At 42.2% G+C, this 53,300-nt stretch overlaps 1 protein-coding gene and 1 long non-coding RNA gene across 6 annotated transcripts; one reads left to right on the top strand and one right to left on the bottom strand.

The window, feature by feature from the left end:
- Window positions 1–4,038: 4,038 nt before the first annotated feature.
- On the top strand, window positions 4,039–44,458 carry LOC138921389 (uncharacterized). 2 transcript variants are annotated; one of them, XR_011433925.1, is made up of 4 exons: window positions 4,039–4,145; window positions 7,026–7,131; window positions 37,956–38,042; window positions 43,590–44,458. It is a non-coding gene; the product is annotated as an uncharacterized lncRNA (long non-coding RNA). The 2 variants fall into 2 exon arrangements; XR_011433924.1 differs by lacking the exons at window positions 37,956–38,042; window positions 43,590–44,458 and adding an exon at window positions 19,601–20,147.
- IL15RA (interleukin 15 receptor subunit alpha) lies at window positions 6,816–46,838 on the bottom strand. 4 transcript variants are annotated; one of them, XM_023631926.2, is made up of 7 exons: window positions 46,605–46,838; window positions 20,904–21,098; window positions 18,992–19,084; window positions 16,487–16,678; window positions 15,580–15,612; window positions 9,668–9,740; window positions 6,816–7,656 (listed from the first exon to the last, which is right to left on the bottom strand). In XM_023631926.2, exons 1-7 carry the CDS (start codon window positions 46,690–46,692, stop codon window positions 7,566–7,568), a joined length of 765 nt encoding a protein of 254 aa, XP_023487694.1. In that variant the 5' UTR covers window positions 46,693–46,838; the 3' UTR covers window positions 6,816–7,565. The 4 variants fall into 4 exon arrangements, with proteins under 4 accessions (XP_023487694.1, XP_023487693.1, XP_070111110.1 ...); XM_023631925.2 differs by lacking the exon at window positions 18,992–19,084; XM_070255009.1 differs by lacking the exons at window positions 6,816–7,656; window positions 9,668–9,740 and adding an exon at window positions 14,326–14,725.
- Between the last annotated feature and the right edge of the window lie 6,462 nt (window positions 46,839–53,300).

Raw genomic sequence — 53,300 nt, 5'->3', positions numbered from 1 at the left:
GACTATGCCTTAGTTTGTCCTTTCACATAATTATTCTCAAGACATATTTCAGATTTTAGATTTTTTTTTAAAATAATGAGCTGCTGGTATTAGACCAACCTAAAATATTGGTATATAGACATTTTAAAATATCACAGAATACCAGCAATTGAAGTTGCGATCACTAAGGTATGAAACTGTAGAAATGCTTGGGCACAGAAGATGTGTACGTGGCTAGAGTGTGTGCACAGTAGGAGCAGCCAGTGAGGAGCCAGGTAATAAACGGCCTTAAACACTAGGCCAAAAATGAGGAGGAATCATTGAAAAATTTTAAGACATCAGATTTTCTCTTTAGCAGGAACATTTCAGTTGTAGATTGGAGGATGTTTTAAGAAGACAGATAAGTTAAGAGGCTAAGACTTATAATCTCTGCCAGAAATGACAACTGAGGGGCTGGACCAAGGCAGGTGGAGTGGGACTGATGAGGAGGCGATGGATACATAGATTAGTGGTTCTGAAAGTGTGGTCCCCAGACGAGCAGCATCCGCATCACCTGGGAACTTGATAGAAATGTAGATTCTTGGTCCTCATCCCAGATCTACGGGATCAGAAACTGTGAGATCGAGGCTCAGCAGTTGGTATTTCACAAGCCCTACAAGTGATTCCAATGCACACTAAATTCTGAGAACTTCTGCTCTTGAGATTAAGAGGTAGAATCAAAAGGATTTAGAGAACGTTAGATGGGGATGATGAGTCAGTCTAGGAATCCCAGTAGGACCTCTGGTTTTCTGGCTTCTTCTGCAGAGTGATTGAGGGTACCCTTCATTGAGACAAAACGGGAAATGGAGTAGGTTCCTGTAACAACAATGACGAATTTGGTTTTCAACATGTTGAATTTGGGGTGCTTATGAGAAATCCAAGTAGAATTGTCCAGGAGGCTACTGGGGAAACAGATCTATACTTCAGCAGATTGCTTTGGGCTGGAAATAGAGGATTTAGAGTCGTTGGTTAGTAAGAGGTAGTTAAGATAGTCCGGTTGATGGGCTTATTCCAGCATAGCATCAAGAACGGAAAGAGCCGAGGTCTGAGAAGCACACCTGAGGAACACCAGCTGGAGATAAATAGGAAGAGGATTTTGTGAAGAAAGTGACAACTGATTCCAAAAGATAGAGTTGCTACTGAATTAAGAAAGGAAGGTGGTCTTCAGCATCCTGTGCTGTAGAGAGACCACGTAAAATACAGGTGGAGAGGCGTCCCCCTGACTCTCTGAAAGTCAGGGGCCCCCTAGCACGGGCAACTTCAGTGAGGCCGGAAGCCAGGCCGCACTGGGCTCAGCTGTGAGTTGGGGGGCTTCAGGCAATTTGATGGACTAAACATATGTATTTACTTTGGTTGCTTCCTGAAACCATACTAAAATGACAATAAAAGGATTTGTTTTTAAGGCATAAACCCTTAAGGGCAAAAAAAAAAAAAAAAAAAGAAAAGAAAAGAGATGACAGTCACAAAGTTTGGGAAGTTGGGAAGCAGATAAATGATTGATAACTGACTCAGCTCACCTGAGAAAACTGAATCCGAAGCTCTAGAATTCTCAAAAGATGTGGGCATTGATGGCACTGGGTACCACAAGTAGAGGGTAAAGGTGGAGCAAGAAACTGGAGGATTGGTAGAGATTTTGTTTAAAAGCCAGTTAAATCCTCAGATATCCTTTCCTATTCTGTGTAACTGGGCGACTTCTCATCTTCAGCCTAGCATAAGACTGGAGGTTTAATCTCTGGAGAGGACAAAATAGAGGAACATCTCATGTGAGAGACTAGGCATAGCTCACTAAAGGGCAGAGGCCATACTGAAAACAGGGCAACGGTCTAGGTCCCTCGGGCTGCTGTAACGGAACACCACAGACTAGGCAGTTTACAAACCACGGACATGTATTGCTTACAGTTCTGGAGGCTGGAAGTTCAAGATCAAGGCTCAGGCAGATTCGGTGTCTGGTGAGGACCCACTTAGTAGTTCACAGACGATGTCTTCTTTCGGTGTCCTCACATGATGAAAGGGGCAAGGGAGCTCTCTGGGATCCCTTTAATTTGGGCATTAATCCCATTCATGGGGGCTCCACCCTCATGACCTCCTTACCTCCCCAAAGGCCCCACCTCCAAACACCATCACATTAGGGCTTAGGATTTCAGCATACAAGTTTTATACGCACATAAAAACACGCACATACATACATGCACACACGTACACCTGCTGTAGGTGGGAGAGTGACAGTTCCTTCTCTGGGAAATATAACCAGCTTCAGCAGAAGCACTGGCAGTGACATCTAAGGTAATTGGCCAATCTGATTACCCAGTGGAAAGAGCCTACAGTCTTCAAACCCCACCCAAGTGCCCAGAGATTCAAACACATTTTTAGTGCTCCATGCTTACATAGGAGCTGCAAACCAAGGATCGCCAGGCATCTGACAAGATCCTGCAAGATGAAGGTTGGATATCAAAACAACAGAAAAGAACCAACCTGGAAGAAACAGTCTGTGCAGGGAGAAGAAAACATCTAAATATCTTAAATATAGACAGAGAATAAGAGAACATAGTGCATCCGTGAAATAACAAGATCAAAATATATGTAAAAATGTTTGGAGACAGTATAAAAGGAAGAAAAGACCCAATAGAATTGTTGGAAGGAAATGTCAAGAAAATATCCCAAAAGTAGAGCAAAAACAAAGGTTGAAAAAAGGAAAGAAGTAGTCAGAACCAATTTGAGCATGGAGTTTCAGGAAGACAAAACAGAGACTGGGAATTTTCTTTTTTTTAATCATGAATATTACCCAGAACTGAATATATGAGTTTCCAGATTGAAATGCTCAGCAAAGTGGATGAAAGTGGACCTACGGTGAGTATATTGTGGTGAAATTTTAGGAACACTAGAGATGAAGATCCTACAAGCTCCCAGAAGGAAAAAAGTCATCTCCAAAGGTCCAGGAATCAAAATGTCTTCAGATTATACAAGAGCAGCACTGTGGAGCTTCACCGTCAAAACTGAGGGGAAATGGGGGCTGGCCCGGTGGCGTGGTGGTTAAATTCACACACTCCACTTTGGCTGCCTGGGGTTTGTAGGTTCAGATCCCGGGCACGGACCTAGCACCACTCGTCAAGCCATGCTGTGGCGGCATCCCACGTAAAATAGAGGAAGATCGGAACAGATGTTAGCTCAGCAACAATCTTCCTCACACACAAAAAACAACAGAAAAACTGAGGGGCAATGATTTCCAACTTAGAATTCTAAAGCAAGCCAAAGAATCAATAAAATAAAGGCATTTTTCACACATAAACATTTGATCTACCACGCAGCCTTTCTCAAGAAGTTCCTGGAGAACCGAAGGACAATAAGGTGATGAGCAAACCCAAGAATGAGGAGGAAGTCCTCTAGGAAACAGACTGTCCAACGGGGGGCGGGGGTGGGGTGGGCATGCCAAATGCTCCTGAGCTTGTCACTAGGATATTTCCATAACGGGCAGAGTGTTCAGGCTGGAGTTAGTGATGAAGACATAGAAAGCTAAGCAAATGGGGTGGGGAAACAAGGCAATTGTTAATTCTTTAATAATTAAACAACAGGTTGTGCTGGGGAGAAAAAGAAACTGTAGTTTACTGCCCAGCTCAGCCACGTATAGCGGTGTTTTCATCGTCTTGATAGTGCCAGCATGTGCATTGGAGGTAGGGAAATGTGTTAACGTGTGACGAGAAGGGGGTTGCTCAATCTTCACCTTCCACAGTACGAAGTCAGTTATCACGTCTGAAACTGAAGAACAGAAGTAGAAGCCAACAGGAGCTTATTGTTTAGAGACGCAGAGAGATACACCAAGACAATCAGCTAAATATTTCCTTTTGGGAGGGGGCACTGGGGACGTGGGGTGCTTTTGGGTAAAAAGCCGTCTATAACTGTTGACTCAAACTCTGTGCCTGTCTGATAAGCCTTGAGAATATGAGTGGGAGGCGAAGAAATGGACATGGTCCACATAGATGAGTGTCAAGGAACGAGGCTGGGAAGAGATAAGACAGTAGATGGGGGATGGTGTGGTGTCAGGGAGAGGAATTCATTTTTTAAGTGCAGCAAATTTGAGAATGCTTACATGTTGAATGGGAAATAACAGAGAAGAGCACTGGAAGATACAGGTGAGGGGGTGGCTGGTTGATAGTGGACTGGGAAGGTTTGGGGCATGAGATATAAAGGAAGCCATGTTAGGTGCACATATAAATGATTAAGGAGAAAGTTTAGGCAGCTCCCATCCAATTATTTTATTTTATTTTTAGGGAAGTCACCAATAAGGTCATCCAGAGGGAGTGGGGAAAGTTTGGAACAGATGTAGAAGAGACAAGTGGAAGCTGACAACACGGGATCGCTGGGCAGTACCAGCCCAGTTGAAATTAAGTCCATGCTGTTGGCTGATGTGTACGTTTCCCTCTAGCTGTCTAGGCGTGGGAGCAGAGAAGACAAATGGTTAGATTCAAACGCAGGTTACTCAACACTAGCGTGGACAGAAGTGCAAGGTCCCGTGTGGGAAGTCATCCTGCACGGAAGCCCAGGGCCCCGTGTGTGTAGCAGGCCATCCTTCATTCCGCCAGTGGTGTCAGGTCTGCCTCTGGGCCAACCGACTGGGTTGAGAAGGGACTTGGACACCCCTGGAATCAGACTACTTATGGTTCACTGCTTTTCCTCAAGCCTCATCTTTGCTATGGGTCCTGCCTAGTCCCCCTAAGCCTCTGGGCTTTTAGGAATGTGGTATATACTGAGAGACCGAAAGCCAGTTACTTTGTATTTCCAGTGAATGGGTACGGTTAAAGCTGGCCTGAGATGACACAGGCCAAGAGTTCCTGCAGACACTGCCCCCAGACAGAGTGTGACCTGACACCTACCCCTTTCTGAGAACCCTTCAGACGCCTTCGCCTCAGGCTGCAAGGGCTTCCAGAGCCTTTGGAGGGGACTCTCGCTTCCTCCCTGGGCTCCTGAATTACACACTCTCCAGGAGAGCCAGGGGTTGCTGTCCCTCATATTCCTCACCACCGGTGGTTTTAAATATTTTACATTTCTAGTGGCCTGGACCTCTTAAGGTGGAATAGATGGAGGGAGATGGAGCTTCAAACTTAAATGTCTAACTTCTGTCTTACTCTGTTTGATGTCTTAGCACACTCTCAAACTTCACATGTCCAAAACGCAGCTCTTGATTTCTTCCCTCACCCCCAACTGGCTCCTCCCATCGCCCTTCTCCACCTCACGCAAGTTCTGCTGACTTTACCTCTAAAATATCTTGAATCCATCCATTTCTCATCATTATCTTGCCTCTTAGACCAGGTCTCTATCTCATCTCACCTGGCCTATGGCCACATCCTACGGTTGCTCTGCGCTTTCCTCTGGCCCATCTCTTCCATCCTCCATGTGGAAGGACACGCAATCTTAAAATGAAGACTAAATTAGGGGCTGGCCAGTGGCATAGTGGTTAAGTTTGTGCACTCCCCTTCGGTGGCCCAGGGTTCACTGGTTGGGCTCCCGGGTGTGGACATGTGCACCACTTATCAAGCCATGTAAAGCAGAGGAAGATGGGCATGGATGTTAGCTAGGGCCAATCTTCCTCAGCAAAAAAAAAGACTAAATTATGCCACCCTCCTGCTTTAAAACCCTTCAGGAGTTTCTTATTGCAGTTAGAATATTACTCTAACTTGGACTGCAGGCAGAAAACGACCTTTTCTTCTCTGCCTTCCCTAGAAGCTCATCTTTTAAAGGACCTTAATGAAGGTCTCAAAGAAGTACCCAACACAACATCAACATCCTGGATTTATTTCTTCTGTTTTAAATGTCCAATTCAATGGTTCTGGATTTTTTTAAGGAATCATTTTCCTAATATTACATTTTCCTAATCTGGACTTATGGTAAAACAGGTAGTGGTTTTTTTTTTTTTTTTTTAGGAAGATTAGCCCTGAGCTAACATCTGCTTCCAATCCTCCTCTTTTTGCTGAGGAAGACTGGCCCTGAGCTAACGTCCATGCCCATCTTCCTCTACTTTATATGTGGGACACCTACCACAGCATGGCTTTTGCCAAGCGGTGCCATGTCCACACCCAGGATCCAAACCGGTGAGCCCCAGGCCACCGAAGCAGAACATGCAAACTTAACCACCGTGCCACTGGGCCGGCCCCCACCAGCCGTTTTAAATTCCTACCCTTCCTTTGCTTTTCATGAAACCATCTAAATTGATGACATGAAGAAGTTAATAAGAAATGGCACATTGAGAGTTTCTGGCAGCATGTGACTCAGTTGCTATGCCCATGCCCCACTTCCCAAATGCTTGTGATGACCACCTGGCTACCCCTGGCTGTGTGACAGGGCAGCTGATAGCTGGTCTATGGTCAGGACTGCTCCGTTCCTACCCACCCTCCTCAAAATTCTGTTCAAACTCTGGCACTAATTGAGCCATGTGGTCTCGGGCAAGTCAACTTCTCTAGGCCTCAATTTTCTCATCTATAAAATGAGGAGGTGGGATTAGGCCCATGAATTTAGAAGTAAATGTTATAAACATCAAAGAAGGAAAGAGAAGAACAATGCAGGGAAAGAGACAGTGTGTGTACCAGGTATGGCGTACCTGGGCCATAACCTGCCACTTGTAGCTTCTCACATGGAGACCCTATTAGAAATTCTCTGAAGCTGTGATCCAATCTAGCTTCAGGCAAGTTTTTTTTCTCTTTTTAGAAAGAAAAGCTGAGCTCAACCATTTGGGACTCAGCATTCCTACTCTTTCTCCTCCTTTTCTCTTTGTGCTTACATTTCTCCTCAGCGATTCTTTCAGTGCATTTTTTTATATTGAAAATAGACATTTTATTTTGTTTATACAAGGCACAATTCAAAATATAAATCATATAATATGCAGATATAATAGACAAGGAAGTATAAATATAAATGCATGTCTATAGAGAAACGTCAGAGTTCAGTTTTCTTCTTTCTGAATCCTTACATCAAGAGGATTCATGGGCGCAATATGTCTTTGCTCCCTTTGAATGCAGGCAGAGCACCTAACTGCAGAGTGTTTTTAGGAGCTGAAATGCTGGTGTCATCCTTGTGGACATCTCCCAAGCCAGGAGGAGCCTCGTAGTTCACTTAAAGCCTCAGGTACATTTCTTTTCTTTGTCAACTGTAAGTCAGGATAAGGCCTGGAAGGGATAGTCAAGCAGATAAGCTATCCAGAATTGATGTCATAATGAAATAAGAGCCCTGATGGGAAGACTTGGGGCCTTCAGCCCCTCCCGGGAAAGCTTCATGTGCTGTGACTTTGGGAACTGAGCCCTGCACCTGCGGAAGGCAGGCAGGGCAGGCAGCCAGCATCCATCCCGAGCCTGGAAAGCCTGCTCATGCAGGCGGTGCCCAGGCTGGGCACAGTTGATAAAATGATTCCAGGACGTCTTATCAGCCTGTGGGCTGTTCCCTGGCGCCCAACTCCTTGAGTCTTTTCTAGGTCCTCTTTGGCTAGAGCAGGGTTGGTGCCTTCACCCCAGCCTTTGCTGGCCTCGGTTGTCCCCTGGAGTTTCCTTGGTCATGTGGATGGTTTATGTGTCCTCTTCTCTGCCGCTGGTTCCCCTGGTCATTGGCGCATCTTCCATGTTTTCCATTTCAACACTGGCTGTCTGGGGAGTTGGCCTGTAAAGCAGATAATCCACAGGTTTTGAAAGAGGAGAGGATGGCCTTCGAATTGAGTAAACAGAGAGTTGCTCTTGAACACTCAGATGCAGAAAACCTAGATTGCCTCCATTCACAGACAGTACTTAAATCCTACTTTGGTATTTTTAACCCTCTCATCCACCAAAGATTTACCAGTGCTGTTGGAGCAACTTCCCCAACCTGGCCAACCCTCTGCTAGAAAGCGGCGGTTCAAATGACGGGAACAAGAGAAGGAGAGAGTAACTAGGAGCCTGGCTTGGCCAGACGTGATAATCGTGATAATGATGTCATATTTATAAAGTTTTTTAAAACAGTTCTTGGCACTTAGTAAGTGTTAAATAAACAAATATATCCATCAGTTTCGGAATAACCAAGAGTAGGAGAGGCAAAGGCAAGAACATCTTTAATTCCACATGCTTCGTGTCTGTCACTGAATGACCTGTTTTTTTGGGCCCTGAGTTTCTGGGTCAGCAGTTTCTCCAACAGATTATTTAATCTTTCTCCTAAGGATAAGCAGCTTTTTAAGACATCTTTAAGTAAGCACTTCGAGCTCCTTGGAATGAGAGCTAAACTATAACTCAGGATTCTAGGCTAACATATCAAAAATAATTTGCTAAAAACCAATTTGTTGAATGACAAATCTACCTAATAACCCATTTGCAAAAAATCAGTTTATGGCAAGAATCAATTCACCAAATGACCAAGTGCTCACAGCTATCAGGTTTACCAGTTATTCCTAAAGATATATTGATGAATATTTCTTTCACATAGTCAGTGAATATTGGTATCGTCCTCTTATGAGCATATTAACCGGCCATATAAACCAAATTTAACAAATTATGTTTAAGAATATATTTTTAATGTATTATTCTTTAAAAGATTTGTGTATATTCTTTTTTAATATAGTCAATGAAGATAGGTATTATAATATCTTAAGAAGATACCTCCAAATTCAACATTTTATGTGGAAATTATTCAGTTATGATGACATTTGGAAAATCCTTTTAAAAGTCATTTTCTATTTTGCCAGCATCTTAGCATTTTTTGGATTGTTTTGATAATTTTTGAGTAATATATTAATCTTAGTTAATTTCTCAACCATTTATGAGGCTCATGGCATTTCTTATTCATTGGGATGGTATTAATGCTTTTGAAGATTTATGTGACTTTTTTTCCTTTTGGCTTTACAGTAGCATTTCAGTAAATGTTCATTTTGTCAAAGTTAGGTTCAAAGGATGGTATAATCTTTATATTGATACTTAGAAAAGATATTTTATAATTAGTAACTAAAAGGTTAGTTTCAACAAATCTGATATCCACTCATCATATAATGCTGGATCCAGAACAATCATATCACTATGGAATGCTGAAATATTGGTTCCTAATTGATAGATGTGCAAAATTAAGGCTAATATGCCATTTGAGGCTTTATTGAAAGTGATAAAAATGCCTAAAGATGAGAAAAATAAACACTGAACTTTCAGCACGTAGCATAAACAATCTTGTCACAAATGGTGACGTAGAATTTCACTTATTAGAAATACAACAGGAAGGCCGACGTGAATGAGTATATTTATAAGAAAGGATATCCATATATAATGAGTACATTCAAGAAGAATATGTTCATGAATATATTGTAAGAACTGAAGCAAACTGCATAACCATCAAATTGGCCATTTGGCACATTCTTTCTGAATTGGGTTTTGGTAAATTGGCCCCATGTCATCAGTTAGGTTCCCACTGCCCCATCTCTGACTACGGCCTGCGAACTGCTTTGGAAAGTGAAGGGCGCCATACGACTGACTCAGTGACTGCTCAGCTCCAACACTCCTTTCGGCTGATATAGAAGGGAGTGAGTGTGAGAGCCTGAGTCTGCAGCCAGGAAAGAGATTCTCTCTTTGAGAGGGCAGGCCTGGAATCATCCTCATGCAGCTCTGGGATGGGAGGGAAGGAAGAATCTTCTCTAGCATGATTCTCCTGTGACACTCACCTTGATATTCTGCAACGTACCAGAAGAAATACTGCACATCCAAAAAGGAGGGCGACAGGTATGGAGACAGCCGCTGTGAAAGAACAGAAGTAAGCTGGCATCGTGCTAAAAGTCTCAGTAGCAGGTTTATTTCTGAGAATCTGAAAATTCTTTACAGTCTACCTTCCAGCAGAGCAAAGCAAACGCCTTCCCACCCCACTTACTGTTATTAATATTTCTTGAGGTGCATGCGATTCAATCTATTCTACTTTTGGGCAAAATGTCTACTCCTTTCCCACCAACGCTGCCATTTTAAACTATCCCGGTTCATGTTATCCTGCATCCCCTGCTCATGGTCCTTGTCCTTCCTGAGCAAAGTGACTTGGGCGATGGGGCAGGGATGGGAGCGAGTCAGGAGGGGCAAGTAAGGGCCTCAGAGATGACAAGCTGGGTGGAAGTATGAGGATGAGGAGGCCACACTTCAGAAGAAGAAATACCTACTGATACATCCAAAGTCAAGAAAAGAGACAGGGCAAGTGTCCTCCTCAGGGATCCCCTGGCACAGCTGCCCCCTTTCCCTCAACTTCACAGAATCCTGATTGAGAAACAATAGCACGCAGTGCCATTTTCCTTCCAATGTCATCATCATCATTTATTTATTTGCAACTTCTTACGGCAGAGGAAGAGTGGTAAGGAGAAAGGAGCGGTGTTACAAGAGGTGTTACAGAGAAGAGGAGAATAAGGTAATGGCTTTGGAAAAGGAAAACCCATGTTCCGACTGAGGGCAAAGGAAAGCACGGAGTGGTGGGAGGGCCTCGGGGCGCAAGGCCAGCAGCCCTGGCAGCCTTTGAGATTTATTAGACAGGAAAGGAAGAGTGGGACCTCCATGTGGAAGTAAGGGGGCTTGGCCCAAGGCCAGGGTGAACATAACTATTTTTAAAACACTTGCGTCAATAATAAGCTGCGAGCAGATTTGGCCAATTTGTCTCAATATTGTAAAATCTCCCTGCGCAAATCACCTAACAGCCCTACGTGCAAGATGACAACCCTGGCCATCTGGGGAACTGTAGACTCATTGTGGACCCTGCGTGACATACGCCTCCTAGACCTGTAAGCTTTTCGGACCTGCACCTGTACAACCAGCACACAACCACATATGCACGGATAAATCTCCTGGGGCCTGGCCTTCAGAATGCACCTCTACTGAAAAACGGCTAAACATAAGGATGTGGGGAAACAGCCAGAGTTGCTGCTGGGTAGGGGTGTAAATGGGTACGGTCTTTTTTCAAGGGCAACTGGCAACATAAGCAAAGCTTAGAGAAGACCATACCCTTGACCATCTGATTCCACGTCTAGGAATTTATTCTAAGGAAATGGGAAAATATATATAAGAGTATTCACTGAAGTATTGTTTAAAATAATTTTTTAAATGTTAATCTAAATCTCTTATCAATAGAAAATTGGTTAAATAAAATGTGATGCATCCATAGGATGGAATACTATTCAGCTTTTAAAAATGATGAAGTGAATTGATATTTATTAACATGGAAAGATGTCTGCAATATCTTAAAGTGAAAAAAGCTGGTTGAGATAAAAATCAACGAAAAATAATCTCCAGTAAGCCATGTGGACGTCCACATGCACAGAAAAGTCTTGAAGAATATATACCAAAGTATTCAGTAATGGTGGAATTGTAGATAATCTTTCTTTTTAAAAAAAGTTCGGTAGTTTTGCAAATGATACTGTAATCGGAAGAAACAGTAAAACTATAAAAACAAAACGACCTCTGCCCAAGTCAATACAAATAAGCACAGAAAAGTTGTTCCAGGATAAGTTAACAGAAAACATAGGAAGTTAGTGAAAAATGTTTTGTTTTCAGACTTAACATTAATCATCATTATGACTAAAAAAGCAGAAAATTTTTTAGCAGAGATGTTATACTATTTCTTCACATTGACTAATCAGCTTGGCATGCATTTACTGCACATGGAGAGTTTTATTGGAAAAGGCAAGCTAATGTAAACTATGGTTCCACTTTCACAATACTTCTCTTCCTGTTTCTTTTTAATAACAACAAAAACTCAAGCAAGAAGAGGGCTCCTGAGCCAATGATACAAAATTCAAAGCAATTTGGCTTAAACTCAGACGCTTAGCCTCTTCCTCAACTATATTTAGGCAAATTTAGTAAAGAAATAGAAACTAGAGTCACTAAACAATGGATTCACATATCAACTGCTAAGTTCTCCACCCTTTCGTGTTTCCCAGAAGGTGCCGGGATCAGAGAAAAAGGAAGAGAAAGAGATTTGGTGAGATAGAGCAGAGAGGAGAGCTAGAGTCTGGGAGGAGAAGGAAAAGTGGATTATTGCACAGGAGGCCAGAAGCCAGAACAGCCAGGAGCTCCCTGCCTTGACCTCCACCTACAGTGCCTGTCGGGTCTAAGGCAGAGAAGGCGGCCGAGACAGCCGGTGGCCACTAGTCAATGTGGGTGATGGAAATGTCCTTTGTGGATATACAGGGATTCACCATTCCTTAGTGATACCTGCAAACTAGGTTAGTCAGGGCGTAGTATTTCCGATGTCATTGTGTAGGGGCTTGTGTGCCTGCGACCGATGAAGGCGATTTTGAAGCAAGAGCATCAATTCATATTCCACGTCATGGGCAGTGGTTTCTTTTCTGTCTCTCACTGTACTAAGCACATAGTAAGTGGTGGGTTCAGAGTAGGTACCCAGTAAATATTTAATTGATGGAATTAAAGCGTTAACGTTCCATTAAGTTGAAGGACATTTAAAGTGCCATCTGCTTTTTAATGAGAAATCTGCATTTTATTGCAGCTTAGGACCATACGTGGCACAGGGTACGGACTCAATTTATGTTGAATGAACAGATGAATGATATAATGTAGAGCTCCTGTCAAATGCCGATCACATTAACTACAGCAAGTTTATTTCAGATATGAAAGATGACAGGTTATAATGCCATCCAAAAAATAAACTCCTCACTACTTACCATTTTCTGTTAACTAAAAAAGGCAACTTTTAAAAGTTGTGATAATCATTTATATAACTTTTTTTTCTTGAGGAAGATTAGCCCTGAGCTAACTACTGCCAATCCTCCTCTTTTTTTTTTTTTGCTGAGGAAGACTGACGCTGAGCTAACATCCGTGCCCATCTTCCTCCATTTTATATGTGGGATGCCTGCCACAGCATGGCTTTTGCCAAGTAGTGCCATGTCCGCACCCGGGATCCGAACCGGCAAACCCTGGGCCGCCGAGAAGCGGAACGTGTGAACTTAACCGGGCTGGCCCCTATATAACTTAAAAAGCCGAATTATGATATTTGTGGTATCAGTGGGCTGATTAAAAGATTAAGTTAATTAACATTTACTGAGCGATTGCTATGGTAAAGCATCTTTTATATCTTCTTACAAAGATGATCAACTGATTGCTTATTCATGGAGAAATAGCAACACCCACTGATGCCCAACGAGCCAGTGAGCATCTCTGCCACTTGTTCCTGATAGGGGCATACTCTTGGGTCTCAGGTAGCCAGGGTCGTATGTGACATACTTTGAATGTACTAAGTGTTTTAGAAAAGTAGCATGAATTTAATTTTAGTTTAAACCTTCTTAGCAGATAAAAACTTAAGTAATACATGACGAAATCTATCTTTCACCTCTCTGCTGACAGCTAATGGTCGATCTTACAGTTGTTAACATGATTATGCTTGATCAGCCTGAAAGAAGGAAATCTTATTCCTACAACATGAAAGATTGACTTTTTTTTAAAAATCTTCATATTTCCACATTTCCTTGCACAGAGCTATTTTTGTCTACTGGAGCTGCTCAGTTAATGTTTATTACATTACACTTCAGAATTGAGGAGAGCGCCTCTGATATTTTAATCCAGTGAAAGTCATGACCTGAGAAAAACATATTATAGATTATAACCCGTAATAAAATAGTTGCTTGAAAATCTACATAGAAAAAATGGCCCCAAAATTTTAGGTGTAGGATTTTATCCTACAGATATACTTGCCTACATGCAAAATGATATCAGGTTTTCTAATTAATCATTGTTTGTAATCTAGCCAAAGAATGTAAGCAATCACCTATCTAAATAGGAAGTTGGCTACATAAATTGTGGCAAATCTATACAATGGGATATTTTGTAGCTGTTAAGAATGTGGTGGTTTGGGGGTTGGCCGGTGGCACAGCGGTTAAGTGCGCATGTTCTGCTTTGGTGGCCTGGGTTCGCTGGTTCAGATCCTGGGTGTGGACATGTCACAGCTTGGCAAGCCATGTGGTGGTAGGTGTCCCACATATAAAGTGGAGGAAGACGGGCACAGATGTTGGCTCAGGGCCAGTCTTCCTCAGCAAAAAGAAGAGGACTGGCAGCAAATGTTAGCTCAGGGCTAATTTTTCTAAAAAAAAAAAAAAAAGAATGAGGTGGTTTTTATGTATTGATGTGGAAGGATTTCCAAGATATATCATTAAGTGAACAGAAACAAGGTGCAGAACAATGAAAATAACATAGCTAACTGTCTGGCATCCTGTATCCTTCATGTACTATTTACAGATTGACTGTTTCTGAGGGGATACACAGAAGTCTGGCAGTGGGAGTTGCTTCCTTCCTGCAAGCGGATTTTCAGTCAGAGATGGGGCTTTTTACTATAAATCCCTTTTGTAACTTCTAATTTTTAAACCCTGTGCAAATATTACCAATTCAAAAAATGAATAAAAATTTTAAAACTTTGGAGAAAGATTAATGTAGTATGTGACATAAGGAGAAAAATTAGGTTGGCTACCTTATTTATCGGCCACCTCTTAACTGATAAACATATTTTTGTTTCAATGTCCTCATCATTAAATGCCACAGTTTTTCCATGAAAATACTCTCCCGAGAGCCTTTTTTTTTTTTTTTTAAAGATTTTATTTTTTCTTCCCAAAGCCCCCCGGCACATAGTTGTATATTCTTCGTTGTGGGTCCTTCTAGTTGTGGCATGTGGGACGCTGCCTCAGCATGGTTTGGTGAGCAGTGCCATGACCACGCCCAGGATTCGAACCAAGGGAACACTGGGCCACCTGCAGCAGAACGCACGAACTTAACCACTCGGCCACGGGGCCAGCCCCCTCCTGAGAGCCTTTTTAAAATGTCTTGCCTTTGCATATATATTTTGATAGTTTTTAAAACCATTCTAATCAAGTAACTGCTGATTTGACCACAGCCACTTGCTTTTTTTCCAGTTGACACTTGATACAGATAAAACATAACCACAAAAATACGAATGATTCTCTAGTAGGAAAACTGGTGAACAGAAAGTAGAAATAATATGGGCAATATGAAATTATAGAATTTTTGGCTCATTGAAAACTTGTTGGATGAAGGTATTAGCTTCTTTCTTACTGCTTGCATTTTCCTCTCCCTGCTTCTGTTTTCTTTCTTTCTTTTTCTCTTCTCTCTTCTCTTCTCTCTCTTTTCCTCCCTTCATCTTTTACTTTCATTCTTGCAAATACTTTTCCATTTTCCTATTCACACTCACTGGGACATTTTCTTTCATTTCAGAAGAGCAATGTCATTTTAAGGACAGCAGCACTGAACTTGTGGTTTTCTAATAAGTTCTGGACAAAATTCTAGCCCTGCCTAGTGGAATTGCATAGCCGAACGAGGAGGCCCTTTTTGTCAACTCTCTGGTTTCCACATCAGCAGCCTGACAGTGAGAAGCTACCAATGTTAAGATAAACAGTGATGTTAGAATTCCATAAATAGGGTGATCATGTAACTTATTGTCTAAACAGACACTTTTCAGAGTGAAAGAGGATGCTGTCAGTGACCATGCTGGGAGAGCAAGCATAAACAGTAGGCATAGGGTTGTTTAGCATCCTGGGACTGAGGTCCCCAGAGCATAAACATTGCCAGAACAAAGAAAAATACTCACCAGTCACAACTCTGGAACTATACTGATGTACACCTGCAGAGAAGAGATTGCAGCTTAATCATTGCTTAATTATTAAGGCACGAATTTCTCATTACACAGGAGAATTTCTGGACAATTTGGTTCCCATCTTAAAGCCTTGAGAGATTCACAGCTGGCAAAACCAAACTTGCTTGAGCAAAGAATGAGGTTAATTGTTTTAGACGCAGGGCCACACTTAAGAATCGGCTATGGGGGCTGGCCCCATGGCCTAGTGATTGATTGAGTTCAGCCTCCTCCACTTTCGCGGCCCAGGTTTGCGGGTTCAGATCCCAAGTGTGGACCTACACTACTGATCAGCCATGCTGTGGCAGCAACCCACATATAAACTAGAGGAAGACTGGCACAGATGTTAGCTCAGGGTTACTCTTCCTCAAGAAAAAAAAAAAGAGGAAGATTGGAAATAGATGTTAGCTCAGGGCTAATCTTCCTCAGCAAAAAAAAAAAAAAAAAAAAAAAGAATCAAATATGCCCTTACAGAAGTTGCAGATTACCAAGAGCTCCCCCATCCCATAGATTGTGACTCCAGATTGCAGAAAGCTTCCTGTGTCCTCCCATATCGGAAGGAGGCAGATGTTATTCAGATTCTTAGCAGAGGCTCTGCCATGCAGGTTAATACAGTGAAGCATGCCACATCTGGAAGATGTACTTTCTTTTCTAGCTGGACTGAGCCAGGGTGGAGCACAGAGAACAGAGACCAGAGCAAGGCAGCTGTGGCAGAGAGCAGGAGGCAGAGGGTTGCTCAGTTGTCCTGACTCTGGATTGGATGGCATAATGCTATGCGGTCGGCTTGCTCGAGGCCTCCACCCACTGCTTAGAAGCAGCACGTGGGGAGCCGACCTCTCCTAAGGTACGCAAAGCCAGCGCTAACCTGGCGTCTCTCGCGAGGCGACGGAGGGAGTGTGTTCCAAGGCTGTTGTCTGAGATGGGGCCTGGGAGGGCTCATGACTGACTACCCCTGTGGTGGCTGCAGAAGGAGATTTTGATGGCATCAGCCTGGAGCCTGGGGTAATAGCTGGCTTTGTGGCCACTGTGGTGTCTGACTTGGAAGTGGAAGCTGGCTCTGTAGAAAAGTGCAAGACATGGAGAGCATCAGTGTTTAGAACAGTGTCTTTTCTCAGCTCCAGGGGAGAGTGGACCTAATACTCACTTTAGTAAGCCTGCCCTGGGCCAGCCCTCCCCCAGCACACTGCTCCCCGGCTCTTCAGGCAAATCCCTTAAGTGGGTAGCCTATTCATCCATCTGGAATGGCCATGGGACTTTTGTGAACCCTGAAGGATTTACAGTTGTTTATCATGGTGCACATAAGTTCAAGACCCCAAAGATTTGGGTAGATCCAGGCTTGTTTACTAGAGTAAGCATGTAAGACATGAGCAACTAATCTCAAAAAATGAGTGCAACTATTTTTTCGCCAAAGACATCTGGGGTGCTGATTTTAGTGGGTTTTTTTACATGTTTGCAGGGAACTTTTGAAATCAGGGGAAGCCTGAGATTCAACCCGTCTGAACTTTACAAAGCGTATTTGAGAAAAAGTGGCCCGGTTTTGCCCCGATCTCAGGGAGGGTGGCTTGCCTTGTGTTTAGGTCCTTATCTTTCCTGTCCCTAAATGGCAAATGGCCGCTCCCAAACTGTAAGGCGTGGCGGCTTGACTTCTCTGTTCTCTTTCCATGAAACGTGGGTTTTCCCTTGTGATAAATACGGTCCTTAGGAAGTGCAGCCCTGGAGGAAGGAAGCAGCAGACCACTGCCATGGTCCCAGCGTCACTGGCTGTCTGACCACAATGCCGGGGGCCGCTTTCTCATGCTCTCCCGGCCACATATGCTGTGAGAAGTCATCCTGCCCTTTAATCCTTGTCACAGCCTCCCACAGACCTAGTACTACCCAGGCTGCTAGCCCTCCAGGCACACTGCAGAGAGAGTCTCCCAGAGCATTCCCAACCAGGTGCCTATGGCCACGTCACCCTGCGTCAAAGATTGCACTCTCAAAGACTCCTGTCAACGGCACAGTTTCGGTTGACCAAGTGTTTAGCACACAAAGGCAGAGCTGGGAGAGGCCATTTGATTATTCTCATCAACTGGGTGAACCAAGTGTGACTTGAATCAAAGGCGTTTTGGAATTACCCCACACTTCAATGGAGCCTGGACCTCAATCTCTGCCTTCTTCTGTGTGTAGTCAACCAACTAACCAGGCGGAAATCTCCTGGCCTCTCCATCCTCCCCTGAGCAGTGGTTCTCAGCCTTGGGCTACCTAAGAATCACCTGGGGAAGTTCTAGAACCCGAATGCCCAGATTGTTCCCCAGACCAACCAGAGTTCCAAGGTGATCTCAGTGCGCATCCAAAGTTAAGAACCAGCGCGCTAGGGGAGGCGTGCCTGAGCAGTGCGGTCAGTGACAGCAGGATGACTGTGCCTGGAGGGCCGGGAAAAGCCACACGCTGGATAATAGGACACAAAAAATCAAGAGTTAAGTGCAAAGTAAGAGTATCACAGGATAAGGGTGCCTTGTCCCAAAAGAGTTAGCATCCAAGATTTCAAGTTTCCTTAACAACAAGACAGTGCTGAGGGAATTGGGATCGACAATTCCCTAAGACTCAGTGGAAATACAGAACATAGGCAGCCTAGTGCCATGCTTTTGTACTACTGCCACCATAGTTAACGATTGTTGGGCGACAATCCTCCTTGGGTCTCACTGTTCCACACGTCTTGCCAGCAGAGATGCTGACGGCCCTTCCTCGGGACTATCTTTTCTAGGATGCTTAAATAGGTTTGAAAGATGAACACAGCGCCTCCCTCTGCAGCAAGAGGCAGCCACGTGCACGCCAATGATAGAAGACTCAGGTTCCCTGAGCTCAGGTTTCCAATCCTGTGAGGCAGCCTGCTGGATGTCCCGGCACCTGTTTAGGCCCATCCGTGTTGCCTCTTTAGGACTTTGGGATGAGAGAATGGATGTGCACATGCCAGTGCTCCTGCTGCCTGCTGTGCCGTGCAAGAAAGTCCTTTGTCTCTGATCTAGGAGCATTGTGTTTCCTCCTGGCACCCATGAAACCCTGGCAGGCTAATATGCAAGGCAGGCGAAACCTCAGACCCTCCCTGGTTCTTGACGAGGATAGGTGTCTACGACTCCGTTTGGTCTGGCATGTTCACACTGGATTTTAAACCATTATTAATTATGCACATACGAAACTTGCATCTCAAGCAACTTTGATTTAAAAGAGGAAATTAAGCTAATATAAATTCTTATTCTTGACTTTAATAAAAAGTGTGTTCTACGATATAAGTTTTCAGGGGAGCTCCAGCGGTGGTCCATGAATCTGAGGGATGGACGGGGACCTTAGTGACAGCAGGGGACAGTTCTTGGAAGGTTTCCAACATTCCTACCTTTTCCAGAAGGGGAGGGGCTCTGTGGCTCTGGGGTCACCCCTGCCGGCACTACTGTGGAGGGTGGCCTTTGGCGAGTCAGGGAGGGGTCTCCTAGAGAGAGGATAACCACACAGCATTTATGATCCTGCGGGTGGAACCTGGGGTGGCTTCAGAACTGGATATGATAAAACATAAGCACGTAAATTTAAAATGGACATACCTGACTTCCTAGGATAGGCCAGAAGCACAAGAAATAAAACAGAATCAGTGTTTCCCAATCTGCAGTTCCCATGCAAATGCAAACACTGCGAACGATTTTCCAGCCTTTCAAGTTAAGTATCAAGTGTCATTTGCTTATGGCTGGAATCATATCAACCCAGTTTTATAATCCTGGCTTTTGCATGGAAAAATAAATGATTACTCCATAGATTCAGGTTTTTTGGCAGAAAAAAAAAATCTTTCAAAGCACAAGAGGTTAGGAAAAGTAATGGCAGGCGTTGTTAGTGGTATAAGGTGGGGAATCTTTGGGCTAGATGAAACCTAAAGATTCCCCCAGTGTTTGGTTTCTAAAAGTCTCTGATTCCAAATCTCCCCCTTCTTTCCCTTCCCCTCACCCACCCTGCTCAGAGCCTACTCCATCCTTCTCCATCCTGGATCCATTCACCCAAAGGAATTGGAACTTTGAAGAAATGGTAACTTTCCCTACAGTGGAAAGCCTTTATCTTTGCCCCTGGATTCCAGGTTCCAGTGGGTCCCCGGACTGGACAGATCCTGATGTCTACTCTGTGTTCTCACCACAGTGTTACTGCTCATACCCATCCTCACCCAGCTCATCACTTCACTGGCACTTGATGTCATGGGGCGCTGTGTCCCCCAGCCAAGCAATTCCTCTGCAACAAGCAGAAGGCTTCCTCCTTGCCCTACCTCTGAGGTCTGCATGACAGTCATGCAGGGGGCGGGGGAAGGGGCACCGGGTGAACTAAACACTGCCAATTCAGGGAGAAAGTCTGCTCTTCAAGGAGCCCTACAGCAGAGTGAGTTGGCTACAGAGCAGCCTCTTTGGGCTGCATCCCCCAGAGAGGAGCTGAGAATTTTCACAGATGTTATATGAGAAAGCATCTAGCCTACAGCTGGACATGCACCAAGTATGCAATAAATGTTTGTTAAATCAGAATTCTCTTGGAAGACCATGAGTTAATCTTGATTTTTCTAGAGTAAAGAGTTCAGTGTTCCTGGAGATAGCACTGTTGGCTTCCATGCCGAGGTTATTTGGCTTCGTCTGGCATGGTTATCCAGTTGTGGATGGTTAAAGAAATTTGATTCTGGTGACCTTCCCTCACACTTGATCTGGAGCCCCCTGGCTAGACACCAGACATGAGTACTGAGCTAAGGGAATGTGTGCTCTGTGGGTGTCCCCAGGTGGTACCAAGAGAGAAGAACAGCAATGATTTCCCTGCAGGCTGTCTCCTAGGGAGAGATCGGGAAAGCTCTTTGGGAAGCAAGCATGCTGTGAGCATACACTCTGGTTTGTAACCAAACTCTTGCTACCATAATCTTAAAGCATTGATAGAAGTAATAGTTAATATTGACCTGATTTCACTTAATCCTCCTACAACCCACAATGTTGACATCAGGTCCATTTTTTAGGTCAGGAACTGAGGATTCCAAGATGTTAAGGCCCTTGCCCAAAGTCTCACGTATGGTAGTGGCACAGCCAGGATTTGAACCCAGAATTGTGTGACCCCAAAGCCAATCTATTTCCATCTCTCGGAGGTGTTGTTTAGAGGCCCATTGGTTTATTTAGCCACAGACCTCAACAGAAATCTCTCGGCTCCTCGAGATGGACTTGTTCACCTTCCCACACTGCAGTTCTGCTCTCTGGATGGCCTTGGTGAGGGGGGTGGAGGGACAGTGCAAGCCGTCTACTTACTGATGCACTTGAGATTGGGAGTTGTCCAGTGGGCAAGGTTCGTGGTCTCGTTAAGCACACACTCAGTCAGGCTGGATGTCCCGGCTTTACGCTTGAAACCAGAGTTACAAATATACCGCTCCTTGGAGCTCAGGTTGTAACTCTTGACCCGGATGTCCGCATGTTCAACAGACGTGGGAGTAGGGCATGTGATACCTGCAAAAGTGCAGATAAGAGGGGAGAAGGGAACAGTCTGTTCAGAGGCATTCTCCAGGAAATACTTGGGTGGTAGTCAATAACTTTATAGCCAGGTTCTGGCTTATCCTAGGGGCCCCTTAGGATCCACCCTAGATCCCAAGCACGTGGGAGATATTCAGTAAGGACACCCATCATCTGGAAGCCTTCCAAGAGCCTTGCCTTACCTGCCAGCCGTCCAGCATAGCTAGAGACTGGGGAGTCATCCACGGAAGCCCCTTCTCCCTCACTCTCCACTCCTGTCAGTCTCAAATCTCAATATGTCTCCAAGATATCCATCTCACTCTCTCTTCTGCCCCACCCCAGACCAAGCCTCTGAGCTCTCTTGCCTGAACAGCAGTAGCGTCTAGATTGGTCTCCCTGCATGCTCTCCTTGCAAACCTTCAGTCCATTTCCACAAGACAGCCAGCATCATCTTTAGAAATGCATATTCGATGACTTTGCTCTTTCCTGGCTGCCTGCTGCTCTTAGAATAAAAACTAAAATCCTTAAGGGGGTCTTTAAGGTTCTGCTGCATCAGGCCCTGCCTGCTTCTCTAGGTACTCTTCCCCCTGGCCACACTGGCCTTTGGTTCATGCCACTCACCAGGCCTGCCTACTCTCCCCTCACCCCACTCTTGGCTGGCCATCTCCCACCATCCTTCCCAGCTTATTTCCAAATCTCTTCCTCAGGAAAGCTTTCCCTCACCGCCACAGTCAGCCAGGTCCCGTGGTTCTGTGTTCTTTCCCTGTATAGTTGCTTTCACAGATGTATTTAAGCTGAGGATGTAACGAATGTATGTTTCACCATCTGCACTATGAGCTATCGAGCTTAGGGACCACATCTCTTTTGCCCAATACTGTATTCCCTGAGCCTGGTGCAATACCTGGCAAGAGTAGGTGCTCAGGATACACTTGTTCAAAGAACGAATGGATGAATTATCTTCCTCAACACCAGGCTTAAGTCTGGCCTTCCGATATAAGTGAGTTCAATCTATTTCGCTTCTACATGTGTAACTGGCTCATCTGATTCTTCTAATTTTATCGGAAGAAACGAGGGCAAGGTGAATTGCCCCAGATGGCTCTACTTCTGTAATAACTGGAATTGGACTCAGACTCCAAAACCTCAGCTAAAATCCTGGCCATGGGGCTCTAGCTCTGTTCTGTGGAAATAAGTTTCACAAGCGAGTTTCTAAGGGTGTGGGCAAGAAGAAGAGGAGAACTTAAATGTTGGCCATTTCCATTTTGGGGAGGCCATATTTGTTATCAGCTTTTTGTTAATTACTTATGTCCTGATGATATTTCTGCATCCTTGGAAAAATTCCTTTCCTAGGTAAAAACGTGTAACAGAAATGTTAAAGACAACTTGACTTTAATGAGTTGCAGGAGTACTTCAGCCTTTTTTTCTACATTATGTAACAACAAAAACAGCAACAAAATTTGCAAAAAAGAAAAATTAACTTCCCTTTTCACTAGGCAAAAATGAATGAAATTGGTATTATTTATCATGCACCTAATGTAAAATGCTGTGGATTCTGGGAAAGAATCTATTCCTAAGGCCTTGACAACAGTGAAAATAATATACTCCTTGGCACCAATAATATACTCTATGGACCAAAAAGGTCCATGGTTCTTACAAGGTGAGGACCCAGTGAATGTATTTCCTCCAAACCAATATGGTTGGCCTGGGCTTGTTTAAGATGAGGTCCTGTCCAATGCCAGAAAGCTCTATTGCAGCTAAAGCTAAAAAGTAAGATTTTTCTTTAACCACTTGAAACAACTGTTTGATTTTTAGACTCTTTTTCCTATTAATTCAATACAGTATTAGGTTTTCTTGTGTGCAGAGTTGATGAGCAAGAACTGGTTTCTGAGGCCAAGTCTTGCCTGGGGCAGTGGAGGTGGCTGGAAGTGGGCTGTGTTGGAAGGAAAGTCCCACAGAGGAAAATTCCTCTGCAGCATTTTCCATCATCCTGGAGCTTGTAGGGACGTGTTGAGAAAGTGTTGGCCCCCCCACTCCCCCACCCCGCCATTATTAAATTGTGTGTATAAGCTGAGTGATTCACCGGCTGGAGTGCTGGCAAAGGGCAGCAACCAAGGTTATCAAATCAGCTGTGGGCTGCCAACCACTATCTGGGGAGCTGGCTTTTTGGTTCCAGGTCGGGAAACCGGAATAAGTATCTGCTGAGCAGCTGAGACCTCAGCAGGTGAGTTGGGACTCAGCAAGAGAATGGAGTAAACGAACCTTTCTGCCAAGAAGGGCAGACTGAGGGGAGACCAAATATAGTGGCAGTCAGATTCACAGACTGGAGTAGGATGGCCTCCCTAATTGCATCTGTACCAGGAGTCAGCAAACTATGGCCCAGGGGCCAAATTGGGCCCACCACCTTCTTTTGTCAATAAAGTTTTATTGGAAAACAGCCTTACTCATTCATTTGTACATTACCGATAGCTGCTTTCACACTACGATGGCAGAGTTGAGTTACTGCAACAGAGACCAGATGGCCCACAAAGTCTAAATTGTTTACTCTCTGGCCCATTATAGAAAAAGTTTGCTAACTTCTGCTCTATGTGGCCTTTAAATGAACCATTGCCCTTGTGACTAAGACCAGTTGCCCAGTGAGCAAGCACAGAACTGGTGCAACCCTCAGAGTAATTGAGGTTGACAAAAGTAATATAGCCTACATAAAAATAAAAACCTTTCCAAATGGCAAAACCCAACATAAGTCAAAGGGCAAATGACAAAATGGAAAAAATGTTGCCCCTCCTATCATATAGGGCTACTTTCTCTCATATGTTAAGAGCTCCTGAAAATCAATAACAAGATTACCAATGCCATGGAAAAAGAGGAAAAAGATATAAACAAGAAGTTCACAGAAAAGAAAGTACAAATGGCTCTTAAATATATAAAAACACTCAATCTCATTCATAAAAAGGAAATATCAAAATAAAACTACATGAGATAGCATTTTGAACTCCCAAATTGCAAAAGAGCCCAAAGTTGATTAAGACCGTTACTTTCATATTGCTCATACAGCCCCTAGACAGGGCACGTTTGCAACCTAAATACATGTGCTCTTTGACCCCACAATTCTGAAGTATTTATCTTACAGATATATCTGCATACCTGTGAAATGTTACACTTCTGCATGTCCCGTTTAACCCAGCAATTCCACTTCTAAGATTTCTAAGACCTTACAGATATACTGGCATATTTATGAAGTGAATATGTAAAAAATGGTTGATTCTAATAGCCAGTATCTTTAAATTGCCTTGTATGTGGTCAGTAAGAGACTAAGTAAATTACAGTGCAGCTGTCCAATGAAAAAGTACTGCCCAGCTCTCTGCAATAGACTAAGGAAGCTCTGTGTGCACTCAAGTGGAAAGATCTCCAAGATAAACTGTCAGGTTAAGAAGAAAAGGAACGGAACACTGTGCATCCTGTGCTACCATCAGTGAAAAAAGAAGAAACAATACCCATACACAATTTTTTGTCTATCCATAACCTCTCCAAAGGGATACACAAGAAACGATTAGTGCTGGAGAGGAGGCAGCTGAGAGAGATGACGGGAACGACCTTTCACGGGACCTTTTCATACCGTGAATTTTTAATGGTGCCTATGTTTGACCTGTTAAAAATGCTTTTGAAAGTTTCTCTAATGCTCTGTTTCTTAAGCTGCTGTGTACACGAGCGTTTATTATTTCTTTTCATGTATTACATATATGCTGGGGTGAAAATCAAAATATTGAACCACCAGTGCCATTCAGATGCTGACCAATCGGAATAGCTGCTGGCATGAACCAGGATCAGGCGGGGTGACCACTGGCCACAGATGAAAGGCCACACCAACGAGGACTGGCAGAATATCAGTCGTGCATATATGTTCTATACTCTTTAAATATACAAAATAATAAAAAGTGGGAGAGGGTATTTTAAAGTACCCTATCACAGGAAATCAGAAACCTTGGTTGAGCCAAGGGCAAGAGAGTGACAAATCTTGCCAAGGTGGGATGTTTAGTGCTTTTATTGGACTATGTCTCCTGCTAAATGAAGGAGAGAAATGCAGGAGATCCTAGAATTAGGAATTTTTGCCTTTCTCTGGACAAGTCAGGGCAGCTTGGGGTAGAATCAAAGCCGAGAAGCTTTGTAAGGACTTCTGGGAGGATTCTGGACATCGTTTTTGGATGACAAGACACAAGTCACTCCCAGCAGACTGTGGATGTGACAAAGTACACGTGGAGTGAAAAATAAGATAGATTTTATCAGAAGAATGTTGCCAAAAGAAGATAAGAGCCAGAGCTAGGATGATTAAAGTTTGCTTTAACCTGTAAAACTGTGTTAAAAATTGCCCCCTCCTTCTAATTAGAAGTTGAAAGGTTTGAATAAGATTTAGACCCTAAGATTTTCTTTGGTGTTAAACTTAACAGCGAAAACCAATGTCCTGGGGCTTGCCCAATCATGTGCATTCATTTCATTTCTCTGGCCTCTCTCTATAGAGAGATGCTCAGTAACTCTGCAGGATAAGCCCCAGAGCTAGTCTAATGGTTTGTTAGCAAGACACCTGGTGAAGTTCTCCATGCTCATATCTGAGTTTAGGAATGTGCCAGGACCAGGCAGTTCTGGTCTGATAGTCTGACGATTTAGCTACCTGAGAGTACTGTGAATGGCCTAACTCCCAAATGGATGAGGCGAGCTCGGTCTGTGTGCTAGGCCTGCAGGGGGATCGAAGCTGGGAAACGCGGGCATCTTCCACAGTCTGTACATCATGGCGAGGATTCTGAATTCTGGAATGTGAACCTCCATCCATCCTGGAAAATGTCTCTGATCTTTACCTGGGTGTTCCGGTGGTGCTGATTTCCTTCTGTATCCTTCAGATAAGTCGATCTTGTTTGATTTACCCCAATAGAATCTGTACCTGGTTTCCAGCAATCTGAACCTTCTCTTGGTTGGGCAGGATCTGGGGTGGGATTTGACTAGCCGTGGGCCCCCAAATAGCAGCTTTCTCCTCTTCCTTCTCACCTGCTCCCTGTGGATTGGGCTGCCTCTGCCTAGAAACCCTAGCTTTCTGGCCCAGGGCCCGGACCCTCTGTCCTGGTCCTGCCCATCTTTTCCTCCAGAGAGCAGTCCCTGGTTTTCCACACTCCCCAGCTGCTGGCTTAGGTTTGGATGTTAGAGAATGACTGCCAGAATCACTGGGACACTAACTCCCCTTACACTTTCCCACCGCCTGGACCCCCGTACGCCCCGTCCCACTGGCCAGGTGGGCCTCTCAAGATATCAAAATCAGAGGAAGCCATCTCTGAGTTCAGAATGCTGTTAGAACAATCTAGTATAAAGTGCCTGGCCCTTCAGACAGGCCAGCCCGCCAGTGGGTCGGCTGTTTGACCCTCCCCTCCTCCTTCAGGAAGTCCTCTCCTTCAGGCTCTGTCACTGAGGTCTCAGCATGCCTCATACCTGAGCCCACCTGAGCCATGACAGCCCAGGGTGTCCATCACCCCAGGCTTGACTTTGGTCTTCCTTGTCTCACGAGAGAAAATGGATCGTTTGATTTTTTCTTAATCCCACCACTGACTCGTCTTTTAAAGTCTCAGTGACATCTGATAATGTATTTTGCATAATATACATCTGTGCCATCCTTTATCACTCCATGCTTATAGTGTCCATGTTCTCTTTTCACTTACGTGGCTTCCATAGTGGACTAAACATTTTCCTTTTTTTTCAATGAGATCACAAGATAATCATTACTTTAACTTATCAGTTTTCTAAAAACAAGTATTTACTGCTAATTGCTGTGAACAAAGTTAATAGAAGAGAGAAGAAACCTAGCTGTCTAGTTTACTTCCATTGCCTTCCTCTCCCTCTCCCGTCTGGTCTCTGGGTTGTACCTCATTTTGCTGAATCCCTCCCAGAATATTTTATTTTAGTCCTCAAGTTCAGTTTTATCAACCAATTTAAATTTCAAATGATGTTCTGAACCTATTGATTTTCTCCTCCGTCGCCTTTTTTCAGTCTTCACCGTTTTCTGTGCTGTTTTCAGGTTTGAGATTTTTGTCAGCAAAGTGTTCTTCATCTTCCAAATCTCGAAACATTCTCCTCCATTCAGGAGGGTGGTTTTCAACTTTGAGTGTTTGTGGTGCACTTTAAAAGCTTTGCGAACTCCTGCTCGAGGGGATTTAAAAAGTTAAGACAATGGCGACCATGCCAGCAGGAGTTATAAAGAATCGCTGCCGAGTAGAAGGGAGGACATTAGTGCTATCTGTGACTCATCTGTCATCTTGCGGAGCTGGTTGCTATGTGGGTGGGACAGTTTATTGCATGTATAAGAACTCAAAGTTCTTACAGGTTTCAGTAAATATGCAGTCCTCTTTGGTTGGCTTGACTTATTCCTCTTAACCTTAGATTCATAGCAGATTATTCCCCTCTCAGCTCAACATCCCCTCTGCCAAACACTGTGGTTGTCGCAGGTCTATTCACTTATAGCAACGAATCTTACACACTGATCAGGAAAGAGTTCACAGGGAATGTGCCATGCACACAGTTGACAATCTCTATTTCAAAAGGAAAAGGAAGCAGGGACAGACACTGAGTAAACAGTGATTGCTCACAGCTTCTGTAGAGTTTTCTCCCAAGCCCATCTCTGCTGTTAAATCTTAGGGTAAAGGTCTAAAGTCACTGTCATCTCTCCTTTTCTTCATGATAATCTATAGGAACCAGTTGTCATCAATGAGTAAAACATATTCAATCCAGGTTTCTCCCAGTTGGAGGAAGAAGTTACAACTATGGAAAGGGGGAGGGGATGACTAGAATGTACCCTGTGGTGCTCGAATAGAATTGGGGTTGGAGGTATCAATATGTAATTGTAGTGTGTGTATGCACGTGTGTGTGTGTACACATATATCTGTGTATGTGAATGTATACATGCAAGTGTGTGTGTGTGCTAGCTCTGTCCGCTGACCGTGCCTAGAAGCAATGACATATTAACAGTGAACGTACTTGGTGCCCAGATCTTGGTGTCCACTAAAAGGAACCACAGCTACTTGGAGAAAACGCTGATTCCAGGGCTAGAACGGGGAGAGAAGTTTGATCTTTTGAAAGATCAAAAGATGGGCTGGAATATCTTGTAGCAGAAAGTAAGGAAGTAGTCGAATGATGATGGTGACATGTCAAAAGGATATAGTGGCCAGGTTGAACTGGCTCTCACTGGCCAAATCTGGGACAATTTGAATTTCAGAACAAATAAACACAGTAACAGATTATGGAACAAAACTCCCTAAGTCTGCACTAATAAACACATGAATAGATAAATAAATAGAGAAGAGAACACCCTCCTTACAAAATAATGCTAATAAATATAGAAAATGAACCTAAACTGAGGGACATTCTAAAAAATAGTTGACTTGTTTTCAAGATCAAGAAAGATAAAGGAAGGCAGAGGAAATGTTCTAGATTGAAAAAGGCTAAACAGATATGACAACTAGATGCAACTTGTGATCCTGGATTAGATCCAGAATTACGGAGAAAATGGCTAAAAAGGACATTGTTGGGACAACTGAAAAAAATCTGAATATGGACTGAGTATTAGATAACATTGTTTCAAGGTTAAATTTGCTGATTTTAATAATTGTGCTGTGATTATGGGAGAGTGTTTTTTAGGAAGGTATGTAAAAGAATGTTGTTCTCAGGAAATATATACTGAAGATTTTGGCATAAAAGGGCCTGATGTCTCCAACTTACTTTCAAATGCTTTAGAGGAAAATGCACATGTACAATAAACATATATGGATAGAGAGGGGGAAAGAGAAAGCAAATGAGGCAAAATGCAAACAGTTGGTGAATCTGGTTAAAGGGTATTCAGAAGGTCTTTGTGTTATTCTTGCAACTTTACTGTACATTTGAGGTTATATCAGAATAAATAAGTTAAAAAATGAGCAAAGTAACCAAATAAAAACCACTTGATGAGGGTGCCTAGGCCCCTTCTTTGAGGATTCCTCTTGAAGGAAACTCTAAGAGCTTCTACAACTCAGGCCAAGATTATCTTTTGATCAGGAAAATTGTCTTTAATTATTTCCCCAACTGCGGTTTTCACAGCACTAACTTTTCCTCTTACAGGTTCCTCCTGATGTGCTCTTCTGAATTTCTATTATAATACTTTTTAACTGGATCTAATTCTCCCACTTCCCTCTCAAAAATGTACTGTGTGTGTGTGTGTGTGTGTGTGTGTGTGTGTGTAGCTTGGCAGTACCATGGGCTTAACTCCATGCTACCAAAATCTTAAATCTGCACATTTGGGGCTTTGCTGTATGTTAACATAGCTGGGAAAATACTTAGAGATGGAGGAGTGGGGTGGAGTGAGAAGGAATGACCATAAAACTCAACTCTAGAAACATTTAACAGTAGATCAGAGTGGTTAGTCCCATAAAATCACTAGACTCTGCTCTGTGATAAAATGTTCCCACCTTCTACGGGAGCCTGAATCAACCTTGGACCTTTGGACCTCTCAGGTAATATTATATCATCAGTGACTGGACAGTTTCCATCCAGCCACAGATCAATGACTCCAGAGAACACAAGAGACACGAAGTCGCCAGGAGAAAAGGCAAAGACTGGATTTAGTTGGTAGGAGTGTACTTGACTGGCTTTGCCCCACCTACCCCTTTCCTTCCTTATGCCAAGTCTGCTCTTTGAAGCTGACAGCATTGCTGTCTCGGGTCTGGAGGAACTCGTGAGAACCCAGAGTCGAGCTCTCAACCTCTGGAGGACGCATAGCCAATGCCGTGGGTTATTCTGAAACCTTGGAAGGGAGAGAGAGTCGAAGAACCCCTACCTCAACCCAAACACCACACACAGTTACGTGCAAGACCGTCCATTTCTTTGGAATGGCAAAGACACTTTGCTCACAACTGTGTCTGTCTTTTTTGTGACTAGCTTATTTCACTTAGCATAATGTCCTCAGCATAATCCATATTGTAGCATATTAAAAAACCTCCTTCCTTTTTAAGGCTGAGTACTATTCTATTGTATGTCTGCACCACATTTTGATTCTCCATCATTCATCTGCTGATGGACACATGGATTACTAACATGTTTTAGCTATTGTGAATAATGCTGCTGTGAACATGGCTGTACAAGTATCTCTTCGAGACCCTACTTTCAGATCTTTTGGGTGTATACCCAGAAGTGGAATTGCTGGATCACGTGGTAATTCTATTTTTAATTTCCGAGGCACTGCCATACTGTTTTCCACAGTGGCTGTACCATTTTTCATTCCCATTAACAGTACACAAAGGTTCCAATTCTCTACATTCTTTTGTTTTGTTGATAGTTGTTATCCTAATGGGTGTGAGGTGTATCTCACTGAAGTTTTGACTTGCATTTCCCTAATGATTAATGATATTGAGAATGTTTCCGTGGGCTTTTGGCCATTTTTATATCTTTGGAGAAATATCTATTCAAGTTCTTTGCCCATTTTTGAATTGGGTTGTAAGTTTTTTTGTTGTTGAGTTTTAGGAGTCCTCTATATGTTTTAGATTTTAATCCCTTATCAAATATATGATTTGCAAATGTTTCCCCCCCTTCTATGGGTTGGTTTTTACTCTGTTGATATAGTCTTTTGATGCAGAAGATTTTTTAATTTTACAAAGTCCAATTTGTCTACTTTTTCTTTTGTTACTTGTGCCTTTGGTGTCATATGCAAGAAATTACTGCCAGATCCAATGTCATGAAGTTTTTGTCCTATGTTTTCTAAGAGTTGTATTGTTTTAAGTCTTACATTTATATCTTTGATCTATTTTGAGTGAATTTTTGTGTATGGTGTTAGGTAAGGTTCCAATGTCATTCTTTTGCATGTGGATGTCAGGTTTTCCCAGCACCATTTGTTGAAAAGACTGTCCTTTTCCAGCTGAATGGTCTTGGCACTCTTGCCCAAAATCATTTGGCCATATATGTGATGGTTTATTTCTGGGCACTCTATTCTATTCCTTGGTCTATATGTCTGTCTTTATGACAACACCACACTGTTTTGATGACTGTAGAACTGCAGTTAGTTTTGAAATCAGGAACTGTGAGTCTTTCAGTTTTGCTTTCTTTTTCAAGATTGTTTTGGCTATTCAGGGTCCCTTGAGATTCCGTATGAATTTTAGGATGGGTTTTTCTATTTCCAAAAAAAACAGCATTTGGATTTTGACAGGGATTGCATTGAATCTGTAGATCATTTTGGCTAGTATCAATATTTTAACCATTTTAAGTCTTCCAATCCATGAACATGGGCTGTTTTTCCATTGATCTATGTCTTCAATTTCTTTCAGCAATATTTTGTAGTTTTCAATGTACAAGTCTTTCTCCTCGTTGGTTGAGTTTATTTCTAAGTATTTTGTTCTTTTTGATGCTATGGAAAATAGAATTGTTTTTGTAATTTCCTTTTCAGATTGTTCATTGTTAGGGTATAGAAATACAACTGATTTTTCCAGGTTGACTTTGTATCCTGCTACTGTGCTGAATTCACTTATTAGTTCTGACAGTTTTTTGTGGAATCTTTACAATTTTCTACATATAAGATCATACCTTCTGCAAACAGATAATTTTACTTCTTCGCTTCCAATTTGGATGCCTTTTGTTTCTTTTCCTTGCCTAATTGCTCTGGATAGAACTTCCAGCACTATGTTGAATAGAAGTGGTCAAAGCAAGCATCCTTGCCTTATTCTTGATCTTAGAGGAAAAGCTTTCAGTCTTTTACCATTGAATATAATGTTCTCTGTGGGTTTTCATATATGGCTTTTATTATGTTGCCATAGTTTCCTTCTATTCCTAGTATTTTTGGCTTTTTTTTTAATCATGCTAGAGTGTTGAATTTTGTCAAGTGCTTTTTATGCATCAATTGAAATGAAGGTGTGTTTTTTTCCTTCATTCTGTTAATGTGGTGTGTCACATTGATCCATTTTCATATATTGAACCATCTTGCATTCCAGGAATAAATGTCACTTGGTCATGGTGTATAAGCCTTTTAACACACAGCTGTATTCAGTTTGCTAGTTTTTTGTTAAGGATTTTTGCATCAATGTTCATAAGGGATATTAGTCTGTAGTTTTCTTTTCTTATAGAGTATTTGTCTGGCTTTGGTATCAGGGTAATGCTGGCTTCATAGAATGATTTAGGAAGTGTTCCTTCCTCTTCAATTTTTCGTACCTTCTTGGTAGGTTTTGTGTTTCCAGGAATTTGGCTATTTTATCTAGGTTATTCAGTTTGTTGGTGTACAATTGTTCATAGCATTCTCTTATAATCCTTTTTATTCTATAGAATTGGTAGCAATAACCCCACTTTCATTTCTAACTTTAGTAATTTGAGTCTTTTTTCTTTTTTTCTTAGTCCATCTAGCTAAAAGTTCATCAATTTTGTTGATCTTTTCAAAGAACGAACTTTTGGTTTCATTGATTTTCTCTAGTGTTTTTCTAGTCTCTATTTCATTTATCTCTGTTCTAATCACTATTATTTCCTTCCTTCTGCTAGCTTTGGGTTTAGTTTGTTCTTCTGCTAGTTCCTTGAGGTATAAAGTTAGGTTGTTGATATGAGATCTTTCTTGTTTTTTAGTGTAAGTATTTATAACTATAAACATCCCTCTTAGGACCACTTTTACTGTATCCCATAAGTTTTGGTATGTTGTGTTTTTGTTTTTATTCATCTCTAACTGTTTTCTAATTTCTCTTGTGATTTTTTTCTTTGATCTATTGGTTGTTTAAAAGTGTGTAGTTGGGGCCAGCCCAGTGGTGCAGCGGTTAAGTTCGCATGTTCCACTTCGGCGGCCCCCGGTTCGCTGGTTTGGATCCTGGGTGCGGACATGGCAGCACTTGGCAAGCCATGCTGTGGTAGGCATCCCACATATAAAGCAGAGGAAGATGGGCACGGATGTTAGCCAGTCTTCCTCAGCAAAAAGGAGGATTAGCAGCAGATGTTAGCTCAGGGCTAATCTTCCTCAAAAATAAATAAATAAATAAATAAATAAATAAATAAATAAATAAATAAATAAATAAAAATTTTAAAAAGTGTGTTGTTTAATTTCCCCAATTTTGTGAATTTTCCAGTTTTCCTTCTGTAAATGATTTCTAAGTTCATCCTATTGTGGCCAGAGAAGATACTTTGTATGATAGCTATCTTTTTAAAATCTATTGAGACTTAATTTGTAGCCTATCATATGGTCTAACCTGGAAAATAGCCCATACAAATCGAGATAAATGTGTATGCTGCTGTTGTCGGGTAGAGTCTTCTGCATATGTCTAGATGATCTATTGTGTTGCTTGTCTTCTGTTTCCTCACTTATCTTCTGTCTGGTTGTTCTATCCATTCTTGTGAGTAGGATATTGAAGTCTTCAAATATCATTGTGGAACTGTCTATTTCTCCCTTCATTTCTGTCAGTTTTTGCTTCATATATTTTGATGGTCTGTCACCAGTTGCATAAATGTTTATAATTGTTATATCTTCTTGCTATCTTGAACCTTTTATTAACATATAACCTCCTTCTTTGTCTCTGTAACCTTTTTTGATTGAACATCTATTTTGTCTGATATTAGTATAGGCATCCCTGCTCTCTTTTAGTTACCCTTGGCATGGAATATTTTTTCTTATCCTTTTCCCTTTCAATCTATTTGTGTCTTTGGACCTTAAGTTAGTCTCTTGTAAACAGCATATAGTCAGATCATGTGTTTTTATCCATTCTGCCAATCTCTGTCTTTTCATTGGAGAGTTTAACCTATTTACATTTGAAGTAATTACTGATAAGGAGGAAATTGCTTCTGTCACTTTGCTATTTGTATTCTATATGCCTTATAGCTTTTTTGTCCCTCACTTTTTGCATTACTGTCCTTTTCTGTTTAGTTGATTTTATGCCATGAAATGTCTCAATTTCTTTCTCATTTCTTTTGTGTATATTCTATAGCTCTTTTCTTTGTGGTTACCATGGGGATTACACTTAACATTCCAAAGTTATAACACTCTATTTGAATTTATACCAGCTTAACTTCAATAACATTAAAAAAACTCTGTTACTTCACAGCTCTCTCACTGTTATTGATGTCAAAAAATTATGTCCTTATATATTGTGTGCCTCGACACATAAACTAATAATTCTTTTAAATGCAATAGTCTCTTAAATTATGTAGAAAACAAGATTTGGAGTTACAAACCCAAAGTTACAATAGTACTACCTTTTGTACTAATAATTTTTTTCTTGAAATGTATTAGTCTCTTAAATCATGTAGCAAACAAAAAAGTGCAGTTACAAACCATTGCTAAGCTAATACTAGCTTTTGTAATTGCCCGTGTATTTACCTTTATGAGATCTTTATTTGTCCATACAGCTTCAAGTGATGGTCTTGTGTCCTATTTCACCTTGCAGGACTTCCTTGAGCATTTATTGCAGGTCAGGTCCAGTGGTAATGTACTCCTTCAGCTTTTGTTTATCTGGGAATGTTAATGTCTCCCTGACTCTTGAAGGACAATTTTGCTAGATATAGGATTCTTGTTTGGCAGGTTTGGCTTTTTTGGCACTGTGAATATATTGGTCCACTGCCTTCTGGCCTCCAAAGTTTCTGATGCGAAATCTGCTGATAATCTTATTGGGGTTCCCTTGTATATGATGATGTGTTTCCATCTTGCTGCTTTCGAGAGTCTCTCTTTGTCTTTGTCTTTTGAAAGTTTGATTATAGTGTGTCTTGGTTTGGTCTCTTTTGAGTTCAGAGTTCGTTGAGCTTCCTGGGTGTTTATATTCCTATCTTTCAGCAAATTTGGCAAGTTTTCAGCCATTATTTCTTCAAATGTTCTCTCTGTTCCTTTCTCTCTTACTTCTTCTGAGATTCACCCAATGTGTATGTTGGTCTGCTTGATGGTGTCCCATAGGTCCCTTAGGCTCTGTTCACTTTTCTTCCATGTTTTTTTCTTTGTATTTCTTAGACTTGATAATTTCTGTGGTTCTATCATCAAGTTTGCTAACTCTTTCTTCTGCCTGTTCAAATCTGCCTTTGAATCTCTCTAGTGAATTTGTTATTTCAGTTTTTGGACTTTTCAGCTGTAGAATTTCCTTTTGGTTTCTTTTTAGGTTTTCTGTCTCTTTAGTGGTAGTTCCATTTTGTCCATACAAAATTTTCTTGGACCTTCTCCACATCTTCCTTTTGTTCTTTGAGCATCTTTAAGACAGTTGTTTTAAAGTCTTTGTCTAGTATATCTGCTATCAGGTCTTTTTCAGGGACAACTTCTGTTGATTTACTCTCTTCTTTTGAATGGGTTATACTTTTCTGTTTCTTTCTATGACTTGTGATTTTTTTTTGTTGAAAACTAGACAACTGAATCTAATAATGTGGTAAATCTGGAAACCAGGTTCACCCCATATCTCAGGGTTTACTGTTTTTTATAATTTTCTTTTTATTGTTGCAGGATGTCTCTGTGCCAAGGGTCAGCCTGAAGTGTAAACTTAAGGTCTTCTCGGGTCTTTTCTGAATTTTTCCCTGGGCTTGCATGGTCACTTTCTTGTTTTCCCAGTATATGCAATTATTTTCGAAAGTCCTGGTCTTTAGTGTCTGGCTCCTAAAGGAAGAAAAAGAAGAGGGGGGACAAACAGGGTGCCAACCCTTTAAATCCCCTGGAAGTCACTTCATCTGGTCTGGGAGGGGCTTGCAACAATAGGGAGAGGTGCAACAACAATGGCTGCCTACCTTTTGGTCAGCCCCCTCCTTTTTTTTATCAGAAGCACCAATCAGTGACCACAACACAGACTCCTGATATTTGTAAGACAGGGTCCTTTTTGCCCACCCTGGCTCCTGCAAGTTGTGTGCAAGCCGCTCCAGAAACACCTGCACAATCACCTGTCACATGCCTAAGGGTGGGGTGTGGGTAGCTGCTCCTGTGCTAAGAGCTGAAATTAACAGCAATTTACTGTCCAAGTCTTTCTCTGGAAGTTGCAAGCCTTCACTAGAGTCCAGAGTTCCAAAATAGTTATATCAGACAGATTCTGCCAGTGCAGTTATTGTCTAGGAGGAGAAGTAGATTCTTGATGCTTCCTACTCTGCCATCTTCCCAGAATCCTCTCTATTTTACCCTAGTGTTTTGAACGAATGTTTCCCTGGATATATAATTCTAAGCAGATGGCTCTTCTCCTCAGCACTTTGAAGCTTTCTGGCTTTTATTGTTGCTGTTGCTACCGAAAAGCCCACTATGTGTCTAATTATTGTTTTCTCAGTAATTGTCTTTTCTCTCTGGATACTTAAGATTTTCTCTTCATATTTGATGTTCTGCAGATTCATTACAATGGGTCTTGGGATGGGTTTCTTTTTGTTTATCTTGCTTAGCGGTGTTTCCCAAATTTGAACATTCATGTCTTTGAAGGCTGTCAGCATTTCTGGAAAGTACTCAGCCATCATCTCCTTGACTATTATCTCTTCTTCACTGTTCTTATTACCTTCTTCTGGAACTCTGATCATAGGATTCTTACACTATCTGTATTAGTCATTTTGGGCTGCTGTAACAAAATGCCATAGACTAGGTGACAACAAGCATTTATTTCTCACAGTTCTGGAGGTTGGAAGTCCAAGATTAGGATGCCATCATGGTTGGTAATGATGAGAGCCCTCTTCCTGATTTACAGACTGCTACCTTCTTGCTATAGCCTTACATGTGAGAGAGAGAGCACGTGCTCTGGTCTCTTCCTCTTCTTATAAGGGCACCAATCCCATCATGGCTCCACTCTCATGACCTCAACTAAACCAAATTACCTCCCAAAGGCCCACCTCCAAATACCAAAAACAGTCAGTCAATAGCTCTATCCTTCATATCTTTTAAACTCTCCTATTCTCCGTTTGTTTCTCTGTGCTAAACTCTGAGTAACTTCTTCAGACCTATCTTCTAGTTCACTAACTTCTCTTTAGCTGGCTATAATTTGATGTTTCACTTCTCTATTAAGTTTTTGAATAAATATTTGAATATTAATTATTTGCAGTTGATTCTACGTTTATCTCTGACACGTATTTACCAGAGTAGGTCAATAATCAGTTAGTCACAGAATTTTTATTTGAGGCAGGATAGTTGCCTCAAAGTACCCTCCTCCTCACCCTCCTCCTTTTCTGTACATTCCTAAAACACTTTTTATTGTGAAAATCACACACACAAAAGTACATAAAATGTTTTAACATATTAATGATAGTTATTTGAACTTCCAGTCTGATAGTTCCAATTTCTGGGTTTTCTCTGAATCTTGTTTTGTTTATTACTTTGTCTCTTGCTAGTGGGATTTGTGTTTTTGTTATTGTTGTTGCTTTGTTGTGTGTCTTGTAATTTTTTAGTGAATGCTGAACCATACGTGTAGAACTGAGGTAAACAGTATGTATGCTTGAAAATGGGAACACTTCTTCTGCTAGACTGATAACGTGGGGGATTGAGTCAATCTCGTCAGTTGTTGAGTTGAGTTTGAATTTTGTTGTTGCTATGGTTACCTTCAGATAACAATGACTTAGAATTCCTCTCCTATAATATCCTGTGTTGGCGGGGGCGGTGGCTGGAGTGTCAGGATTTTTCTCAGTGTTCCTGCCCCACCCTCATCTTTTTTCCTTCTCTGTGTATCTAGAACGCAAGGGGGTATCTCTCCACACTCTTACCCACCCCACCCCACCCTTAGCAGCTGACTGCTCTGCTTCTTACTTGGGTGCTTGCTTGCCTGGAGGTGGTGGGGTGAGGAAATTTTCTGTCATCCTAGTCCAGCCTCAGTCTTAGGCAGGCCCTGTGTGCCTGGCTCTCAGGGTTGGACCTTTCAGTTATATTGCACTTTCCTTTCATGGCAGCTAACCTCTCCCATTTGTTTATAACAGGTTTTGTGCAGGACAAAGCTTCCTTCCCCTCTTCCAGCAGCAGTGGACCTCCAGTGGTATTGGTATAAGATCCTGAGCCAGGACCAAGTATGTGTGGGTTTATTTCTGGACTGGCTCTTCTGTCCCATTGATATATTTGTCTGTTTGTTAATCTTGACAGCAATACCATGCTGTCTTAATGCTATTAAGTATTGAAGTCAGGTAGTGTAAATCCTCCAACTTTGTTAATCATTTTCAAAGTTAAATTTGGTCCTTTACTGAATTTTAGAATCAGTATATCAATTTCTACCAAAAGAAAAAAGCTTGCTGGAAGTTTGATTGGAATTGCATTAAATCTATAGATCAGGTTGGGGAATAATTGAAATCTTAATAATACTGAGTCTTCTCAATATCCACAAACACAGTATCTCTCTCAATTTATTTAAGTCTTCAGTAATTTATCTCAGAAATATTTTATAGTTTCCAGTGTACCAGTTTTGTACATCTTGTTTCAGATGTATTCCTAATTATTTCATATTTTTATGCCAGTGCAAATGGTGTTATTTTTATTCCAATTTCTAGTTGTTTGTTGCTAGTATTTTGTATATTAATATTTGTATATTGTGTATTCTGCAACCTTGTTAAACTCACTTATTCTAACAGCATTTTTGTAGATCCCATAGGATCTCCCATGGAGATAACCATGTCATGGATTGAGTATATTTCCTGATTCTACTGCATTTCCCTTGTTGGCTCATAACTATGACTCTTTATTGTATTATTTTAGTGGCTGCTTTAGGGTTTATAGTATATATCTTTACCTCATCACAGTCTACCTTCAAGTAACATTATAGTACTTCACATATATAGTATAAGAACCTTCAACAATATACTTCCATTTCTCTCCTCCCAGCCTTTGTGCTATTGTCATACATTTTGCTTCTACATATATTTTACACTCACAACACATTGTTATTATTTTTGCTTTAAACAGTAGATTACATATTTTATTGGCTGTGGATTTTAATAGATGTTTGCTCTATATTCATCATTTCTGGGTGTTTTGAAGCAGATAAATTTTTCAGAATATCTACTCTATCATTTTTCTGAAAAAGGAAGTCTACTAGTGGTCTTTCCATTGTGAACAGTCCTCACACAAAGATAAATCCATGAGTAATCGATACATGAAGGTCCAAGTATATCAATAGACTGCAGCTAACCCAATCAGCCACATGATGCCCAGTTACTTACTTTAAAAGCTAGACTCTCCTCTTCAATAAATGGCATTGGGAAAACTGGACAGCCACATGCAAAAGAATGAAAGTAGTCCATTCCCTTACACCATGCACAAAAATCAACTCAAAATTGATTAAAGACTTGAATGTAAGACCCGAAACCATGAAACTTCTAGACGAAATCATAGGCAGTACGCTCTCTGACATCGGTCTAAGCAGCATATTTTCAAGTCCCATGTCTGACCAGGCAAGGGAAACAAAAGAAAAAGTGAACAAATGGGACTACATCAAACTAAAAAGCTTCTTCACAGCAAAGGAAACCATCAACAAAATGAAAAGACAACCTAACAATTGGGAGAACATATTTGCAAACCATATATCAGGTAAGGGGTTAATATCCCAAATATACAGAGAACTAATACAGCTCAACAACAAAAAAACCAACAATCCAATTAGAAAATGGACAACAGATCTGAACAGAGATTTCTCCAAAGAAGATATATGGATGGCCAACAGGCATATGAAAAGATGCTCAACATCATTAGCTATCAGGGAAATGCAAATCAAAACTACAATGAGGTATCACCTCACTCCGGTCAGAATGGCTATCATTAACAAGACAGGAAACAACAAATGTTGTAGAGGATGTGGAGAGAAGGGAACCCTTGTCACTGCTGGTGGGAGTGCAAACTGGTGCAACCACTATGGAAAGCAGTATGGAGTATCCTCGGAAAATTAAGGATAGATCTACCATATGATCCAGTTATCCCACTGCTAGGTATTTATCCAAAGAAGTTGAAAACACAAAGGCATAAAGATACTTGCACCCCTATGCTCATCGCAGCATTATACATGATAGCCAAGACGTGGAAGCAACCTAGGTGCCCATCAAGGGGCGAATGGATAAAGAAGATGCGGTATTTATACACAATGGACTACTACTCAGCCATAAGAAATGATGAAATCCCGCCATTTGTGACAACATGGATGGACCTTGAGGGTATTATGCTGAGTGAAATAAGTCAGAGGGAGAAAGTCCAATTCCATATGCTCTCACTCATAAGTAGAAGATAAAAACAACGACAAACAAACACATAGCATTGGAGATTGGATTGGTGGTTACCACAGGGGAAGGGGAAAGGGGGGAGGGCAAAAGGGGTGATTAGGCTCACAGGTGAGGGGATGGACTATAATTAGTTTTCGGGTGGTGAACATGATGTAATCTACACAGAATTCGAAATATATTATGATGTACATCCGAAAATAAATAAATAAATAAATAAAAGCTAGACTTTCTCATAAGTACACTGGAGGTAATACATTTGATTGTATCAATAACCTTTCATGTCCACAGGCCTTAATCACATCTTTTGATACTTCAATTATAATCACTCTACATATTCTCTCATAACATTGTTCCCTAGATATTCAATGCAACCAAGTCTCACATGGTTTACAATCTTCTAAACTCCTTGAAGGTGGTGAACATATTTCATAGTTGGTACTCTCAAAATGCTAAGCCCCGAAGGTGATAGGTGTTTTCTGAAGTTAGTGGCTTGTGAATATATAGACTCGAATGGAGGAAGTAATGGAAATAGGAGTAAACTTAAGGTTCTGGGATTTTCAAAACTCTGAAGTAGCCAAAGAACATGTGAAACAAGTCCTAACAATCATTTAAACGAAGTCACCAAAATAGTGCGTAGGACCACACCCCTTTTTTACTTCCCAGAACTTGTGAATCAGACTTCTTTATCTATCAAGTCAGTTTACACAGTCTAATATGTGTAAGTACCCCTGGCCTAGTCTCATATCCAGAGTTCAGAAGTTATCAGGTTAGCTTGCCCCTCCTGTTCTTTAAGGAGAGTCAGACTCCATTCCAATATTTTCTTTCTCTTACTCTACCATTTAAATGCCTACAACATGCTAAGTGGGTAGGATACAAAGAAGTCTAAGACGTGATTTCTGCCCTCAAGAAGCACACTGTGAAGCTGATGTAGCAAAAGCATAAAGGCCTCCATGTTCACGGTAGTCCATTTTCCTTCATTATTTTTCCAGCTGAAATGGCAGCTGAGCCAACACATTTTCTTTTGGCACTCACTGTAAGTACAACCTGTAGCCAGGTCACTGCCCTTAACTCATTGTATTCTTTCTCTCTCAGGCTCATTAACTGAGTTGCCCACCACACCTTTGGTGTGGTAGGTGAATTCATCATAGTTCACGTTCTTAAATAATGACTTCTGAAGGTCTGGAATTGTTGAGTAGCTGTAGGTCAAAGGGCAAAAGGGGAAGAATGAAATACATTCTGCACTTGTAGGACTCAAGAGGAAATCGGCCCCCTCTTCTCTCCCTTACCGACACTGCCTTGGTTCAGGATTTCCTCACCACTTACTGGAACTATTGCAAAAGCCTCTGGCTTAGCTTCCCGCCTCCAGACCCTCTTGTCTACAGTTCATTCTTCACACTCTTTACAAGAGTAACCCTTCCACCATGCAGCATCAATAACGTCCTCCTGCCCAAAGACCGTCAATGGCTCCCCACCCACAAAAAAAAATCAAGTCTTTCCAAGTAGAAAACCTTCAAATAAAATCAGCCATGTGTAATAAGTAAGAGGCATATGACTCCAAGAGTAGATACTAGGTGATTTTATACATTAATTCTCTTGGTTATATACTATTTGGTAAAATCAATTTGGCAAAAGTAATTTGGCCCAAAGCAAGCTATTGAAGTGATGATTTGATTGAAAAAGGATATCCCCAGAAATATTCCCGCCATTTTTTTGTTTTTAGACTTTGAGAGGTTTCCCCTTGCCCTTTTTGTTCTATATGACTAATTTTCATCCAATTATTCCTACCCTGTGCTGTCCAGAACATCAAACATTTTGAAACCACCTAAATATCCAACCATTGGGAGGTAACTGAAGCCTACACGTAGCTGTAGCAATAAGGAATGGTTTAAACAAATTGTCAAGGATTATAAAATGTATGTATAGTTTGCACAAACATTATATGCAGTGACATTGTAAAGCAAATTTGCAAAATGTATAGTCATAAAAATATCACCAAACAAGATCAGCAACAATTAATTAAAGATGAATTAGAAAAAATCCAAAATTCTAGATCTTTGTGTTATGTCTTTTGTAGTATTATTTATTTATTTTTCTTATTACAAAAGCGAGTCAAGTTATGAGAGAAAACTAAGAAAAGACAGACAGCTACATGCACATGACCATAACAGCTTGCTACTCAATGACAACTACTTCTAGATCTTCTAGTAAAAACTGAATCATATGATACATACTATTTGAAAGCAACTCCATTTTATTTATGCATCTTCCACTGTTGAACATTTAAGTTGATTTCAACAAATCTCATATTTTGTATATTTAAGTTTTTATCACTTTTGTTTTTTTGCTGTCAGTAGCAGCACAAAGCAATAGTAACTAGATAAAATTGATCTGACATAAAATATAAAAGGTTTGGGCAAAACTCCCCAGAATTCTGAAAAAATGGTTTAAAAAAATGTTTAAAGTCACATAAATTGTAAAACCACCCCCAAGTGAAATGAGACCCTGGACAACCAAACCCAAACTGGTGAGCAGGAATATTCATCTTCAAACAAATCATCGTCTTCTCCAGCTGCTTTTGGCAAATCACCTGCAGCCTTTCAGGTCGTGAGGATCTTTAGGAGGTAAATGACCTCCTGCCCAAGATGATGGATTTCCCCTTCAAATCAGGCCTTTTGAATAAGAACAGATGACAACAACTTGCTGTGTCTATTAACACTGTAAACTAGCAGGACCAGATCTGAGACTATATTATTTACTTGGCTGGTGATAAGGAATGGGCTACTCTCTATAATTTCTAACCAGGATCATACTACCCAAATAGTAAATTTAATAATTTGGACCCACTTCCCTTCCAAGCTTACTTAAAAGCATCATGTACCCTCTATTCTGTTAGCTCTTTGTCCATCTTTACTCCAATATCACACCGTCTTGATTACTGTAAATTGATAACATGTCTCAAAATCAGAAATGCTGTTCCTCCAACTCAGTTCTTTTTCAAAGTTGTTTTGGCTATACTAGGTGTTTTTGCATTTCCACATAAATTTTGGAATCAATTTGTCAAGTTTGACAAGAAAGCCTGTTGGGATTTTGCTCTGGGGAGAACTGACACCTTAATGATATGGATTTGTCCAATCCATGAACATGGTATATCTCCATTTGTTTAGATCTTCTTTAATTTCTCTCAACAATGGTCTGGTTTTCAGTGTGTACATCTTTTATCAGAGTTATTCCTAAATATTTCATACTTTTGATGCTATTACAAATGATATTGTTTTTTTAAATTCAATTTCCAGTTGCTCATTGCTAATGTATAGAAATATAATTGATATTTATATATTGATGTTTTGTCTACAGCAACTAACACATATATGGACATCGGATATTCAAAATAAGTGTAAGAGCAATTCAGCAGAGATAATCTTTTCAACAAATGGTGCTGGAACAATTGGATATCCTCATGCAAAAGAGCCCAAAACCAGACCAATACAAAACCTTCAATCCATACTTCACATTATTTAAAAAATTAACTCAAAATGAATCATAGACATAAATGTAAAACCTAAAGCTATAAAACTTCTAGAAGAAAATATAAAAGAAAACCTTTATGACCTTGAGTTAGGTAAAGATTTCTTAGATATGACACTGAAAACATAAGACATAAAAGAACAAGTCAATAAGTTGAACTTCATCAAAATTAATTTTTTTTGCTCTTCATCAAAATGCACTGTTAGGAGAATGAAAAGACAAGCCACAGACTCTGAGAAAATATTTGCAAATCATGTACCTGATAAAGGATTTGTATCCAGAATATATAAAGAACTCTCAAAACTCAATAATAATTCAACAACTCAATTTTTAAAAAGGGCAAAATGTTTAACCAGACATTTTACCAAAGAAGATATATTGATGGCAAATAAGCACATGAAAAGATGCTCAACATCATTAGTTATTGGCAAATGCAAATTAAAACTATGAGAGACCACTACACACCTATTAGAATGGCTACAATGAAAAAGACTAGCCAACCACACACACACACATAATTTGGTAACTATGTGAGATGACGAATGTGTTAACTAACCCTATTTTAGTAATCATTTTACAATATGTACATATATCAAATTATCATGTTATACACCTTAAAGTTACACAATGTTATAAACCAATTATATCTCAATAAAGCTGGGGGAAAAAACATTTAAAAAGGTAAAAGAAAAAAAAAACCAGACTGATCATACCAAGTACTGACAAGCGTGTGGAAGAACTGGACCCTGCTGGTGGGAATGCAAAACAGTACAAGTACTTTGGAAAGTGGTTTGGCAGTTTCTTAACAAATTAAACATACACATGTCATATGATCCAGCCATTCCACTCCTAGCCATTTTTTTCTACCCAAGAGGAATGAAATCCTGTGTCCACACAAAATCCTGTGTGTGAACGTTCACAGCAGCTTTGTATGTAATAGCCCAAACCAGAAACAGTGCAAACGTCCATTAACAAGTGAATGGATAAACAAAGTGCAATAGCCATGCAATGGAACACTGTTCAGCAACAAAGAGGAATAACCATAGGTACAAGTTACAACACGGATGGAGAATTCTCAGAGTAACTGCTATGAGTGAAAGAAGCCAGACAAGAAAGAGTACATACTGTACCACTCCACTTATATAAATTCTAGAAAATGCAACAAATCAGTAGTGACAGAAAGTGGATTGTGGTTGCCTGGGGGACAGGGCTGGGTGGGAGGTAAGGATTATGCAGGATGTGAACAAACTTTTGATAAGGATGATTATGTTTACTCTGTTGATTGTGGTGATGGTTTCATGAGTGTATACATTTACCTCTAAACTTATCAAATCGTGCGCCGTTTAAATGTATGCAGTTTATTATCTATCAATTATACCTCAGTAAAGCTATTTAAGAAAAACTAAGGGACATCAGGAGCTACGAAATGACAGCAATACCTTTCTGAGGTCAAAGAGCGAGGCTGTAGTTGAGGACCTTAGAGATCTTGCTGGAGTGCTCCTCTCTGCACTGTGAAGGGACGGCTCATCCTTGCTGGGCTCTGACAGCTGCATTTCACTTTCATATTGTGCAATAGGGTTGTCCCAGGCTACCAGCTATCTTCGGCATCTCTCTAGGGGTCACATAGGACACTGGCTAGCCAGCTGGGAGAAACTGACCAGGTCACCAATATAACTCAGATCCTCAGATGTAGGGAAAAATCTCCTGAAAATAAAACTTCGCGAAACTTCGCAGGACTATGGAGTTCACCCCAAACCAGCCAGCAGCAACCGTGGTTGGACGGCTTGGATCAAGTACTGGGTGGACTGGCCTGACTGGATGTAAATTATTGGAAGTCTTGCCTCAAACACCCACACACACAAAGAGATCATGGAGTGAGTACCTCTCCCGGGGAGTCCGTGGGTGGCCTTCAGTGAGGCCCCGACCCCAAAATTATACGGAAGTTTTGTAAGTATGTGCATTCATGCATTTTTCTGGGGAGAGGATTTGTAGCTCTCCTCCGACCCTCAAAGAGCTCCCTGACTGTAAAAAGATTAAGAAGTGCAAACATGAATAAAGCCAGAACCCTCGGTCCTTTCTGCTCCCTCCTCTCCAGCTTCCAGGATCAAAACCTACGAGTCCTTCATTCGCTTCTTCCCACTGAGATCACATCTACCGACCTATGTTCTTCTCAAATACAGCAAGCCATCACCAACTTCATTTCTTCCTCCCTTTGCCTGGGAGCGCGTACTCCAGGCAGCACCCCACCCCGTCCCCTGCGCAGTCCTCTCACGGTTTCCTGCTACTTACGAATTTGGAGTTGTTTCCCAGGTCCCCAGGTGTGCAACCTGCCCAACACGTTTCCTCTCTCCGGGTACGCAGTCCCTACCCCGTCCTACCACCACCCACCCATATAATTTGCTTTTGCCTAGGGTTAGAGACAGGGTTGTTTTCCTTGAGACACGGGAACAGCTTTCCTCGTGGCGCTCAGAGAACCACGCTCACGTATTTCTCCAAACTGCTGTAAAACTCCAACCCGGAGCCCCAGTCGCAAAGCCCGGCAATCCCCTTTACCTCGGAAACTGGGAAGACGTGGAATTAAATGCCTGGCCCCTTGGCTCCCTCCCCTGGGTGGCCAGGCAAGCCGGGCTGGGTAGGGGCGCAGGCACGGGCGCTCTGCCGTTCCCCACCGCTGTCTCCACGTGTCCCTGACGCGAGGGTGCAGCGCTCCCTCCGCGATCCCCGGCGGGCACACACCCCCTTCCTCGCGGACCGACTCACCGCTGCGGTAGGGCGCTCGCTGCCGACCCCCTAGGGCTCCCCGGCCCCCTCCCGCCGCCCCCAGGGGCGCGCGCCTCTCCCTACCCGGAGTCACCGGCGGCCGGAGCAGCAGCAGCAGCAGCAGCGCGGGGAGGGCGCTGACCCGGCAGCCCCGGAGCCGCCGCCGGGCCATGGCCGGACGCTCCCGCCGGCCACCTCCCGGGCTCGCAGCGGCCGGGCCACCCCGCCGCCCGCGCCCGCGGATGCGCGAGGGTCCCGCAGGAGGCGGCCGGCGTTGCTCCCCGCACTGGCCGCCCCGCGAGTCGCATTCGCTTTCGCTTTTGCTTTAGCCCCTGGAGGGCTGGGGAGAGGTGAAGAGCTGTGACAGATCCGTGACTCAGCATCCCCACCCCCTCTAGGAAAAGCCCCGGCACCGCCGTGACCCCCGCCCCGCAGACCCGGTCCCCGAGCGCCGCCGGCAGCGAGGAGCGCAGACCGGGACCGTCACCTGCGGAAGCCCGGGCCCCGCTCCCCCCGCCCCGTCCCCTTCTCTCCTCGCCCTCTGGACCCTAGAAGTCCGTTGGGTCTCTGGTCCCCTGCAGAGGGAGTGCGCAAAGCCGGGGGAAGCAAACTTTCCCGTAGACGCTGCTGGGGGGCTTTCGCACCTGGCTTCTCCGCTCGCTGGGTCTCCTCCCTTCGCTTGCCTCCGCCTGTGGCTCCGGCTTCAACTTTCCGACGTTCCCTGCGCTCCTGGACCACGAGCTGGTGGGTGAGCGGCCCTGCGTGCGGCCGGAAAGTCTCATCACGGTGGGTGACAGCGCAGTTGTCGCCGCAGGGCGACTGGCCAGGTCACCTGCCCTGTGCGCCCAGGCCCGGCAGCGGGAGCAGCCCAGGCCACCTGCTCACTCCTGCTCTGGCTCCCGGCGCCGCCACTTTGTCTTACTCCTGCGGCTGCTTGCTTCCCCAAGAAAATTTCAAATATTTGAAATGGGGATGAGAGGGAGACGGAAGGAGGATCTCAAAGTTACTCATCTCTTAGTTCATTTCGTTATTTTGTTTCGTTAGACGAGTTCTCCTAGTCTGCCATCCTCCTCTTTTGCAGGCGTTTTGGTTTACCTTTTTTTTTTTTTTTTTTTGCTGAGGAGGATTCACCCTGAGCTAACATCTATATTAATCTTTCTCTATTTTGTATGTGGGTCCCTGCCCCAACATGGCCACTGAGGTGTGGTGTATGTCCAGACCGGAATTGAACCCTGAAGCAGAAGTAGGGCACATTGAACGTCACCACTAGGTCTCCGGGAGCCCCTGGGTGTTTTGTTTTTTTCTCCCTTGGGAATCTCAAGTTAAGTCTAACATTGCTGAGTCAATATACAAGTGTATAACAAGAAAGCTCCAGATGCACATTCTGAATTCCCAGTTCTGGGAGTGAAATTTAGGCAAAATTAGACATCTCTGGGCTTCAATTTGTCCCCCAGGGTAACATCTTGAATAAGTATAGTGCAATATTGCAACCAGGAAATTGACGTTGATGCAATCCATAGCCCTTCTTCCAGTTTTACCAGTTTTCCACGCATCCATTCATTTGCACGTGTGGATTCTGTTCTGTGCAGTTTTGTCGCCTGTGTAGATGTCTGTGATCCCTACCACCATCAAGACACAGAACCGTTTCCATCACCAGGATCCGTCCTACTATTATCTTATAGGCACAGCCACCTTCCTCTCTCTCCACCCCCGCCCCCCGCCAAGTCCCTAAGACAACCACTGTTTTTTTTCTCCATCTCTGTAATTTCATCTTTGAAGCATTTTGTATCAGTGGAATCATACAGTATGTAACCTTTAAAGGTCGACTTTTTTCACTCAGTGTAATCCTCTTGAGATCCATTCAAGTCACTGCTGGTATCAGCGGTTGTCCCTTTCTATGAGTAGTATTGATGGTTTCTTTTTTTTTTTTTTTTAAAGATTTTATTTTTTCCTTTTTCTCCCCAAAGCCCCCCCGGTACATAGTTGTGTATTCTTCGTTGTGGGTTCTTCTAGTTGTGGCATGTGGGATGCTGCCTCAGCGTGGTCTGATGAGCAGTGCCATGTCCGCGCCCAGGATTCGAACTAACGAAACACTGGGCCACCTGCAGCGGAGCGCGCGAACTTAACCACTCGGCCACGGGGCCAGCCCCGATGGTTTCTTTTTTTAAAGTATGAATCTCTGCCACCCACCCTCAAGTCACCCTGTACTGTTTTACGTGTATTTGTTTTCTAGTGCTGCCATAACAAAGTACCAAAAACCAGGTGGTTTAAAACAAGAGGAATCGATTCTCTCACGGTTCTAAAATCCGAACTCTTGGGAGTCTGAGATCAAGGTGTTGGAAGGACCATGCTCTCTCAGAAGGCTCTAGGAGAGGGTCCTTTCTTGCCTCTTCTAGCTTCGGGCGTTTGCTGGCCATCTTTGGTGTTCCTGGGCTTGTCGATGCATCAGTCCAGTCACATGGCCGTCTACTCCTTGTGTCTCTTCATGTTGTCTTCCCTCTACGCGTGTCCCTGTGCCCAAATTTCTCCTCTTTGTAAGGACGCCATTCATGTTGGACTAGAACCCACCCTAATGACCTCATTTTAACTTGACCTCTGTAAAGAACCTATTTCCAAGAAGATCACATTCTGACCTACAGAGAGTCAGGGCATGCTTCCACCCATAACAATATGGTATCTTTATTTCTGAGAACAAAGTCCAAGCTCCATTTTCTCAGGCCAAAGGAAATGACCTGGCTGCAGAACGGCTGGATTCCTGAGGTGGTGCTCATACTTCAGGGGTGACTCAGGTGAGAGTTCGTTCAGGGGCACCAAATCAGAGGCCCCACACAGAGGTGGGGAACTTGGTAAGCACCCATCGCTCAGAGCAGAGCTGGAGTTAAGGACCAGGCTGTGGGGTTGGGAAAGATAATGCCTGGTAGCAGGGTCTTCAGCCATGGATTGTCCTCTGGAGGGGTATAGACAGTGGACCCTCAGGACTGAGGAGGCTAAGATGACAGATTGGGTGACCAAGAAGAGGATAGCTGTGGCTCAAGGTTAATGGATTCTTTTTTTTTTTTAGAATCTTAAATGTTTAAACCAAGATATATAGCATGAAATTCACCATTTTAAATTGTATAATTCAGTGGTTTTTAGTACATTCGTGATATTGTGCAACCATCACCCCTATCTAATTCCAGAATATTTCCATTACCCCAAAAAGAAAGCCAGTATCTATTAGAGCCACTCCCAGTTTCCCCTCTCCCAGCCCCTGGTAACCTTTAATCTACCTTCTGTTTCTGTGGTTTTCCTATTCTGAATATTTCACGTAAATGAAATCATACACTATGCCCTTTTCTGTCTGGTTTATTTCACTCAGCATAATTTTTTCAAGGTTCCTCCATGCTGTCACATGTATCAGTACTTCATTCCTTTTTATGACTGAATAATATTCCATTAAATAGATAGTCTACATTTTGTTTATTCATTCACCAGTTCAGAAATATTTGAGTTGTTTCCACTTTTTGGCTGTTATGAATAATACTGCAATGCACATTCATGGACAAGCTTATGTGTGAATAAATGTTTTCAGTTCTCTTGGGTATATCACCTAGGGGTGGCATCGTTGGGTTGGATGGTAATTCTAAGATTCTTGAAGGATGGCAAGAAGACTCAAGGAGCCATTTAGCAACGAGACCCAACTGGTTCGCAGACGGGGGTGACAATTTCTAATGCTCACCAGATGATAGCGTACTTGGCTTTGGGACACATTGACTTAGGAACTAAGGCAAGATAAGTGTGTAGGGATCAGTGTAAGGGCATGTAGCTGCTGCAGCGAACCGGGGGAACCAAGGCTATGAAAATAATGACGTGGAGAGAATGAAAGAGAGCTACTCCACTCACAGAAAGAGTTTTGTTTAAGAGCAGGAAAAAAATAAGCTTGGATGTAAGAGGAAGGAATTGCTTCTCAAAACTCAAAGTATGAAAAACACCACATTTCCCTATTTTACTTCCGTAAATCATCTCACATCTGGCTGCAAGCTTCTACATGCCAAGATCAACAAAAATCTACTATCATTCCTCTCCCCCACAATGGCGAATGGTTCTCTTCCCTTCCCTTGGGTTTTACCAGAACCCAGGAAAAATAGGGAGAGGCTACGACTTGTGTCTTCTTGACTACTCCTCATGGTCATTGTCCAGACCCACCTTCTGGTCTCTGGTCAGCAAACACACCTTACTCTCTTCTACGTAGTCCACCCCCATTCTCTTCGAAACATTTTTGCATACCCAGTTTTCCCCACAGACAATCTAGGCAGATACCTCAATTAGCCTAGGTCTTCCTTCCAGAAAAGGCCTATTTGTGTCAGCCTCCTGGTACCCTGCAGTCAAATAAACAAACACCAAACAAATAATCTGTAAACCGCATCCCTGTGAAGAGAGAACCCGAAATTCTCAAACACAAAAGCTTGTTTGCTCCTAGAGAAAATCACTTCTTAGTTTCTTCCCTGTGATGAGTCTCTGGTAGCAAGAATCTCCAAGAGACCAATCCATTTCTTGATAAAAACTCACTCCACTATATTAATTTGGAGCCTCATATCCATAATTTAATCACTTTTGTAGTTGAAAAAATTAAGCTGTGAAAGGGATTTTGAATTTTAAATATTTAAACGTGTCAGAGTAGAATGAGTTGACAACTGTTTAAAGTCTCGTTGTTTTTGCACTCAAAGTTGTTTTGGAATTTTTCTTTTTGATTGGCCTTGAAACCACATTCTCTCTGGTTCTGCATGTATGGGAATAATAGGGCCTACATCATAGGGTGATTGTGAGGATTAAATGAGTTAGTAAAAAAGCATTTTGAACAGTGCCTGACATGTAATAAGTGGTCAATAAGTGTTAGATTTGGGGGCTGGCCCCATGTCCCAGTGGTTAAAGTCTCTTACACTCTGCTTCAGTGGCCAGGGTTCGCATCCTGCACGCGGACATATTTCATTTGTCTGCCATGCTGTGGCAGCAACCCACATGCAAAATAGAGGACGATTGGTACAGACGTTAGCTCAGGGTTAGTCTTCCTCACCAAAAAAAAAAATAAATAAAGTGTTAGATTTATAATACATAATGTATAATATATAACACATTATCCTTTGTAAACTAACTAAAATGATTGCAGAGGAAGCTGTCAGCTAAAAATGTTAAGTTAGGGGTTGAGAAAGTGTTCAGAGAAATATTATCTATGATACTCAGCCAAGCCATCTGTCAAGGCAGGATGCCAGAGCTTGAAGACGGGTAGGAGGCCCCAGGAGCAGATGGTGAAGATGGAAGCTCCACCCTGGGTGAAAGTTCCAACAGCTGGGAGCAATGTTCCCACTCCTGCTGTCACTTCCTGCAGCGAGACCATACCCAGCTAAGATGACAGACTTGTGAAGCCAACTGGCCCAGGATGAAGCAGCTTCACATTCCACTCCAGTTGCTCCAGGAGCATCCCCTACTGACTCACGTCTGCCTAAGAGCCCAACATGGCCTGTCACCCTCGGGACTCTTCCTTCTTCACAAAAGAGTGTCTGTCCTTCTCTTCCACTCCAACCCTTCTCTACCTTCCTTATCTCATCTCCTGAGGAGGAGAGCTTGGAAGAAGAAGAAACCTTTCAGGAACTTCCTGCTTTCACCTTTGGTTTTTGGTTCACCTCTAAATAACTCAGGATAAAACCAAGGAAGAAAGTGACAGAACCTTAGGCTTTTAAAAATGCACACCCAAGATTTACCCCAGAACCCCAAACCCAAATGCCTAAAAGGGCCAGACAGCAGGCTTCGTGGGCATGAGACGAGAGGAAGTGGGCAGAAAGCTCCTGTAGACTGGAAGGGAGTAGCGTGTCCACTGCCACTAGATGTTTAATTTCTGGAGAGACTTTGAAAACATAGGTCCTGGTGTGAAATCTCCCAGTTTACAAATAGTGATTATCATTTTAGAAGTCAAAACCCCTCGCAAGCCATGCAAAGCTGACCCGTAGGCTTTGCAACGTCTGGTGGATAGTAATCTTTTTATTCAGATAACTATAAAGTGTTTCTATTCCCCCGTCATGTTAGAAATCAGAAATAGTAATTTACTGGAATGAATTTGGTTCATGAATTTTAACGTCTTAGATCTGTGACCAATCACAGTAGGTGGCCCGTGACCTCTTGGGACAATTTACAAAAAATTTTGTGTGTGTGTGTACTTTTCTGCAGAAAGTACCCATAGCATTCTTTAGCTTTTTCAAGAGTCCTTGACCTAAAATATTGAGAATAAAATGTCTACAAGATGTAATAATTTATAGACATTGTAACTTTTTAAATGTAAGAAATTACAGATTCTGAGTTGAAACATAAGCTGTTTATGAGCTTAAAACTATTTATCTGGGGTTGGAGCTGTGATTAGAGTAATTTCTGTCTTTTTTTTTTCCCAAATGATTTCTCCAGCTATGTCATAAACAAAGTGCTAAAAGGCATCTTAATGATTGCAAAGATGGGAAATAACCTAAATGTCCATCAATAAGGGATGATTGGATAATTACATAACATGCATACAAGAGAATACAATGCAGTTATTTAAAAAATTAGCTCTCTTTGTACTAGTATGGAAAGATCTCCAAGATACAGTGTTAACAAAACAAATATACAAACATGCAAAGCTGTGCATACTACCCTGCCTCTTACGTTAGAAGGGAGAAAATAAGAGAATGTTATATTTGCTTGTATTTGCACACATATTCAGTGGCACTCTGGAGAAGCACACGAGAAAGCAGTAAAATGTGTATCCTTATGACT

This window comes from Equus caballus, chromosome 29 (assembly GCF_041296265.1).
Source record: "Equus caballus isolate H_3958 breed thoroughbred chromosome 29, TB-T2T, whole genome shotgun sequence".
Classification (NCBI taxonomy): Eukaryota; Metazoa; Chordata; class Mammalia; order Perissodactyla; family Equidae; genus Equus; species Equus caballus.
The sequence above is the reverse complement of the archived record's forward strand: the minus strand, read 5'-3'. Positions and strand labels throughout refer to the sequence as shown.

Excerpts from the sequence above, each read along its gene's own strand:
- IL15RA (XM_070255009.1), bottom strand. The coding sequence starts at position 46,692 with ATGGCCCGGCGGCGGCTCCGGGGCTGCCGGGTCAGCGCCCTCCCCGCG. Across the intron at positions 19,085-20,903 it reads TCCCAATCTCAAGTGCATCA|GAGACCCCTCCCTGACTCGC; the intron begins GTAAGTAGACGG and ends TCCTCTCTCTAG. Across the intron at positions 14,726-15,579 it reads TAGTTCCAGAGTTGTGACTG|GTGGCCCAGTGTTCCCTTGG; the intron begins GTGAGTATTTTT and ends GTTCTGCTGCAG.